Raw genomic sequence first — 72,089 nt, 5'->3', positions numbered from 1 at the left:
CTTACCGTAATGACTCACGTCACGGTGTGTCGCGTCCATTTCTTGTTCAGCTTCCTGTAATAAACTGAGCCAAACCCAGGCTTGCAAGCTGTGGACGAATCTATACCTGGGGAAGCACAACAGTGATTAAAACCGCGTGAAGCTTAAAAACACATCACATGATTTGAAATTTCTATTTACTGACACGTAGTGCAAACGTTTATGCATAAGTAAAGTGTTATGCAACTTGAACAAATTTTTCGCAATATTTATGCCTCTGAAGAATATCTTACGCTATCCGTAACATTGAGTTTTGGGTGTACCCTGACTGTCACATTTATTTTTCATTATCATCGGGTGAAACACGAGGCTAGCACATTTAACATGTTACAATGTAATGTGTAATAGTGAGAAAGAGTCCACAGTATGATGGATTGTTTCATTTTGTTCAACCAGACATAATTCAGGTAGATTAGGTATACTATCGTGGTTATTGTAGGTGTAATTAATTTACATCGCTGTTACAACATCTTTAGTCATTTACCAGCTTAAATTAAACTGGAATATCTTTATTTAATTAACCTGCTGGGCAACGCCACGTATTTCACCCTAATTTCTGCTAAAACAGTTTCATTGCTTTTTATAATTTGCAAATCAAAATATTACTCAGGATAAGAAAATACTGTTACTTTAATAAGATTGAAATTTATCGAAATGAGTTCGTTTGGGTTTTTGCAATAGAAGTCTAGACACTCTCCTTTGAAATCTCAGTAAACAACGATCACAAAACTAAACCCCTAATTGCTGTGATGTTACATCGGCAACATTGCACCTGGCACCGATGACAGGTCGGTGCTTAATCACCGCTCGTTATCGTTGTTTCACCTGGCATTTCGCCTGTCACCGACTCAAGTAATCAGGCCTGATAACGTAAAGATATTTTATATATATATATATAACCAACAGACTTCTCAACGAGGTAGACAAAACAGGCGTGTACGCTACAGTAATGTACATTTTAAACTTTTTTTTTTGTATTCCGTATAATATCATCCACGAAGTAGTTAATATCCCTGTACGTTCATTAGGGTTGGGCCGGTCAAGCGCTCTTCGCCGCAAGTCGCTCTATTGAACGTTGTTATTTGCCTTCATCTCGAAAAGAATCGCTCGGTCGTCGCAGTTGTAACAGGCCGAGGTTTTGCATTTATACTGCTTCCTTTAAATGTATAGCCTTTTGTTGTGCAGTGTCAGCGTTTTTCGGGCGACCAATTACGTCTCGCGATAACCTTCGCCTAATAATTAAGCGTCAATCAAGCGTTATTAGGCGAGCGACTAACGTGCAATGCCAGGTGCGGAGTTCGCAGTTTCCTGCGTTTTTCTAGCGTCGAACAGACAATGTTTTAATTAAGCTCCTACAAATCGCCTTTTTCAGTTCTAGAATATACGAAACGTAAAAGTTTCAGTCTCCGCCCGTACCAGCTAGGGGTGTTTATATCATACACCCCGAAAGGACTAGGTGATTTCAGTTTGCTGATCCCTTTAAAACGGCCGCGCTACGCGTCTGCTTCCAGGAATAAATATATTTAAAGGGCTAGGATCGTGAGTTAAAATCTTAATACAGGTATTTTTCTGGCATTTATTAAGCTAATGCCCTCGCAAAAAAATAATAGATTATTTTAATTTTCATTGTATCCAGCTTTTTTATATTTATCGGCGTTTTTCATAGTTAAGAATGGTTTACGCCTTTTCAGTCATTTAATGATTTATTTTCAAAAAAATCGTAACGTTTTAGTCCACAAACATTTTAAAATAATTTTATTATATAAATTTAGGAAACAGAGCAAAAAGTGTTGTAACTACTAACTAAAAACAAGAATAAAAACTTACTTTAAAAGCAACTGTCTTAGAGCAAGTTGAACATATGTTTCTTGCTTGAAATCTCACGATTCTCCAAAAAAGAAACTTTCTACACAAACTTTAGCAACTTAAGAACTGGGTGCCCCATGCAAACCTAAAGTGGAACAGAACTCATTGAAAGTAGAGATTTTATTGGAATAAATGGAAATGTAACACAGGCAGTGAAGGAAGAAAAACAACTTGGTAAGGAATTACTCACACCACACTTTGGGAGATTGTGACGCGGTAATGCATCATTGTGACGTCATAGCAGGGATGCATCATACGAAATCGTAGAGATATTGCAAGACATCGAAACTCACGGTTCTGCGAGATAAGATAAGAACCAAAAAAGTAATTGTTCATTAAAATAAATAATTTTAATAAATCTAAAAAAAAAACCTAAAGCAAAACAATTAAGGTGAATTTTAAGTAAATTTAGTTGTAAATAAAGTTTTACAAAATAAATAGCATAAAGAATAAAATCCAGTAAAATAAACAGCATAAAGAAATAAAATATGTGAAATAGTTGTCAATGAAAAAACGAAAATGTTAAGGTGATATTTCTGTGAAAGAAATAGTTAAATTTTGCGTTCAGGCAACTTACTTGGCGATGTTGGTGATGACGTCGAGTGAAACCACGCATTTATATCGGGGACTGTCGATCTGGTCTTCGTGGCCCATTTGAGCCAAAAGGTGGAGAGACACCAGCGAAGTTATCTAAGTACAAGAAAGTTGGCATGTTGCTCTAACCGTCTAACTAACGCTTTTGATGTATACATTTTTATGAATGAAAAGAAAGAATCATTAGGAGAAACACGTTACTTTGTTTGTTTGTTTCGTTTACAAACACAACAACCCCCTTTGTTTGTCTACCCACCCTTCTTGGGATTTTGTTTTGCAGTCGGATAAATTTCCTTCATGAGATGCACCATTATCTTGAAATAAAAACGTTAAATAAATTGCCAAAGCTATAAACTAGCTAGCTATGTTGAAAATGAATAAAGTGTTATTCGAAACGTTTAAACTTCTGTATGGGCTTTGATATTCTTAGTACCTCTTACTACAACCTTGGAAGGAAGCGAGCGAATTCGGGCGACAAAAGGAAGACCATCGGAAATTCTTAGGCAAAAGTGTAATGTTTAATGCCAACAACAGCAGCAGCGTATTTTATTAAAAGCCCCTTCCCTGTGTTATACGATGAGTGGAACTTTATATATGGCCTCGCCTTTTTATTATTCCCGCGCATTAAATTCAATAAAGACGAGGTAATTGAGGAATGAAAAATAAATTTGATGAATAGATTTGATGTAGATAATGCGTATACACTGTGTCGAATTATAAAATGTATAGTTTTTATTCACTTTATTATACGTTTCTTCCAGGGAGTCCAACCGAACCGGAACATTATGAACCGCTTTTGAGCCATTTTTCCCGAACCATAACCTAACCTGAACCGTTTTTTGCAGGATTTGAAAGAACTGAACAGGAACTGAAGCGAATATTTTGAAAAAACCTGAACCGTTTTTGCCTTCCTCTAAGTTAATCTGACAAATAGGTTAGAGTTTAATTTTTTCGACCATTACCACATCCTTACATAATTCGACACCCCTATCAAACGGTAGCAATATCTTGTGAACAAGACTCGTTCTTGGAATTTCGGTGTAGTGCAGCCTAGTGGGTTTGTATTCCAATAATCGTTAAAACAAATATTATTTTGTTACGCATATATATTTGTGCTATTACGCAATTATGCTTAGTTTTTACTTGAAGAACTAAATTGTATCCGTTAGTAAACTGCTTCCTTCGCATCAGTAAAGTCATGGAAAAAGGCTGGGAATTTTCAGCCCATATATGTATTTGCTTGCAGAAACAAGTCAAGGAAAAGTTTTGGGGTATGTATTTGTCTATTAAAGGAGCATAGTCTTTACAAAAAAACAGAAAATTTATACCTTGACTAACTTTGCATTTGTAAGGTCGTAGATGAACTGTGAAGGCAGGAAATTTTCGGCGCATATCTGGTTCGAGGAAACTTAATATGCACCCAACAATCAACAAAACAAAGTGTAATATATAATATTACAAGGACAACCTTGTAAATATTTATAATGACCCAATTATTGAACCACCCATGAAAATAAGCCCTAAAAAACATCCCCTGACAAAATATACAACAACCGTAACCCCGTCTAGTTTTAAACTTGTTGTGATAGCTGCTCTATCCAGAAGTTCGTAGCTGTACAATAAACCACGTATTTCATTCAAGCCATATTTTTAAATCCAATTTTATTAAAATAATTTAATTCCGGCCCCAACCGCACAAATATGTTACTTAAAAATAAACGTTCAATGTTTAGGTTCACAAAGCACCAAAAGGAGAAATAAGATTATAAAAAAATATAATTTTTTCATAAACGAAGACTTATAAATTAACTCGTTGGGTATAGTTTTGCTCATATTCTATAAATTTAAGACTAAATTTAAAAAGAACGTATACGCTATTATTTTTACGGCTACAGCACATCAGTTAACACTGGCACTCTTTAAGTAACACTTGGTCGTATTAACGTCATAACACGCAAGCAACGACAAGTTATTGTAGACGCAATTTCTGTTCAATATTTAAAAGCTATAACGTGCATAACGTCATATGCCTTCTGCCTTGTTCATAACAACCACGCTTAAACGGAAGCCATATTAAATTGTGAGGCAGTTTGACAATAAATTGCTGTTTGCAAAACATTGATTGCTTCGTGCTAGTTTTGCCTGCATTATGGGTATTTGTAGTTGGGGTTAGTCAAACTGATAAAAAGTTAAGCTTTATACACGAAATTGCTTGATGCCATTTGCTGCTGAGTAAAACATTGCACATACAACAGATAAATAATTCTTAATTGAAAATGTGAAATCAAAACTCGCTCATAACTATAATCAAGCTGCGTTTCGTTACTTTGCAGTTTTCTTATTCTGCTGGTGACTGAAAATAACAACCCTAATACACTCGCATGTACAATCCACAAATCAAATTTCAACGATTTATTAGCACTTTGCTACCTTGTTATATTGATTATATTTTGATGCATTAATAGCTTTTTCTTGGTCTTGCTTTAATTTATAAGCAGGGAATAATACATTATGTATATATATACAATTATGACGCAACGAGTAAAAACTTCCAAACCTAATTTGATATAAAAACTCGTTTGCCTTGTCTTAGAAGTCATTTTTTGTTTGATATAGAAAAGTCACAGAAAATGCTTTAAAATAAATACTATATAGGTGGAACTTTATTATATGGCCTTGCCAATACCAAATATTACATGTTTACCACCGAATTGTGACTATAACGATTGTTACGCAAAGCAACAAACAAAGCAAACCAAAAAAGAATGTACACTCCACAAAAAAAATCAACGATTTATTAGCCCTTTGCTACCTTGTTATATTGATTGTATTTTAAAAATGAGCTTTGCTAATTTAGTGGTTGCATATAGTATTTTTTTTCGGTAGCATTTTCTGTGACTTTTGTATATCCTACGAAAAAACAACTTGTAAGCAAGGCATATGTGTTTTTAGCTTAAAGTTAAGTTTTGGAGTTTTTACGCGTTGCGTCATAATTGCGTATATACACAATGTATTATTCCCCGCGTATAAATTAAAGCAAGGCTAAAAAAATTTAATAATGCATCAAAATACAATCGAGATAACAAGGTAGCAAGGTGATAATAAATCGCTGCAAAGTTATTGTGCGTGGATTTTACGTGCGAGTGTATTAGGGTTGTTAGTTTCAGTCAAAGGTTGCCAGCAGAAAGGGAAAACTGCAAAGAAACGAAACGCAGCTTGATTATAGTTTTGATTTCACATTTTCATATAGGAGTTGTTTTATCTGTTGTATGTGAATTGTATTATTTAGTAGCAAATGCTATCAAGCAATTTAGGTTATTAAGCTTAACTCATCATCAACTTTCACCTCATCGACAGAACTCCTTAATGCCGGCAAAACTGGCACCAAGCAATCAGTGGTTTGCAAACAGCAATTTATTGTCAAACTGCCTCACATTTTAATATGGCTTCCGTTTAAGCGTGGTTGTAATGAACAAGGCAGAAGGCATATGACGTTATGCACGTTATGGCTTTTAAAGATCGAGCAGAAATTGCGTATACCATAACTTGCCGTTGCTTGCGTGTTATGACGCTAATATGACCAAGTGTTGCTTACAGAGTGCAAAGGTTAACTGGTGTGCTGTAGCCGTAAGATAATAGCGTATACGTTCTTTTAAATTTAGTTGCAAATTTATGCTAATTGAGCTAAAATCTTACATAGTAAAAGTTTCGTTCGTGGAAATCAATATGTTTTCTTACGAACTTATTGCTCCTTTTGGTGCTGTTTAAAAACCGCTTTAAAATTTATTTATCAGACTATGTGTGTTGAATCAAAAACATTGTTTACTATACAGCTACGAACTTTTAAAAGTTGATAGAGCAGCTATCACAACAACTTTAAAACCATGTATTGAAAATAAATTGGTGGCCCGTATAATAAGATATTTCCTTTTTTTTAATGTACATTTTCGGGATGTATATGGAGAATATGTAAGAGTTAATAGTTTTAAAGTGAATAGAAAGGACAAATAAATTTAGTTTGAAAACATGTCCGTATAGTGTTCTTAGAAAAACTAAGCAGTTGTTATTTTTTAATATTGCGGGTATTTTGGTATTTATAAGATAATAACAGTTGCCGATAGGAGTGAATATTTTTAAAATAAGATAAAACTAAAAAACCTATATATACGCAAATATGTTGGTACAAGTTGTGCATATGTATCAATAGTAGCCAATTGGGGTGCTTATCATTTTTGAAAGAATATTTTAAAAGTATGTTTAAAAATGAAATGATTTTTTGCTTTTTTTTCTCAAGAATCTTTATTTTTATTTTATGGAATGTTTTGAGTGGTTTATTGTGAAAAATAGTGTATTTAGCCAGATTAGTGTTAATGTAGCCCAGGGCGGTTCTAGGATTTTATTTGGGCGCGAAAATTTCATAGATGACGTCACAAATTACGTCGTAACGTGACGTCATGATACAAGTAACCTTAAGCGGTTCCTGTTCACGGTTGAACTCGCGCAAATGCGCAACTGAAATTAGGTGTAAATATATTCAAGATGGCGGCAATGCGTTGAAAAGGTTGCGTTTATTTGGTTTAAATCAGAGGTGACCAAACAACGGCTAACGGCCAGATCCGGCCCGCAGAGTTAATTCAACTGAATCACGACGCGTTTCCTTAAATACTGGCAAGGGACGCTCATTTGTGTGTTTTGTTTTTGTAGTTTGGCGCTGGTCTAGAATCCCACCTCAACTAACAATATTAGGTTGCGGGGTTTGGGTAGATCAAGGAATATTTACCACATTGTTGAAACGATTGTTAAAGCGTGTTGGGTAAGGGTGGGTAAAATATTAATAATACTTAACCCACCCAAACGCTAACTTGCACCCTAATGAAAATTAGGTGTTTTGTTGTCAAAATGCAAATTTTAAACTAAATTTGAACTACAAATCATTAAACCTCACTACAATTATTGTTGTAAGTTATTAATATTTTTTTGTTTAGGGATAATCAAATCAATTAAGTTAGACGCAACATTTCCATTCGGTCCAAAACCGGCAGTTGATGCACTTATTTGGCCCTTTACAAAAATATTGGGTAACCTCTGATTCAAATCGACAAAATGTTTAATTTAGAAGACATTGACGATTCATTGTGCATACGATCAATATTTGCACATTAAGAGATATACTGGCATTTATAAGTGTGATTTGAGCAAATATGTAGTAATGGCCATTGATCTCACCTCTGCACAGAAATCACGTCAAATGGAAGCGGGAACCGCAAAAAATCCAGTTGTACTAAAAAGACTCTTGAAAACGAACTAAGTTCATACTGAAAAGACATAGAAGCGATTTACACACATATAATTAGAAAAACTTTCGCCTTGCGCGATTCTTGTTTGCCTTGATTTTGTTTTCTAGTCTTTTAAAGAAAACTTTTTAGCATAAAAGCACATCGTTTATTTCATGGTTGCCAACCCCAATTATACACTATAATTTGGTGTCCGTATCGATGTGTTTATGTGTGTCTGTGTTGGAAGGAGGGGAAAGATCAAACTCAAACCTTTTCGTCAAAGTTAACTTAGATAAAGGGCAAAAACTATAATCTAAATATCAATATCGAAACTAAAAAATAGTCGGTTTTGAAACCTGTACACAAAATGCTACTTGCGTTTGCAAGGATTCCAATACTTACTAGATTCGATGAGTGACGTCTTTTAAACGTGTTCAATCTAAAAAAATTAACATTTTCTTTTTGTGCCCGGACTTACTTTAAGCCAAAAGGCTGAGTTAATCGATGACGTCACCGATAATGCATAATTTCCATTATTTGAATAAAAGTTTGCTTGGCGCGACGCAAAACGCGACAGGAACATCCGGAGTACCTCTGTGTGACCTCACAATAAATAACATTCTTTTAACGCGACGTCTTTAGTGGGCTGAGGCGTTTGTTGTTGACATCTCATAAAAGTAGTCACTTTTCCCCATTCTTAAAAACGTTTTATTTTCTTATCTGAATAAAAGGACCACAAATTTATTACTAATTATAAATTCCTCAATGCTGGCTGTCTTGAAAACGAAAATTTATCACTGTAGTAAAAAAAGTACAAATTCAAAACTGTAATTTACCCTAACGTTTGTTGTTGACATCTTATATAAGGTTAAATTTGAGGGTGATATTTGCAGGGTCAGGTATCTAAGGAGAGTATGCAAGAATGTGTTAATTTTCTAAAATACTAAAAGACAGGCCAAGTGTTATCATGTATGCCGTTATTGTTCATCAGTACGAACACAAGAAAATATAATATGAGGTTTAGAAAGCGCTTTACTTAAACGGTAGCGTATTATTTTGTAAAAAGGCGCTTTGTATGTATATAGGCAGTCTCCTAATGTAATGTTGCTAACCGTGCAAATGTTAAATAAATAATTATCAGAGGGTTATAATATATTAACAAAAGTTGGTATAGTAGTCGGTGTGTTCTCAAATTCGCTGTTTGTATTCTAATTATTTTGGACTCTGTTTTCATACTTTTGGGATTTGTTATTTACAGTATCTAAAGTTGCAGTCAGGAGTAAATATTCGCAAAACAAGATAACATTTGAAAAAATATTTATAACGAGTTATTTTGTTGTAGCTATGGTTTTGGGTTGAAAGGATATTTTACCTTTGTCACATTAGTGCAGCAATTTTAGTGAAATTTTAATTTTTTTATATGAATTGATGTAATTAGTTGAAGTGTTTAGAGTTAACATTGTATTTTTTATTCAGTGTAGTTAAAATGCGAGCTCTATCATTTAAGAATCATTTAATTTAGCATCTTGTTTACAAATAAGGCAAAAGATGGTCACCAACTTTAATTTGCGTAGTGCAAGGTTTAGACTTTAGACTACAACAAATTTTTTTTTTACTTTTTAAATAATTTTTCTAACAATATTTAATATGTTTGTTACGAGAAGTTACGTGACACAAAATGGAGAGGTAATCTTGCCATATTGATGTTGTACACTTTGCTGACTTTTAGTTACGGAATATTCCTTAATATTATACGTCAATTAAACCGCTATATTTGCACATGCGTAGTTTAAAACAAGATATTGTACATTATAAGTTGGAAAATGCAGTTGGGAATGTTAACTTTTGCTTGTGTGTTGCTTGTCTTGTGCGTTGGAGTAAAAGCAAGATGTTCTAAGGACCAGTTCGAATGCAGAAGGCCAGATGTGAAGTGCATCAACCAAACTGAAGTTTGCGACGGGCGGGAGAACTGTTGGTTTGGTTATGACGAGACGAACTGTACAACTTGCAAACCAGGAGCGAAAATGTGCGATGGTGGGAAGCAATGTATTGACGCAAGTGGCTGGTGCGATGGGTGGGATAATTGTTTCAATGGGAATGATGAGACGAACTGTACAACTTGCAAACCAGGAGCTAGGAAGTGCGATGATGGCAGCAAGTGTGTTCCCTCAAGTTTGTGGTGCAATGGGCATAAGGATTGTGGAGATTTGAGCGATGAGACGAACTGTACAACTTGCAAACCAGGAGCAAAAATGTGCAATGATCGGAGAATGTGTGTTCCTGAGAGTAAGTCATGCGATGGTAGCAGTTGTCGAAGTGGATATGTGCATTGCAACGATAAGCTTCAGTGTGTTAGTAAGTTGTACATATGTGATGGTCGGCTTCAATGCTTGGACGGCAGCGACGAATGGTTTTGCAGAGCTTGCCAGCAACAAGTGGCTGACGGTAGGATCGAGTGCGTCGGACGAAAGGAGCCTTGCGATGGTCGGCGTGTGTTGGTCAAAGATAAGTTCGTTGATGTAATTTATTGTTCAAACGAAACAAGTAAAATCAAGTTCGAAGCTATCCACAACAACACGACTTGCCGCCAACTTATGGGGCCGTGTGAAGGGCGGAGAGACAGGGTTTGTAATGGACAGTGGGTTTGTGAGGAGGGAAGGTACACAAGTGTGTCACAATGCAGTAACGGTAATCTCATTCCCACCCATGAATATTGCGACCACGAACATATTCGTTGCAATGATGACGAAATCAAAAGCGGGCTGGGATTTAAATGCTCAGGATCCAGCAGAAGAGCAATTTGCGTTTTACCACAAATAAACATCTACGACAATGAAGCTCAATGCGCAGATAAGTCAGATATTTGCTTTGTTAATGGACAATTCGTTTGCTTCTTGTGTTTGGACAAACAACTGGTTATTTCTCAACAGCAAGTTTGCAACGGGGTTCCAGACTGCTATGATCTTTCCGATGAATGTTTGTGCGACAACCAAACAGTTTGCCAGGCAATCTTGGGCGACGCTAGACACACTTGCTCACCCAACCAAATGCATTGCCGCAATGCAACGGACTGCGTGGATATGAACAAAGTGCTTTGCAACCCAGAAGTCAGTTGTGTCGGAGAATCCAACACGAAATATTGCGGACTAGCTAAGAATGAAAGTAAGGTAGATCATATATATTGCAAAACTGGCTTGTTTTCACTCCCTGAACGAGCAACTAAATGCGATGGCAAACCTGAATGTTTGCACATGGAAGATGAATGTGATAGTTGTGAGCCTCGACCCAAGTTCTGCGGTGAGGATTGCATGATTGAAAGAGCCAGGATTGGAATAGCATGCAAGGGGATTAAGTGGCCATGCGGCGAACGTGGATTCTGTCCCAAGCGTCACGATTGCGTCAGTGGAACGCTCACCAGCATCGATGTCACCAACCTTTGTGACGCAACAATAGACTGTGACAACGGGTCGGACGAGGATACGACGCGATGCAGCGAAACAAGGTTTTACTGTCGCAATGGAAAGCCCATGTCGGTCGACATAAACTTGGTTGAAGATGGATTTCCTCAATGTTCGGACGGAAGTGACGAATGCCCGCCAATCAGTAGGCGAAGTACCATTTTCTCAAATCAAAAGGAAATGATCGCTAACCCTGTTTACAAAGCCTTCTTTTGGTTAATGGGGTTGGCGGCTTGTATCGGGAATTTAGCGGTTGTCGTTATTACCATAAGGGACATTTTAAATAACAAGAATGCAGATAACTTCACAAAAAGCACCTACATATTTTTGCTTAGTTTGGCACTTGCCGATTTTCTCATGGGCATTTATCTTATTGCAATAAGCATAAAAGGTGTACAGTTTTCGGGGGATTATTGCTCGTTTGACGCAGTTTGGCGTACAAGTAGCACTTGCTCCATTCTTGGGGTGTTGTGTGTGGTAGCTACCATGGCCTCTTCGGGTACTATGGCTGTAATGACAGCGTTTAGACTTGCAACAGTTTACAAGCCATTTATCACCAGAACGATGGAGTTAAAGGGGATTTACATTTCATGTGCATGTGTTTGGCTGTTTGCAATTTTATTTTCACTTCTGCCTTTGTTTGATTACAGTTCAGGATATTTTGTTTCTCATGTTTGGTTTTCAAGTAGATTTTTTAAAACTGATCAAGTCATTAAACAAAAAATTGTGCTTTTAGCCAATAAAATAAAACCACATAACATGACGTCACTTTATTGGCATGACGTCACTCAGCTAATGAGCATAACCTTCCCCAATCAACCGATAAAAGGAATATTTGGTTATTATGGTGAAACTAGTGTTTGCATGCCCAGACTGTTCGCTTCTGCAAATGACGCTTCTTGGCAATATTCTATGTTTCTTATCACACTCAACTTCCTGCTGTTCATTTTCATGCTTGTTGCTTATATACTTATTTACATACGAAGTAACAAAATGGCTAAATCTAGAAACAAGCAACCCAACAGTGAAATGCAAAAACGAATTTCTCGCTTGCTTATCACTGACTTCTGTTGCTGGATCCCAATGTGTGTGCTTGCTTACTTGGCTGTTTCTGGTGTTCCACTAACCAATGATGTTTATCTTATTAGTGCTGGTATTTTGCTTCCCATTAACAGTGCATTGAACCCCTTGCTTTACTCTACTTTAATAGACAAATGCACTGTTCCATTAGAGAAACTTAAAAAACGTACGATTCCTGCCTTAAGCAGAAATAAAGAAGGGAATGTCATAGCAGAAAGTCAACTTTAAGTCCAGAAATAAAAAACATATTGTAACATATGAATACCATTTCAATTAAAGGAAACTATATAAACACACGAAAGTTGACTGAATTATCCCCCACATACTTTTAAATACTATAAAATCTTCAATGCTAATTTATTGCCTATATAATAACTATCGCTTTATGTTTCTGTTTATCAGTGAGTTTGTTTTAAATATGGTAGTTTGAATTTAATCAAATTGTAGACTTTATATTCAATATGTGTGATGTGTGCATTTTAACAATATAACCATATAGCATTTTAAAACCTTGTGATTCTTTGATACACTAACCAATTGAAAAAAAGGTGAAACATTAGGATTTACAAAATAAAACCATTTTTATTCAATGGATGACATGTATTGCGTTTCAATTAGAAAAAAAATGATATAAGTGTAAGCCAGCACTTCACAGCCGGTGCGTCATAGAAGGCTGCTAGGTGCGCCGCAAGCAAAATAAAAAATAATTTAATAAATATAAAACATTAGGTTTGCAAGTATTTTGGGAGTTTGTGATAGTTATGATTGATATAATCTGTAGAAGTCTCAAAATAGTTTTTTTATGAGAGCGCAATGCAAACCCAGTGGTAAATTGTTTTAAAGCGGAAAACTTTATATGAACCAGGGTCGTTTGATTCCATAAAACAAACAGACATAAAAAACCTGATGTTTCAACAAATGTGAAACTGTAATGAAGTCTAAATAAATTCAACAACATTGGTGGCTCAGAAAAACGTTGACGCCGTACTACATGGCTACATTTAAAGCAAGCACTTTTGCCACTCGCGAATGTACAATAAAGCGCAACCTTTATTAAGTAACCAATTTCTGACAGTCCGAAATACCGCTATAAACAAATAAATTGGATTCAAATCCAAGGATATTCTACTTTCAACATAACTAGGTACAAGTAAAAAACGATTAAAAAGTGAAATTGATAAATTTTTAGGTAATTAAGTACATTTAAAATTCACTGTTTTAGCTTAATTTCAACAAGACTTACCATAATGACTCACATCACGGTGTGTCGCGTCAATTTCTTGTTCAGCTTCCTGTAATGAACTGAGCCAAACCCAGACTTGCAAACTGTGGACGAATCTATACCTGAAAAAAAAACAGTGGGTAAAACTTATTGCTTTAAATAATATATTTTTACTGAAAAACTTGTTTTGGCGAGGGGAGGGGGGGGGGGTGCTAAGTGCTAACCAAAATTAGTTGGTTTTAATGATTTTCAAGTCAAAGGCACGACCTAACATACTGGCCTATACCTGTGAAAAACATAGCAGTTGGTAGAACTCACTGCTTTAAATTATAGCTTTTCGATGAATAACATGTTTTAAGTTGCCCATCGCCAACTAAATCATAATACAAAGCCACAATATAAATAGCGCTGCTATCTGTAGCACAAATGCAGTCATGAAATGAGTAACCAGTGCTTCGCGAATGGTGTGCGGTGTAGCATTATTGCGCTCTCCATCAGACTTTTCTAATAGCAGGGTTGCCCTTTGACAGAATTTTAAAGGCATTAAACAGTATAAAAATCTTAGTTGCTCTTTGGGTAGTAAAAGTACGGTATCATCATTTTAGGTAAAGTGTCAAGCCTTTGTAGTAGGCCGCAAGCGAATATAACCTTAAGCTAATTTTATATAAATATAAGTTTGCATTTCTGGCTCGCTATGTTTACCAATTGAGATATATTTTACATGCACTGAAACGATGTTTTTCTGGTAATTAAATTATTTATCCAAGGTTTTCGATACAAGATGCATCATCAGGAAATGTAACAACAAAACACAAAGTAAATCGAAACAAATAATTGAGACAAAAATTGGATAGGTTTTCATTATTTCTTACGACCAACAACTTTTGAGTTTTGAGTATCTAATATTTTACTTTGAACTTCCCTAACCATTACAGTTCAATGTCAAAAAATGTAGCAGAAATGTTTTGTTTACTGATTAGGAGTATATAGAAGTCACCTTTTATGACAAATAGCAAATCTGTTTTGGTTATATATATATATATATATATACTGTATAGTGTTTTAGTATATTATTAGAAATGGTGTAGTTTATCAAGTCAATAAAGCAAAGTAACCAGTGATAACAATCATCTGCATTTTATTTACCATTAATACTCGCAATAGTAACGCCGGTCTGATCCAAAACCTAATAATGTCATTACTATCAGAGGCACCGACCTTTAAAAAATCGAGGGAGTGTTTTTAGTACAAACTGCTTAGTTATATGTAAATCGTCAAATTTGACAAAATTGGATAATGACATCCAGAACACAAAGACGTCCAGGTTGTTAAGAAAAAGGTCCTGGAAAAATGTTTTTCATTTATTGTTACAATGCTATTTTTTACACTTTAAGTTGAATGAAAAAAGTAACTACACATAATTGACTTAGGTGGAAACGATCATTTAGTTTTCCAACCATGGCTAAAATGCACAATTATATTAGTTTGATATCGGATCGGTAATAAGGCCGGTGTATCGGACAAGTACCAATACTACTACTTGGCATTGGGCATCCATTTGGATCCAATATTATTGGACATCTTCAAAATTTACAAACAATGTTTGTGGAAAACAAAAAGAAAATCGGTTTTAGTGATTAGTTTGATCGACAAATTACTTAAAATCGTATGTTTTTTTAATCTCACAAAGCACAAAATACAGCAAGAAATAATTTTATTCACCTTTTTGTGGCGAAGCCTGGATTACAAGCGAGTTATTTTTGATGAAGATTGCGGATTGCATCGCTCATCATATTTAAGTGCTTATTATTAGTTTTACATATACATCAAATTTTGCTTACTCCATAAACAGCAATAACTCTGATTTATAAAAATCTGAAACACATTTTATTTAATTTTATAGCTAGATGTACATATGCATCACTACAGTTCATAACATATATTTACTGTATTAGGATTTTTTGCTTACAAGTCAAGAAAAAAAACTAAACACTAACATGTGAATAGAACCAACACAATAAAAATTAACTATTACAAATACTGTCATTTACAACGAGTCACATCAGTCTAATATTATATATGTTTACCTTAACTGTTCTTTACAATCCTAGAATAATCAGATCAAAAAACCCTGAGGTTATCATGGTTAAAAGCAAAAATATATTGATTGCATCGCTCATGATATTAAAGTGTTTATTATTGTTTTACAGATGTATATATATATATAAAATTTTCTCTACAAGATGAACAGCTATAACTCTGAATATTATTAAAAATCTGAAACACATTTCATTGATCTTTTATAGCTAGATGTACATATAAAAATTATACTGCAATTACACCAAGTCACATGTTTCAATATTAAGTTTACCTTAACTGTTCTTTACAATCCTAAAAAAATCAGACCAAACCAGGTCCTGTGATCAACGTACAATAATTGGGAATGTTGGGTTGGGGTGTAAATTAGTGTTTGGGTGAGGGTGGGTCAATCTTCATGATATTAATTATTTAATAATAATGCTTAACTTACCTCAAGCCGCACCCTAACCTATAAATGTTTGTTGTACTAGGATTCTAGACTAGCGGCCTTTTTTAATATCTAATACTCTAATAATTCTGGATACAAGCTATATTGTAAAACATTTGTCTGTCAAAAAATCTAGATTTTTTTATTTCAAAAAAAAAAAACTAGAAAGCTAGATGAGCTCAAAAAAACAGATCTAGGTAGAAAATTAATAAAAAAAAACGTTCTTCAAATGCCGCTTACCACAACGCATATTGTTTGGGTTAGCGTTTGGTTGAGGGTGGATCAAGTTATTATTGATACTAAACATAATATTACTTGACCCACCCTCACCCAAACGCTAACCCGCACCCTAACTCAAACAATATGTGCTGTGGTATGCGGTATTATTTTGTTTTTTGCATAACTTTTCACGTACAATAGTGAAAGAGCGCCGAAAAATCTAGCGCAGGCATCCCTGGGTTGTATAACCTGGTAAGCTACGACGTACCTACAAAATTTGATAGGACAGAACACTGTTTCGAAAATTTCCGTCCACCACACAATAAAACGTCAAAACAAAACTCAATCTAGCAAAAACAAAATAATAAAAAACTTTTTAACCACTTTATTTTTCGCGCCAAACGTCAACAACCGGCACTTTACTTCACGCTCCACTGGCCACATAGCCGCGAGTTTATTATCGTATTTTTACGCTTACACCAATATGTGGTTATTTATCGATTTTGGTTAGCGTTTGAGCGGCATTGGATTTAATTTTCCGAGTTTTGCATAATTTTAATATTTTTAAAAATCGATTTAAATTACCTTGTTAGCCGGGTAAATAGCCCTAGGAGGTGTTGGTTTGGTATTTGCCTGAATCACTGTTTTACGCCTGCACCCGTTGGTGATTACATGGTGATTTGAAGTACTTTGGTGTCCGGGTGAATAACCTCTTCGCTTATTATTTTCCAACGAAATACTTAGGTCTTTATTTTTGATCGATATGGAGTTATAAAATACAACGAAGCACAACTTGTGACTATTTAAAAGCAAACTCAAGCAAACACAGTGTGACCACCTTTCCCTAAATTTTAAATTTCTGGTTTAAATTAAATTTCTACTCCAGTACACACTACACAGTCGTTTAAAAACTTTGAAGGCGCTGGTCTAGAATCCTGCCACAACAAACATTATTTGGGTTAGGGTGGGTTAATCAATATTATTAAATAATAACACCCGACCTACCCCACCCAAACACTAACTGAAACCCTAACCCAAATATTGTGCCTTGCTTTAATATTTGTTTTATTGCTATGGTAGAACTGTAGGCCAGTGTCAACTTGAAAAACCTATACATTTCCAAAAAGTCATTCGTTTGTCGACAATTATTAGAACAGACCATAACTGTATAACATTTTCTTATATACAGTTTAAAAAAATGATAATATTTGAAATTGAAAATACAAGATTACGGAGTTCTTTAATAAACGAAAAAGCGTAGTAATTTTCACACAAAGTCACTAGTTCTTAAGCTTCTTTAATTTTGTGTAATTCATAATCACAATAATGGCGTCTTTCAAACCCCCACAAAAGAAGAAAAAGGGAAGTTGTCCTGGATACAAACCCTTTCCTAATCCAATATCCACAATAACGCAAAAAACACCTTCAGAAGGGGAATGGAATTTTTACGATGGACACCTTGCTGAAAATTGTGTGCTGGTTGAAAAAGGTGGTGACGCACATCATTTATTTCAACAGGTACCTAAAGTTTTTTTTATATAGTTAACATGCATGACACTAGAGTTGTAGTGACTTGGTTACTATTTTTAACATACTTGAATTTGAGTCTTTTGGATAAAGCTTGACTTGGACTTTTGTTTAGTCAAATAGCTTAACCCTGTTTTTAAACAATTTTTGGTAAAATAATGTGTAGCGACTCTGTATGGTGGTTGCTTTATCTGTCAAACGTTATTTCTGTTATATTCTATTAATCGCATTTCTTGTGTTTGCATGCTCTTTTTCTGCCCAGGCCAGAAAAGACACTTTGGGTTTCCTTGATACCCTTCTATTTTGCAACTCCTGTATGAAATAACCAAGCTAACAGAAGATAGATAGATATATTTTATTTGCATGTTTGTAGTGGTTTTAGAAAACAGACAATGTTTTTAGAAAACAGACACTTGGTATTCATCAGTATACACTGTAAGATACCCAACAGGGTTTGTTTTTACCAATTTTCTTCCTGTAAAACTGGTTCCTTTGAAAATGTTATGTTTTGTTTGTTATACTAATCAAAATATCACTCGCAAATTTCGTTTTGTTTGTTATACTAATCAAAATATCACTCGCAAATTTCGTTTTGTTTGTTATACTAATCAAAATATCACTCGCAAATTTCGTTTTGTTTGTTATGCTAATCAAAGTTTCACGAGTTTACCCAAGAACAATAATAATTTAAAATTTTTTTTGGATGCAAATGACATGACTTGGACTTAAGATACTTGCTATTACTGGAGTAATTTAAAGTAACTTGCAAACAACACAGCCCCAAACTTAGTAAAATAAATCCAAATTAAAAAAGGGGAATATTCTTTGGCCTAAAGGTAAAATCATTTACTGGGTATTATTTTTTTTGTAGGGCTTCTTCGGAAAACTTCTAAGGGTTTTAAAGAATGACGAAAATCTTGAAATTGAAAACACTACAGATAATGATGAAGCTCTTAAAGATGCACAATCCAGTATTGCCACTTTATCGGATGAACATCTCATGGAAATAAGCCAAGAATCAAGCGACAAATATATTGAAATTAAACAACAATTTGCAACTGGTGAAATCCATTCTCAATTGAGCTTTGAAGAAAGTTTTTTTCTCTCATATGCTTTGGGCTGTTTATTTGTGCTTTCACAAGATTCAACTAAGATTGATTTATCACAGTGAGTGGGTGAAAGAATATTACATAATCCAAGTCACTTTATTGTCTATAAAAAATAATGGACGTAAAAAATGATTTCATTCTAGGTTATATTTTGCATAGCTGACATCAGAAACAAAACAAAAAGCTTTAGGTTTATTTACAATTAATTTTTTTTTTATAAATTATCATCAACTTATATACCCCAATTTTCCTAAACATATTCAATTTTAGAACTTTAAGTAAAGTCATTTAAAAATAGTGACTCTGTTACAAATTTATATTAAAACTAACCTAATAAAATGCTGATTTTAAATGATTCTTATTAATCATCAGAGAACCTTTAATACAACAAATATATATATATATGTTACTATGTATGTATTAATATTGGGCAGAAACTAATAAGAAAAGTTTCAATTCATTGTATGTTACCCTTACAAAATTGTACTCCAATAATGACATTGGTACAACTTTAGCCTTTATGGTGGAATGATTTTAACTGTTGCAACGGCTGCTATATGTTATATTTAGGAGTTTAAAAATTTCTAAAGTGTTTTTATTTGCAGGCAATGGAAAATCTTTTGTGACAAGGACCCTATTTTTCCGATAAGGTACGCAGTCTACCATCATTTCCGTAGTAAAGGTTGGGTTCCGCGCGATGGAATTAGGTACGGAGCAGATTACACGTTGTATCGCAGAGGTCCTCCCTTTTATCATTCCAGCTATATTGTTGCAATACAAGTGGTCGATCAAAAGACACTGCAGGTATTTATTTACGCCTTTAATATCTTCTTAGTTAGAAGTTTTTTAATCAAAATGTTTGAAATAATTTTTTTTTGGTTAAATAGATTGTGGCTCTGAGCTGTCCATTTATTTGTTTAAGCATTAGTTAAACGCTAATACCCTGCTGACTTGTCTGTTCCTTTATAAGCCAATCTTACACTTTTACATTTAAAGCACATAAACGAAATGTTGTCCATATAAAAATTCATGCCAAATTAACTTAGTTACTTGAACTAGTTTTAAGTTAGACCCTTATTTTATTTATGATGGGCTAGGACACTTTATAATGGGACAGAATATAGCTGTGTGTCTTTATTGGACTGTGTTAATGATTTTTTGTACTTGGAGTGTTGTTGTTACCTTTAAAACTAATATTTGTGTGGCGTTCTAGTTTTTCATATTAAGATGATTTCTTTTTTACAGCTCATTGATTTCAATGGAGTCTCCAACCGAACATTTTCCTGGGTAACAATATCCGCATTACTACGACTTGCGACTACAGTGTCAAAAGAAGTAATGCTGTGTTACGTACTCGTGCCTGAAGATTTAACAGATGAAGATAAAGCTTCACCGGATTGCATAACAAAACTACAGATCCAGGAAAGGATTATGTCGCGTTGGTCATCAAATAAAGACAGGGAACGCGAATTACTCGATATTGACTGTGATTTTTAACAAGTTCAAAATATGTATCATTTTTTCGTCTTTAAATTTGGACACCCTACTTAGTGGCACACACGCATATTTGTGTTCTAAGGTCGTACTGACCTATGTTGCAGATAGGGATGCGTGATAATATTGGATTAAAGCCGATACCAAATGGTGGTATCTGTACTTGTCCGATACTAAGGTGGTTTCGGTGCCGATTAATGTGTGAATTTTTAGCCCTAATTTCCAACGCAGCAGTTTTTAACGTAAGGGGACTTTATCAAAAACTAAAAGTTAACACCAAAAGTTATCTAAGTTTCTTTAAAGCAAAATCAAATTTGGCCCCAAATAACCTAAAATATACCTTTGAAATTTTCAATTTATTTTAGCAATGACGCCATTTTGTATCAGATATCTCTCGACTTACAAGCAGACATTACTAACTAGATATCCCCGGTGTCTTTAGTAAGTACTCTTGGTTGGACTCACAATTTAAACATATGCATTATAATTTACAATGGTTTGCTTCGTAAACAGGTCGTGGCTCTCTACAATTTGTTGTTACCACTTTAGGAAAATAAATTACGGAACGTTACAAGGTAGATCTTTGAAGTCATGAAGAAAATCACAAATTTGTGTTTGAATAAATAATTGTAATAATATACGCTTGTGGCTAGGTATGTTTGATAATATTTAATAAGAGCCGATGCCCGATGTAAAGTGGTAGTATATCATTTTTTGTTTCTTAACCATTCTACAACGAACACATTTGGTTTGTTTAGTGTTGTGAAACTCTTTCAAATGACGAGAACCAAGAGTAAAGGTTACAATTAATTATTGCAACGCCACTTAAAATACAACACTTACGTTTTACATATTCATAACGCTTTTTCTAATCTGTAATAATCAATTAGGTTTTAAAACAGTGATATAAAACCAAATTTAATAAAATGAAGTATACAGCGTGAAATATTGTGACATTTTACAAAGACCAAAATAAATTTAGTTAATTAGGTTTTAAAAGGTAAACAAAATTTTATTTTTATTCAAATTGCGTATTTCTTATAAAAAATCTTTACTTAACAAGTCAAGATACTGTTATAATTCCGTTTTAATTTCTTAATGTTAACGATTCATAACCCACAAAACGTTTCTTAGGTACAAGGCTAATGAACGTGTAAAGAAATTTACAATTCGATTTTATAAGCCTGCAACTTTTTGGTTTAGTTTATGAAATCGATGGTAAAAGTTCTGAACCGTTTTTTGTTTCTGATGTTCATCTTCAAAATCGATAGCATTTTGCAATGATTCTGCGGCGATTCTTGAAAGCGTGCAGGCTTTTCGAAGATTTTGTAATTTGACAAAACACTGACTGAGTAAATCGTGCAAATAAGCATACACTTTATACTGACAAACATCAGGCGCTTTTTCCATTGCCATTATTGCGTTTTCTAACCGGGTCCTGGCTAAAGACCATTCTTTAACCTCACACAAGCAGTGTGCAGAATGATAGTAACACCACGCCTCATAACAAACACGAGACGACACATCACTTAAAGTGCTTAACTTGATTAGTTTTCGCAAATCGTCCATCACCAAAATAACGTGTTCCTTAAAAAACCTAGTTCGGCCCCATCTATTACTGGACACTACTTGCTTTAAACAGATTTCTTTTATTTTATAAACGCACCCTGCAGCAAAGCTAAACTGTTGGTTTTCGTTAGCATAATACCTCCCGGCAAATTGATAAAACAAAATCCCCTGGAGAGGTAGGTCTTCACTGCAACACTGAGCCGCAAAGTTTTCCAATTCCTCCGCTGTTGTTGTAATTCTATCTTCAATATGTTTTCTTAGGAGGGCTTCTTTATGAAAAGCGCTGGTAAACTCTTCATCAACCAAGTGCTGTTCATAATCAATTAACAGTTGTCTCGCTCCATCTCTTATTTTTTCATAATCTACACGATTGCAATTAAATATGTTAAACTAATGGATAAAGCATTTCAGTAGGCATTTTTAATAGGGTACGCACAACTAAACCATATCTCCACACAACTAAACTACATCCAAAAATGTTAGCAGTAACTTTTAGATTTTGGTTTCAGGTGCGGAAACGTCATTGTACTAAAGAACCACTCTAAAATGTGTGTTCAGTTAAGTAAAGTTTATGAAATTTTAAAGATAATTGTAGTTAATTCCAGGGCTGCGAAGACGGATTCGGGTCTCCAATAAATCTACCCAAGACCTGAGTCCGGCATGCGCCAAACTTCACCACTGGTAAAATATAAAGGTGAATAGTATATGGTGAAATAATTCCAACCATGTATTGTGGATGGATGTGTTATATGAGATTCCTATGAGTGGATTGCTGAAAATGGTTGAACTAGTTATTTTGTTCTATTGGTATTTTATTCAAATTATTACGGAAAGCGCAACGCAGTTTGATGACCCCTAGTATAGTCATTGCAATGCTGGCACATTTAAATATATAGGTGTATATATCAAAAAAACAAACAAATATATACACTGGTAAATGTTGAACTGAAAACTGGCAAAACGAAAGCTGTTTAAACTTTGTTTCGAAAGACGATACAGAAATTTATAGGGTCAACTGAGCACTATCTACTTACGCCTAAATAAAAGCAAAAAGCAGCTTACAAGCAAGTTCTTCATCACTAAGCTGAGTCCCTTCTTTGCCCTCAGCCTGACGATTGAACTCTGCCAACGCAAGTGTGTATTATCATTTTAACGGAACACATTTAGTTTTTAGCAATATCAAGCTTTTAATTTCATTTCATTTTTTTTAAGTTTAGTTTTTAAGTTTACTTTTAATACATCATTTTTAGGTATAGTACCTTCATTTCCAAATATCTCCAAAAGAGAAAATTTTTGGTGTACTATGATGTCCTCTAAAAAAATGAAGTGTTAATGGTTTGGAATTAAATATTGCAACGCACTTTGGTTTAGGATGAAAAAAATATGCTCTCAAATGTGTAAATTAATAGTAATAGAACATTGGAGCATAATGGTTGGAGGTTGTAGTAAGACGTAGTAAGAATATCAAAGCCCATACAGAAGTAGATATCATTTTGAACGTTTAGAATAACTCTTTATTTATTTTCAACAGTAATAGAACAAGTCTGGCCTTTGAATACACATACTGAGATTGGCTAGGAATAGATAATAACATAAATTTTGTATTACCAGTATTTTGCACTTCATTATTGGGATCTTCAGCATCATTTTCTTTCTGGTTTGTGGAACTATTGCCACCTAAATCTCCTGGTTGTGATGTACCTACAGTACACATATTTAGGAAAGTTTGTTTTGGTTTGTAAATAGGCTACAATAACACAAATAAAGGACAAAACATTAAACCACATTCCGTTAAACCTAGTTAATTAAGGAAGATTTGTAACATTTCAAATTAATAGAATTTAATGACAGTTTCGGTAACTTATGGATTCAAGGAATATCTGTTGCACTGTTAAAACTTAATAAACACTAATCTATTTTTCCACACATAGGTATTAGATTCTGTAATTATTGCCACTAATAATCACTGAATTATTGTGTAGAAGTAAAACATCAAATTGAAACTAGAGTAAAATAAAGCAATGCAATGAAAACGGAAACATTTTCTATTCCAGTGCCAAACGTGTGAAACAACTGCCGTATGGACGGTACTACAATAAGGGGAATTGACAAAATGATTTTCATTTTGTTTAATAGTGAACACAGCCACAACAGATCACATTAACAGAACAACAAAATATTAATCTACCAGCATGTTGAACTCCCACATTTGCATCTTTAAGTGTAAAGTCACTGTTGTTTGACACAGTTGTAGTTTGTTGGTTGAAATAGCTTCCAGAGCCTTCCATTTTAAATGTACCTGGCGTATCTGTAAGTGGAAAACATAATTAATTAATCAAACAAAGCAATTTTAAACGCTAAAGTTCATTTTTGGATAAATGTAAAGCATATTTAAGGAAATACTTGCTGATGGCCTTTCTGGATTCAATTTTGGTGAAGAAGTCTGTTTGTCTGGGATATGTTTCTTCAACAATTCGTCAACCACAAGGGCCAAACATTCCAGTTTATCTTTGTACTAAAAAACAAACAGTATTAAATAGAAAGCTCTAAATATAAGATATAAAAAAACTAATGTAATCTATGGAGCATAATGGTTGGAGGTTGTAAATAGACGTAATAAGAATATTAAAGCCTATACAGAAGTAGATATCATTTTGAACGTTTCGAATAACTCGTTATTCATTTTTAACATCTAAAGTAATCTAATTTATTGTCGTAAAATCAAAGAGTTATTTTTACATTCAGGAATAAATCATTAAAACTATAAAAAAATATTTTATAAAAAAATGTTAAATAACTTGAACTTAAATTTCAATTTCCCTTTTAATGCGGGTTTACCTAATTTCACATTGAAATTTAAAATAAGAACTTTTTAGAACCTAATATATTTTGTTATGCAATTTTTTTAAAACAGCTTTTCTTTTTTTAACATTTTGTTAATTTGTTTTGCGATCAATCAATTTACTTTCATTTTGCGATGTGATTTTATAATAAGACTATCAAAGCCCATACAGAAGTAGGTATCATTTTGGACGTTTCGAATAACTCTTTATTCTTTATTAACATTAATTAAAAAGTCCAAACTGCAACCTACTTCTGTATGGGCTTTGATATTCTTATTACGTCTTACTACAACCTCCAACCATTATGCTCCAAAGATTTTATAATGAAAGTTATTTTTTTTATAAAAAAATATATTGCACAACTAGTTAAACGTTTTGGCAGAATTGTTATAACAACACCAGTAAGTGTAAATATATTTTAATTGTTGGCCAAACCTTTGCTTGTAGAATTCGTTCTTTAATCTTCTTCAAGTAAACTGTGGAAAACAGCTCAAGGTTAATTTTTGAGAAGAAAAATAAAAAATTTTCGTTGTAAAGTCTTGCTGCATTTTGTTCCCACCACTTGTGTAAGGCCTCAAATAAGTTTTGGTCCGTCTCTTCAGTATTTTCCTGTGGGTCCAGCAGTAAACCATTTTTCAACTGTTTTTTATTGATTAAAAAATGCTATTCTAACATACAGTTATGACTTTTTATGTGGTACCCGTTAATTGCTTTAATTATGTGATCTTACTTGTACATTTTTTTCTTCCAGTATACATTTAACATCTGTATACCCCAGTTGTAAAAAGTCTGCTTGATTTTGCACAGAAGCAATGTTTTTAAAAATATATATTTTAATTAATTTCTCAATTTCTTGAAAATTATACTGTTGCGATTCCCGTAGAAAAGTCAAGCAATTTTGATCAGTTAGGTATTTCTCTAAACATGTTGCACAGTGCAGCTTCAATTCTAAAAAAAGTTTTATCAGCTATTTAATTTTGATTTTTGAACGTTATTTCCTAGCATAAAGTTGTTGAATTAAAGATGCATGCTATGATATTATTATTTAATAACAAAAATATATATTGCTATTTTAATATTTTAAGCTCATAAACAAACTTTTAAAATCTTGTTAAAGGGATACCATAAGTATATTTTAAAGTTTTTAGGGATTTGAAGAAATAAAGGGTTCTATCTGAGAAAATAAACCAGAGTAGTGTGACCTCTTATAACAACAGAAAATATAAAAAAAACCTTTATTTAACATAACACCTATATAGACGACGCACTTTATTTGTACTACATAAAATGCAGCCAAAGAGCTTGTTTGCATGTAGCCTATTATATGATGGAACCAGCATATCGTATGTTTAATATTACCATTTTTCTATATGCATACCAGCAATTTTTAGGTAGTACCCTGAAAAGTCCGCCTCCTTTACAACAATTCTTTTTTTTATTTCTTCATTTATGATATTTGCTAACAAAGGGTGTGCCGTTTCCTGTGAATAAAATACTAACGGATAATAAGGGAGAAGTCGCTTGCAAAAGTGAGAAACCTAAAGCTTCAATTTTTTTTCTGATTTAAAATAAAAATTAATTTATACACTGTGATCAACATTGACTTCGTATTAGAAAACATAAAAAATAAGCTAAAAACTTTAGAGGTCTTAATATAATGGTTGTAGGTTTTAGTTAAACGTAGAATTAATATCGACGCTCATACAGGAATAGTTATTTGTGAACGTTTCAAATAAATATAAAGATAATGGTTAAAGGTTTCAGTAAGAGGAAAAAAAATATCAAACTCCAATACAAAAGTAGGAAGCATTTTGTGATATGTTTCGATAAACTTTAAGATAATGGCTGGAGGTTGTAGAATTTTAGATAGACGTAAAATGAATATCAAAGCCTATACAGAAATAGGTACCTTTTGTTAAACTTTTGGGAAAAAACTTTTAAAACAAGTCAAGCGTCTAAAAATTAAGGGCATTTTTTAGAAATTATTATGATAACAGAATTCAAGATAAAGAATTATGGCTGTTTCACTATGAAGGTTTTAAATTTTTATCACTACAAATCTCGTCCAAGAATAGCCTACTTATTAGCCTGTCCAGCCACAAACTATATTGTTCAAATTATAGAAGACAAAAAAAGTCTTTCTAACAAGCAGGAAAAGAATAAGATATAGCAAACAATAATTCCTTTATTATTAGTAAACTTTATCTATGTTAAAATTTTTCTATTAACATAATTTTTACTATTTTTTCCGCTGCATTTTTGAGATCCTCTATTGAAATACCCCAGAGTTGTATTTTATTTAAAGATTGGATTAAGTTGCTGTTGGGCCTTGAATCGCTTGTTAAACCTTCAACAAAGTTTTGAAGTAATTGAGTAAATGGTGTCTGAAAAAATGGTTAAAATTGTTAGTTAACTTTTACTAATGTAAGCAAATTTTAAAGTCGTTGTTTTATTTTACCGGCTACTTTCAGTTTATTAAATAAGTTTTTGTAAACAAAACTAACAGGGCATTAGCAGAGATCTTTAAAAAATTCCATAATGTTAGGACATGCAAAAATCGATTAAAAATTATTAGTTCTTATCAAATGTAAAAAATTCCTAAAATATTTATCATAAAAACTTTTCTACCCATTTTTGTTTGGTATTGTAAAGTTCCCTTTCAAGATTTTTAATTCTGGTTTTCAATTCGCAGACTTCGCTCTTCAGATGTTTATTTTTATCCTCAAGTGTTTCTTCTTTTTCATCAAAGTTCACTGCATATTAAAATATTCCAATATATTGAACACAATTGTAATGGGTTGCCAACCTAAATAATTTCACTTACATTCAATTTTAAGTGTTTCCGCATCTTTTCGAAATTGATCAGTAAACTTTACTGCATGTTTTCCGCCATAGATATAATCCAGTATCACCCCGACTCGCACCTCAGTAATCCCTAGATCTCTTACGTCTATTGTAGTGCCCTACAAGTTCGTTAATATTTTTATATATCATGCCCACATTTTTGCTTCCAAGCCACCTTTAAGTAATTGTGTTAAAGTGACTTTTGTAGAGCAACCCGAGGTCAACCAACTAGACCTGTGCCAGGACAAATGGCTTAACCTTATAAATGCTAGCATAAACATCCAAAAAATGATTTTACCTCGTTTTAAATAGTGTTTTATTTTGCGGTTTTACTTTGTTTTGTTTAGTTTTCTCTATTTGCCCTTTCTTTTTTATTTATCACCTCATGGCGCGCTTTTATCTGTCTTATCAGTTTACGTCACTTTATTGATTGCATCGTCATTTAGTTGCAGCAGTTGCGGCTTGCGTAGCGCACCACTTGCGTAGAACAGTTGGTTTAGGTTTTTATTAGCGTACTTCTTGACTTATGTTGTATTAGGTTTTTAGATACTGATGATGCTTTATAGCGAAATATATTTTTCTTTTTATAACATACAAACAAACTGATTTTCGGTTCACTTAGTTCTGTACTTAGTTTAATCTTTATCATTGATGTGTAACCAGAATCGTTTGTTTTTCACCATACGGATTCAGGCAGATTTTGCTATTCGAAAGAATATTTTGATTATATTTTTATATACGTACATATAATGTAACATTTGTCTGGGTTAGTTCTGTGGCTTTTTTCGATTAAAAAGTAATTTTGAGTAAAAATTAAATATTGGTTAGAAACTTAGCGCATGTTAATCGGTTAACGTCATTGAACTGACGCTGTTTAAAGAGTTAAAGCAGCCAAAGAGTAAAGAATAACACAATGAACACGGTCTTTATTGTTTGACTGCTGTATATATGTTGCAATACATTGTTGCCCTGGTGAAAAATTGCTCCATAGGTTATCGAAACGTCGATAAGTTTAAAATAAATTTGCCTAAAGAACAATTTTAAAATTGATACAATGCCTTGCAGCGACCGTACATTTGTTTGGTCCGTCAAGCAAAAACTAGCGAAAAACGGAACACTTTTGCAGAGCGCCGTGTTTAAGGCAGATTAATTTTAACCAAATAGAACGAAAAAGAGGGACGTGAGAAAAAATGCGACCGGGATCAACTACAAATATTTTGGCGTGCAGGCATTCTTCTTCTTATGTTATTTCTGGCGTACATTGCGCCACTAAGAATCGAGTCTGTCACTGTTGAACTTGTGTTTACATCGACCCCCAAACAATTTTATGTTTTGAGATTTTAGCCAGAGCAACGTGGTCGGACTCGGGACTCGGATTCGGCACAAATCTTTTGATCGGGGTCGGGCTCGGTTATTTTTAATCGACTCCGCAGCCCTGATTTTATAAAGGCATGTTAAAATCAAACATAAGACAACCCTCTTGATCCTGTGTAGCTCAGTTGGTAAAGCGAAGGTCCCGGTATGACCGAGGTCGTCAGTTCGAACCTCACCAAAAGCTGGTTGTTTTTCTAGCGGCTAGAATCTAGCATGCCTTCCTTGCGTTATTGATCGACAGATTTGGTTGGTATGCGATGACTTTCGGCGTAAATTCAAACTTTTTATATCTAGACTCATGAAAGACATGTACAAGACATGCCCCGCCAAACAGTTAAATGCGGCCCGTGGCTCATTTAAAAAAAAACTTTTTTCCAGTAAATATAACCCTTCATGTTTTTTTCCTTGATTTTAGAAATATTTTTGAATAAATTGCACTTGTAAGGCAACTTAATTTCCGTACTCCACCCAGTTTGTTATTTACAGCTTATTTTGAAAAAGAAATCACAGCTTTTATTACAATTTTTATGTCGCGACACAACATATTTTGTTTTTTACGCGACTCCCATTTAAAAATAATTGCCCGCCCTTGCTTTAAAGTAAAAGCTATGACGCCATGTTTGGAGGCCGTTTACTTTAGCGTCTTTATCAAATCTTACAAGAACTATCGAGCTGAACAAAATTTAACTAACAACAAAGTTTTTTTTATACCATTTTGTCTTACCTTCCAAAGTACCGTTGACCTGTTTTCTGATCTATAAAATCTATCTCTTAAAACTGGAGAAGCCTCGCAAACTATATTGCTGTGTACGTAGATACCGTTTTCCCGATCCAAAATGGATGTAGACCACGAGATAAAGCCATCACATCGTTGGCGATCATGTTTACGTTGTCTGGAAATGCAGAACAGGTGATAAGTTTCAATAAGAAAAGATTTTAAAACTATGCGCTCGTTATACCGAAATTTTACCAAAAGCAGGTATAATATAAACAGTAGAATAACTTTATCCGTGCAAAAAATCAACGGAAATATGTTTAAAAACTAATTTTGTTCGTTTACTTTAAGTAATACGTTGTTGAGACAGGGATCGTTAACTCTTTACTCGTCGCGGGCAAAAGTCAAACTTAGGAAGGTGTCGACGAGCCGTATGACACTTAGATGACAATTTTTGTCAACAAAAATCAACAAAATGGGGGAGAGTGTTAAGTGGCTTATCGGTACTTGTCCGATACTAAGATGCTATAAGTGCTCATTCGGTGCAAAATTAATTTGTGCGTTTTATCCATGATGTGTAATCTAATGCAATTTTGTGTATTTTAAAAGGTTAGTATATTAAAAAAAGTTACATTTAAAAGCGGAGATAATTTTGTTTTATAAATCGTTTCACATTTTTGATCAAAAACCTAAAATTCATTGCCAGTAACCCTCCTCGTTTAATTACATTTATTATTGGAAAATAATAATGACGTTATTTAGTATTGGATCAAACCGCGATACAAGTTGCAAAAAATGTCGGGTATCGAAAATAGTATCGAAATGTAATACTATCAGACAACCCTAAATACGTACATCGGATAATTAGCTAAATAAATTGTTTGTGGTTGTAGTAATGCAACACTATGCTCTAACTCAGTGGTTCTCAACCTTTTCAGCACACGGACCGGTAAAATTTCAAAACAAGTTTTGCGGACCGGTGGACCTTCAATAATCAAAATAAACCCAAAATTTAATAACGCAACAGTATGCAACTAAAACACTTCTTAGCTTTCACATACAGCTGGTCTTAAAGTTTAAGATTTAAACGAATTGCTGCCTAGTTTTAAATAGTTGGCCAAAACAATTGCAGCATTGTGACGTACAATGAAGCTCAAAGTAAACCATTAACTCTATGTTACGTGACAATGCTGCAAATTGCGGAGATGTCAAAGTTCTAAATTTGATAGATAAGCCTTCAAAATCTTAAATTTTGCAATTGAGATAAAAAATTGTAATATATTTGGCGGACCGGCAGGAAAGTGGACGCGGACCGGCGGTTGAGAACCACTGCTCTAACTAGCACTCACCAAAACAATAGCGTGGGCTATTATAAGCAACTTACTCGTTTAAAAAGTTTGTTAAACGTTGCATGCTACCATACTAGTGACGTATCTTTTTGTTGGGCTTTATGACACAAAGCAATAGAAAGAAGCAATGGAACTGTTTTAAATTCCGCAAAATGTTCAGAAAGTTTTAGAAATAACCTAGTAACTGAAAGTAAGTAATAGCTTTAACCAGGCAAACTATTGCTGTATTAATTGTAATTTTTAATCAACATAAGCCTCGCCAAGTAAAAGTTAAAGAGATGGGTACCTTAATTAAGATGCTCATAATAGCGTAGAAATAATATGTTATAGTTTAGCACTATTTACGAAATAATATCAGATGGGGTTTGGGATTAGGTAAAATCTTGTTTAGATTTTATTCTTGCTATGTCTTATTATGGCGGTTTTATATTAGGTATTGGTCTCCTTTTGGTATTATTTCGAACTGTGTTTTATTACGTTTTTTTTGCCCCCAAAACAAACCTGTCTAGGGACTTGACACTAAGCTGAACAAACCGCAACTTTAAACAAAGTATTGAATATGTACTGGACGTTTTATTATTTGTTGCTATTATTCGAAGCTAAATTTTTCAACGAAATCTATGACCTGACCCAATGCAGTCCTCGTCGTCACCATAAAACATTGACCGCCTAAAAGTAACAAGCTTAAGATGTTATTTACCTCCCGTTAACACGCCTCTGCTAAATAATTCAAAGGCAAAGCGATGTGTACAAAAGGGTTGACTATGCCAAAGTAATTTAACTGAACTGGACAAATTGCTCAACTCACCCAACTAACATAATTTAACAGGCAGAAGTTATTAAGCTGGACTGTTAGTACTGTACCATGGACTTTAAGCTATTCCTGTAAGTTCATTGCCGTTCTGATGTTCTTCAATAAACTCAGATACGTTAAAACATTGATGTTGCTAAGCTGTTGGAACATGCAACCTTAACAAATGGAGTCGGATTCAATCTTAGCCTAGACTAGCATCAGCCCTTATACAAACCTAGTTTAGCTCTGTATAATCCTAACAATTTAAAAGAAAATCAAATGTATGAGAGCATTTAATTGAGCCCCGGCTGTATACTTCGAGCTACAAAATAGAAACGATAGCTTTCGCCAAACCTAACATTGTCAAAGAGTAAAGAAAAGAGTATCATGTGTCATGTTTATAGGTATTGTATTTACAAAGAAAAATTTACCGCTGGATGTTACTAAGGCGGCGTCAAAGGGTAGTCAGCCTGATTTCTCCCTTTGTCAATTCATCGGATGAATCCAGACTACACAATGCATCACACTGTTTTCACAACAATATAAAAAAATGTTGTAAAAGGTTTACAGTCATTACACGTCAACAAAACACCTGAAACTTGATAAGCCACTATCCAACTGAGTTTAGGGGAGTGAAAGCGTTTTGTTTATCTGTGATGCAACCGACATACGTTATTAGTCACATGTATTTATTTGTTTTAGCCCATTTTTAATAAAAAAAAGTCATTTATATGCACAACCAGCAGGGCAGGCGTTGCACCAAGTGCTTGCCACCTCTGAGTCGCCTGGCCACTAAAGAAGAAACTTGACAAGCCATTTTAAAAGTGCTTTCCACACGTTGTTGAGATTGGACAACCAGGTTGCTTTGCTTCCAAAACTTTCACAAAAGAAAAAAACGTTGAATGGCAAAAATCTATCTATCTATCCGAGCCGAGCGCGAAATGTATTTGAATTTACCGGTACGGTTTAACAACAAAACAGCCAATTTTTTTGGTTGTTGTTATTTTGTCTTACGAAAAGAAAGTAGATATAACATAAGTGGTAAAGGTGTAGTGGCGTTTTCTTTCCATTGGTTAAAATTTAGGTCGGGAATGCCTGAAGCGTCAGTAATTGTTCAGACCCAGTCCTCAGGACAACCATTCTCCTATAAGAAGACGGTGCCGCCACTTGGAGGTAGGGCCAGAGTTAAACTGCGCTTCGGCAGACGGTCAAAAATTTCGCCTATTTGTTTATGGTGTACGACTGTAGGTAAAGCATAAGTGTCAGTCGTAAGTAATAATTTTAGTATTTACCTTCCTCCGAAAAAAACCCGGTGTTACCCAGTAAAAAATGGCAGGACGCAAACCCAACAGTGATCCGGTTAAAGACCCACATCAGGTAAGCAATTTTTTTTAGGGGGGGCATGGCCTTGGCGTGGCCACCCTGAACCACATTAAGCCATTTTCATATTTACGGCGTGCACTGTACAGCCTAACTCATGTTTTACTTTTTTGTGTTGACCGGGGATTGCGTAAATACAGATTTTGCACCACTACCACCAGGGGATTTCCCGACTGCTAAATTCCCATCAAGCCACGAAAGTTTCAAATAACAACCCACAAAGAGCTCTTGTTGCTAGTGTGTTACGTCACTGTCGACCAACAAAGGCGATGCTTGTAGTAGGTTTGATGTAGGGAAGCGTGGTATTCCGAATTAGGCTACTAATTTCTTTGCTTTTCTTCGTATTTTTTTATATGATGTAACCAATTGCAATGCAACAGACAATAATTTATCTGAGCCCACCAATGAACATTAGCCAAAGGGGTTTAATTTAGTTAACAATTATTTTATAGTTTTTATAATAAGGACTGATGTTATTCAAAGTAATCCCATTGTTAGTTTACTTTGCTGATTTGGCTTTTGGTTTGCTTTGCTGTGATTATATTATTTGGAGTTCACTGTGATTTGCCTTAAACTGCAGCCTAAGTTTGACAAACTTAACCCATAGGTTATTTTCTTTAGGTCGGTCCACAACTGCAGCTGCCGCTTTACCGGGTATGCGTCAGTTGTTTTAAAAGGGTATTTTTTGGCCTTCCAGACCACTGGTCATACTGTGCATATTTATGACTTTATTTGCTAGGCATCAACAATTATTTGAATGCTATTATAAGTTGCAAATACATTAACTCTTTCCACCTTAAGCAACCTTTTGTATTGACACCATTTATTAGATATAGAAGGTTATTGTCCGTTTCGTCCAAATAAACGGCACTAGATCATGTTAGCCAGGGTTCATTAGGAAAGTTCTATTCGCGCCAATGAGGCGAAAATTTATTTTGGCATAGGTTTACTTTTATTGCAGATTTAACTTTAATTATTTCCGTTTGGTTTAATGTAAGACAACAGATCTTCGAAGTCTGTTCGATTATGTTTTGTTCCAATTCGACTACAATATACAGTACACGCTAGTATATTTACAAATATGTGGGCGTGGTGTAGCAAACAAATTGGTCGGAAACAATTTTAAAAAAGATGGGCCTGTACGCTTGATAAATTTTAAAATAGGTCCTTGACAAAAGTTGAAAACCTCTTCTTTGCTTTTTCCCGGAAAGCCCATCATTTTTCTTTATAAAGAAAGCGCCTACCGCAACAAACATGGCAACTTCTAAGAGAAGACCAAACTGCCACACATGTAAACGTGGTCTTATTAGGGTAAACAAGCAAGTATTGTCACATTTATTTTCTCAAAAGTCCTTTAAGGAAACTAACACAGTGGAGCATAATGGTTGGTGGTTTTACTAAGACATAGTGAGAATATCAAAGCCCATATAAGTAGGTAGCATTTTGAACGTTTTACTTAACTCTTAAGATAATGGCTTGAGTTTGTAGTAAGACAAAGTGAAAATAAAGCTCATGTAGAAGTTAGGTAGCATACAGAGAACATACAGAAGTTTTCCCAAAGCCATCGCAGACTAACAGGATTTGTTAATCAATGATGCAAGCAAGGCAGGAACAAAAAACAGCCAGCCTGTGGTGAGGTTCGACCTCACGACCTCGGTCATATCGGGACCGTTGCTCTACCAACTGAGTTACACAGGCTTAGAGGGAAGCAAGTCGAAACGGTCGTGAGTTCTAGCCTAACTTCAGGCTGGTTGTTTTTCTAGCCTGTCTTGCTTGCATCACTGATAGACAGACTCGGTGAGTCTACGATGGCTTTCGGTGTACTGATGATATGTAAGCCGTAATCGCTGGCCAAAAAGCAGCTTCAAAAGAGCTAGATCACAGTTATGGAACACATGTGTGTGTGTATTTTTTCATACAGAAGTAGGTAGCATTTTGAATGTTAACTTCTGTAAGGGCTTTAAAATTAAAGCAGGTTTAAATATAATTACAAAATCGAGCAAAATTCGAAAGACAACGCATTATTTCAAAGTTCAATTAGGGACATTTGGAGACCTTTATGCGTTGAAATATAAGTGATAAAGAATATATTGTCAGAATTAATTGTAAATCACAAGGTAAGCTGGGTAAACGCTTGTATCTTTAAACACAACGAACATAGTTGGATCTGTCATGTTATTTACGACACTATCATAAGGCGAGCCATTTGGTTGATTCGGGGCAACTGTCAGAGACTTGCTGCCCTGGCAGTATTCTCCAGTTATAACTTTGGCCAGAAACATATGTTTAGGATTTCCTGATGCATATGAATCCGAGTATTTGGCAGTTGTAGCAAAGTACGTACCTTTCCCATACATAGTACCTGGAGAAAAGAATGTGAATGTCTCATTATCAGGTTTTTATTTTATATGTAGGGTAAAAAAATGAATTTTTAGTCTACTGGTACTGGGGCATTTTCAAAATATAAAGGTAGCAAAATTAAACAAATACTAGCTAAGCATATTTAGCGGAGGGCATAATGTATTTGAGAAGATACACAGCAGTTCATTGTTTGCAGTGAAATATGTTTTTAAATGATTTTGTTGTCATTTTACCCACCATTAATGCCGGAATGACCTCTATCAAAGTTGTCTTTGCAAATGCTGTCACATGATTGAGCGCTAGTTCCATGGAATAATTCCCTCGTTATAATTGTCCTACGTTTTCCCAAAACGTCGGTAACCTTTATCTTTTGGGCTTGATATTGTCTGCAGAGCGTCGGGTTTTGGATGCGTTCAATCTGAAGTCACATAATATATATAAGCGAGATTACTTTAAAAGAAGTTAAACAGAACAACAATGTCGTAGTAAAATAGCTCACTAAAACATTTTATCATACTTCAGAAACTCTGATTTGAAGAGTTTTGTTGAAGAGTGCCAGAACTCGTTGGTATTCCTGCGAGATTCTTGGAAGCTTTACTCGTTTCCAAAGTTGTCCTTCCATGCTTTCCCAGTGGGACGGAAGACCTAAAAAAACATTTAAGAAATTTTAAGTCAAATATGAAACGTTTTTAGTGAATCAAAAGAAAAAAGTAAAAACCATTGCAGATACACCGATTCTGTCGATCAATGATGCAAGTAAGGCCGTCTAGAAAAACAAGCAGTCTGTGATGGGTTTTGGACTCACAACGTCCGGCCATACCGGGATCTACCAACAATTGGTCAACTGGGACTTCAGAAGGCCTAGATTACGCAGACTTAATGGTTGTCTTCAGCTTGCTTCCCTTTGAGCCTGGCGACGGTTCTGCTATGACCGAGGTTGTGAGTTCGAACTTCACAACAGACTAGTTTTACCGAAAAGATGCAGCAGGCAACAGTGCTGTTGTTGTTTTCTCCCTTCTGAGCCTGTGTAGCTCAGTTGGTAGAGCGACAGTCCTGGTATGACCGAGGTCGTCAGTCCAAACCTCACCACAGGTTAGTTTTACGAACAGGATGCACTTAATTGTATCATTTTATACCAAACAAAAGTTTCAACCTGTATTGGAGACATCATGACGCAATGTTGGGAACTCCTGTTTAAATGTTGCCAACATTGCTTGTTGAAATACATAAATTGAGATGCTTTGCAGATAGTTGGAATTGGTTTGTTCAAATCTGATGATGGCTTCTCTGATGCAGATAGCTACCTCCTGGGCTTGTAATCCAATGCCGCCTAAGTAAAGCAACAAAGTGTTCAAATCATGCCATAGAGTTGAATATGTTCACTTTTAAAATGTCTCATCTTAAGAGTTTCGCGTACCAGCTAGTCCAGTGCTTCTACAACTTTTTCACCTTTTCACCTTCTTACAAATAAAGGACGACCCCTTTGATGTTTAAAACGACATACAGTAAAATTTTCTGGTAGGATAATTAGTCTGATAATTAGTTCAGACAAACTGTCAACAAAGTTGTTAACATTAAAAAGAAAAACGAAATAAATTCTCCGGTCTAACTTATTAACCTATTAATAAGAGAATGTTGTGCGGACAGCAGTTTCAGAACCACTGAGCTAGTCGATGCAAACTAATTTCGCTTATCATGTAAATGCTTACCTGTTCCAACTGTAGGCATTGCAAGCAATCTAACTCCACGTTTATCAGCTTCCTCAAACAATTCCAGCAACGCGTTTTCAAGTGAATTTACATCTTTGGGCACGTTGAGATGAAATATGAAGTTGTACGGTAGAGTACCAGCTTTGGTGATACGAAGATTGTTTGAGCTGTACAGTGGGCTGTTGGAGCAATCATCAGCAATGCTTTGACCACCTTGGGCTACAAGCAGCTTTCCAACTTCACCTGGAGGTGAACAAATAAAAAAGCTCAACATTGTCGCAATCGCATGCCAGGCTAAAGTTTTGATGTACATTCTTCCCACCTGACATGTCGAATTGGTTGGTCGAGTTGACTATTGCGTCACAATTGGCTGACATAATACTCCCCTGAACAACTGTGACGTCGATGTACATCGGGCCCTGGGTATGAATGTTTGAACAAAAATCATACGCATTGAAGTCTCCTAAACTGACTTTTTGGCATTTTACAAGCTTTGTCTAATGGTATTAACTTTAAGATACTTCTACAAAAATTGCTTTGGTCAGTGGTTCAAGCTTACACGGAAAGGTTAGTTGAATTTTTTTTGGCAATTTTGACAATGTATAAAATATGATGAAGGTATTATTGTGTTGTTTTAACATTAATAAATACAAAAAATGATAAAACCCATAAGGTGTCTCGGGTGTAACTATACTAAAGTGTTTAGTAAGTCTGTTATTTTTTCTGGGAGACTGACAGAAGGTTGGAAGTTAAATCGCTTGAATATTGCAAGGCTAACCAACAATATCGGGTCGGATTCAATACAAAATTTATAAAGGGATTTAAGTCATGATGGCATTTTTAAAAGTATTTGTATAAAATGTACATGTAAGGAATGTTCCATGGTACTGGTCCCAGTTAAGCCGATACTGGTCCCAGTTAAGAAACAAAGTGCTCGGTATCCGTGACTCAAAGTCGGACACAGGACTCGGAATTCGATTAAGTCGGTTTATTTGCCTAAAGTCGGATCGGGACTCGAGCAAGACTACGTAAGGCTACTAGAATGCCGAGTCCGACATGCGCATAAGCAAGCTTGAAATCGATTAAAACTTCACATGGTAGACCGTAAGGGTGTAACAGCATTACGCTGTGGGTGGGTAAGTGAATGTGGTGACAGTATACATGAAATACATGGCGTTAAAGTCGGAGATGGACATGAGATTGATAAATCGGTTTGCTTAACGGAGCCGGAAATTTACTTTATTTTCTAGGTCGGTTGTCGGAGTCGAGTTGTTTTAAATCGCATGGTAAGAATGCGTTTTAAAAGTTATGTAGCAAGTTAGTTTTCTAAGGACACGAGGTTGTTGCATAAATGGGCAAACGCACCAATACCAGGTCATACTGTTCTGCAGGTGAACTGTACTAAGTCTTAAGCCAAACTACTAGTAATTTATCGGACCTTGTCTACAGGGTTGCCAGTTAGGATTGTTTAAAGCCAAATTAAAAAATTTAGGTTTTTTTGGACCTCTCTGGATTTTACTTTTTCAAAAAAAATCCAAATGAAATTTGGCTATTTTAGGCTTTTTTTGGCTTAATTGGAAAAATTCATTAGTGTTATGTTAAGTAGAGATCAAACTAACACAAAATAAAAAAATGCCAAAAAAATCACAAAAAGAGAAAAATTGCCAAATTTTTTTGCAAAAAGCGACAAAAAAATTGAGAAAAATTGCCACAAAAGGAGAAATTCAATGTTCAAGCATGAGTTTGTAGTAGATTTGGCTTTTTGCCTTCTTTTTAAGGTAAGCTTGGTTTTTTTATTTTTGCCATCTGGCAACCCTGCTTGTCTAACTGCACTTACTGATAAGTTTATTGTCATGCTCATGGGCGCTATTCTTGAACTTCTGGTAAAGGAGTGGCTAGTTGAACTTCGTCCGGCGGCTGGTAATTGAAAAACTGTGTTAAAACCAGGGCAATAGTCCCTAAACTATATTTTTTGTCAAATTTGCTATGTAAGTGCAAACTTTTTTTGGTTATTAGTATGTTTTTGTCCATTGCAGTAAGTATTATTATGTTGTCCAGTTGAAAGACTTATATGCCATGTTGCGCCGTGTGAACTCGTAAACTTTGCAAGTTCAGTTTGTTTAATTGGAATGTAAGTGCCATTATATCAACCAATATGCTAATCCATTTATCTTTAAATTGAAAGTTTTGCCAATTTAAACAAAAAGAGCCCATTTTTTACGCCTCGCGTGACTAGACTGCATTTCAGCTGGACATTTGCGCACTAGATAACAACAAGCGATTTAGTATAAGCTGTTTAAAGACCTAACATCTCTAATAAATGTTATGCGCTCCCAAACAACATCGTGGAACCCCTTCCGATTAACGCTTATAAATGTTGTATCTGCAAATGTGACATAAGGCAAAGGTTGCACTAGAGGAGCATAAAATCCTGAAATTCTTACCATTATTCTGACGTTTTTGCTTTAGAAGCCTCCGAGTGCTGATCGGTTTGTCCTTATGAATAATATACATATAAACGTCGAAAAAAACGATTGCAAACCCTGAGAACACCTGAAGGTAGAAAAAATGACTGATTAAAAACATTCGCGCCTAAAAACGTCATGCAAAAAGGTAAAACTCGAAATTATACATTTCTATTTAACAACACCTTAATTTTTTTAAAGCAAAACTAAAACCTCAAGGGTAGCTTTGCTGTTCGTGATACTGGTTTATTTTACGAGGTTGTCAAAAACAAAGTTACAATATTCTTTAGAACGTTGTAGTTTAAAACAGTGCTCTGAAATCTAAGTCAGACTCGGGATACCGACTACACAGCCCTGGTTTAAAATAACTTGTATTGAATAATATTACGAGCAAACGGACGGATTGCGAGCATATAAGAATAAGGAAAAGAGCCCTTAAACATTTTAAGCACATCAACCATATATTAAAAGCAACAATATATACTGCTCAACCTTTTCAAACAAAAAAGGGTCAAAAATATAGAAGAGATGGCCAACTTACAGCACAAGAAGTCAACAGACCCTTGAAGTTTGCTGGCAATGGTTCGTCAGAATATCCCGAAAAGTTGCTATACACCTTGGCCATGATGGCAGAAATGCACATGTTGGACACCATCAATAAACCACAAAACAGGGCGTAATTTACTTCCTGAAACAACACTATTGATTATGTTTAACTTATTCTCTAGTTTAAATTCAATGAATAATCATTCGCTTAGAAAAATTAATACACAGGCTTATAAACAAGTAAAACTTAAAGTTTAAACCCGAGTAAAAGACGGCATCTTAATTTTTGTTAAAAGAAAAATATATTTCGCCTAAAACAGCATATTCAGTTACTTAAATCGAATGAAAGGTGATGTCAATGGTTTGGGATTCAGCCCATTTATACGTGGCTTACGTGATGTTTTTTTCAAAAAGTATAAAGAAAATCTAGCTCAAAGGCGCTATCATATTCTAGCATGTTACGCCGAGTAACTAACAAGTTTTGCAAAAAAGCTATACAAAAAAGCAAATTTGGACTATAAATGCGAGCTATATGCGAATCTCATTGATGCGTCTAATGTGTTACATAAATTTTTAATCTAAAAGTTTGGCAAAGTTGAACAAAAAACACATTTTTTCGCGATTAACGCGATTAGACTGGATTAAAGTTGACTTTCGTTTGTTTTATTGTTTTGTTGGTTATTTGTTTTATGACGACTATAAAATTGTGGCAATTCCGCGCAGAACGCTAAAGGATTTTACAGCTAACATAGGCAAAAAAACCTTTATGGGGGACTTAAACCACTGGAATCCGGCCCTAAAAACTCTTTAAAAAACAAAATTGGTCAATTAAATCCCACACAAAGATCTGGCTGGCGAACATATTAAGTAAAACGCGTAACTTTTTTATAGGACGTTGGTGTCATGCTGATCTTCTCAGTGACCGCAGGGCCTTAATGTTACGCGGTTCGCATATATTTGGGGGTAAGTTAGCAACAAAGGCACTGAAAAAAACAACACTTGTTCTTTAATATTTACACTATGCACGGATCTGTAATGTAGCTGGATTATAATGAATTTCAAAGCCAAAAAGATCGAGTAGATCGACAGCATCTTGATAAAGACGTTTCGATACGAACTTGTATCATCTTTAGTTAATGTGACTGAGAAGAAATTTAATCTTCACAAAAGTTGGGATATAATTAATTGTAAGCAAATCCTTGTTGTGACGTATGTTGCTGTATATGACGTAATGGTGTAGTGACACTTTTCATGGTTTTACACGATTAAAAAGTTTCCTGCTAAACCTTCGTTCTGCTTTTTCAATATAAACTCGTTAAAAATCTCATTTTCTTTGTTAATTGCGTTTTTCTGGCAGCGAGCGTTGAAACATAAACTAAAAGTTTTCAGTTTTATTCGACTTTGCGATTAATTTCGTCCCATCTTTCATAAGTGATGCTTTGAACTAATTGTCAGTCACATGAACTGAAGATGGTGCAAGTTCGTATCGAATTAACCAAGATGATGTCGATTTACATGACCTTATTGGCTTAAAATTCTTTAATAGTAGATATGAACTTACTAAGGTTTTCCAAGCTTCTGGTTTAAAGCTCATTACGGTGTAAAGCTGGCAAAAGTTAATAATCCAATTTAATGTTATGGTGACCGAGCAAAACAGGGAAAATGCAAGAACAGCACCCATCGCATTGGCGCCCTCCACCGACCAAAATGAGCTCGATAAACACAGAATTAGAACCAAAAGACTGAGAACCTGAAATTTAAAGTTTTTTTTAGTTTCCTGTTGAAATTAATAACCGATTCGTTGCTTCAGAGGTTTGGTAATATTTTACGAATACGTGCTTTATGTAATCGAGTATATTATAAGTAAAGCATGACCGTAAACTAGGGAGGATGTCCTTAAACTTAATAATTATATTTTGGAAAAAATATCACGATGTGAACAGTTACTAAACGATGTCATCACTAAACAAGCAAAAAAGGTGGAAAGGTTTTAGGTTATTTAGTCAAAATTTCCACCAACCCTAAGAAGTTTTCTTTCCTTCAGTTATTTAACCTTTTTGTCAAATTTACGATTCAGGGTTCCTGTATTACCTTGACATCGGATTGGCAGCGATACCAACCTAGTATTGGACAAATACTGCTACTGTAACTCGGCATCGGGTATCGGCTCCGATCCGATACTATCGGACATCCCAACTGTTAACCAACGTGCGATTATGTCTCACGTTGTTTAAAATGCATATAAATTGCACTGTAGTGTTGGAAAAGAGTCATTTTTAAAATAAAGTCAGGTCATTTGCAAACAACTTTGGTCCAAGTCAGGTCATTTTCAACAAGTAGCAAGTCAAGCCATTTGTATATTAACTTAATTCCAATTAATTTTTGACAACTGGAAAGTCAAATCCCAGACCGAGTCATATTACACTAGGGCAGTGCTTCCCAACCTCAGTTCGCGACCCATATTTACAGCAAGTTTTGTGAGTGACCTACAATAAGATATGACCACACAAATAAAGTTACATAAAACCTGCATCTTTACTAGTGGCGTACCGTACGTAGCCTACTGAAATAGTTATTGCGACACAACACATCTAATTGTTAGCTATTTGTGATATTCTTGCATAAATGCTACCTAATGGTAATGCATTCATTTCCCGATCTACTAGAAAACTGTAACACTCAGAAATAGCTTCGCGACCCATCACTGGTTGGGAAGCACCAGTGTTGTAATGACTTAAGTCAATCACTTGACTTAAGGCACTTAAGTCACTGTTTTTAATGACTTGAAGTATTTTTTTAAACAATTGAGCTATTTGTCCAAATTTTTGGACAAAAAACAAATTGCTTGCTATATGTTCCGTTTTCGTTAGTTTTTAGTTCAGTTATTGTTCATAATCATGCTAGTTTAAAAATTCGTATAGCTTAACGCTTTATTTTTATGACAAGGACGTGACTTGAAGTTGACTTTAATTATGACTTGACTGGGATTTGACTTGCGCAACTGATGGCTTGGATTGGGACTTCACTTGGTATTTGTTCAAAAAGACTTGACTTGGACTTAAGTTATTTTGCAAATAACTTGAGTGGGACTTAATTCATTTTAAAATGACTTGTTTACAACACTGGGAAGCACCGCACTAGTACTAGGGTATACAAAAATCACAAACATTAACTCATTTATGGTTTTGAAATTAAATTAAATTAACCAACAATAATAAAAATCTCACCAGTTGAATAGTTTTATATACACCATCTTTAGATGTAAAGAAACTTTTATCCGGTCCAGCACCAGACATAACAATCTCTTTAACGTTTTTACATTGAAATATATTAAACAAAATAAGCTGTTTGCTGGAGATGGAAAATTATCTGTTTTAATCTTGATTGATAGCCGTATTTGTCTTATTTAAACAATTAAAAAGTAATGTCACTTTTAATAATTATTAAGTAATGTTGACAAGCTTTTGCACAACCGTGCTTCATCAGGTCAGAGCAAGAATCGTTCAGAAGAAGAAAAGTAGGTGAACTTTGCGCCAATAATTTCAGTTACGTCAATGTGACAAATGCTTACACAGATGATATAAAATAATAGTTCTTACTCCTGATGAAGCACGTTTGTGTAAACTAAAAACTCATCAACAGGTAAATACTGTTTGTCAGCATTGCTGTAGGACATATTATAAACCACATTGCCGACTACTATATGTTACTGTTCGCTTGTAAAGTTTATTCCAAAACAAAAGGTCAAGGGAAATAAACGGAGACCAGAGAGATCTGGCCTTAGCAAGTGACAGAGCGGTCTCTGTTGATTGACAGAGAGGTCTCTCACCAAAAGAGTAGATACAATCATATAAGCAGACACAAGAAAAAGGCGATTGATACAACACATTTAGGAATTCTGTCATTATAAAGTTATAAACAGACCTACAAAGTAACTACATTGCCACTTGTTTTCAGTTTTATCTGTTCAACTTAAAGCAGTGTTCCTAATATCAATCGAACTTTATGACGCAGGGCATAAGCTTTTTTGTACACTGACACGAAATATCTAGAGACTTTATGATATTTGAAAATGCGGAGAAACTGTTCAAACCTTTAAGTTTATTCGCGAAGCTTATGTGTGAATAAATCGCTGCATAATCTTGTCAATCTTAAAAGTAATAATGTTTTCTAACCTAATATAATTTACGTATTGAGCAAACACTGCAAAATCTAACCTCTTATTAATATTAGTTGTACCTTGTAACAATACGGCATTGTGAAGCAATGGATTTATTCAAGCTAGAATTTTGCCGAAAAGAATACTAAACCTAACATTTTGCTTTAAGGGTTTTTAGTGCAACCCTTTCTAACTATACCATGCCTGTACTAAACCAGGCACCCGTGAACTCGCTGTACTATTTGTATGTTTGCTGTAGTTTCGTTGATAACAATGACTTCTTAAAGGACTAGACCCAGTGCATGGTCACCAAACTTTTTATTTACCTCATGGACTTAATAACCTTAAAAATTCATAATGGCGGGCTGGATAAGAAATTTTGCTTCAAACTTTATTAACTTGAGCTTATCGTTAATGAAGGAAATTGACTGTTTAGTTAGCATAAACTGTACTGAGTTTTGTGAAAATGTCGTTTAGTTAAATTTTTAATAAAACTTAGTCAAGAATCCGACCACATTTCAACTGAAGTTATTTACATTTATTTCCCGGGCCGGCAGAATTAGTTGGGTGACTTCTTGGGCTAGACCACAGTTCTCTACACACATGTGAATAATGTTTTAGTTAGTTTGTTTGAATGAGCTACAAAGTGAAGCCCTGGCTTTAACGTATTGTAAAGAGATAAGTTCTGTCAATCTGATGACATAAGTGTTTCCAAAATAAAGTCAGAACTTTGTTTTTTGACAAACTTCTTTTCCAGCTATTTCAACTGTATAGCTGAGATATTATAGGTCTTACAAATTCAATCATGCGTAATAGTCTGCCTTAACAAAATAAATCGACTAAACTATCCTTATTCAAAATAAAACTTCAATAAACTTAGGCTTATTACCAGTTTATTTCCCAGCATGGGCTATGCTTCTTTGGTTTCCAGGCAACAACATATCACAGTGTGAGAATGTACAATGATTAACCTGATTTGAAGTTGAAAAGCAAGCAATTAATGTTTGCTTTAAAATGCTGCGGCACAATGCGGATTAAGTAATTAAATGTTTGCTTAATTTCAGATATATTATTTTTCAGTCAAGATTGAAAGTTGTACCCCAGCAAGGTGCAAAAATGACCCTGGTGGTTGTTTAAAGCACCAGATAAACTATAAATAAACGAGTTTCGATAAGGTTGATTGAAGTGAAGTTTGGATACTAAAATGCTCGTCTAAGTCTCGTCATGAATTGTCTTTTTGTTTTTGTACGTTTCTATTGAGGTACTGTAGGCTAGGTCCCAGGACATTAAATTTCTGATGTTTTTTATTGTCAAATATGCGTCAATGTATTGCTTTTGGATGTTTCTATTAGTGTTGTAAATAAGTAATTTTTAAATGGCTTTAAAAATAAACAAGGGCAATTAAGTCAAGTCAAGTTATTTCGTAATTATTTCATATTATGCTCTGTAAGGTGAAAACTTTTAAAAAGAGACAAATTTTCTAGATCGAGTATTTAGACATCTTGCTTTTATAATAGCCTACTTTTTGTTTTGTGAAATAGTTTATTGCTAAACCGTTAGAACGACACAAAACGGAAAATTCTTTGACCAAATTAGTCAGGATAAGGTATGACGTAATGTATCATTTTTCTCCTATGTCAACATACGACTGAAAAATACATAATCTTATTTAAACAATTTTTATCGTTGCGAGTAGCTGCATTAAGCATTACGTCATACTTTATCCTGCCTTGGACTTAACATTTGGTCAACCTATTTTTTAAACAAAACAACTTTCAACGGCAATCGCGATTTTTTTTGCACGGCGAAAAAATTAAAAAAAAGAGTAAAAAAATGTAATGAATTAATTATTTAATATTTCTTTTTTTTCAAGAAAATGCGCAACTAGATTAAAATGTAAAACAATTGAAATGTTTGTTTTGACAAATTTCGAACGCAAAACGTCTTATGTAATCCACATGATCCTTATTTGTCAACAATATTGAAATATAACACTTTCAGTAACAAATACTTTTCTCATTAGTTATGTTTAAGCTACATGCAAGCAAAGAATTCTCAAATAAGTTTTATATAAACTACGTATATGAATACAAAAAGTGACTAAATAAGTTTTATATAAACTACGTACATGAATACAAAAAGTGACTAAATAAGTTTTATATAAACTACGTATATGAATACAAAAAGTGACTAAATAAGTTTTATATAAACTAGGTATATGAGTACAAAAAGTGACTAAATAAGTTTTATATAAACTACGTATATGAATACAAAAAGTGACTAAATAAGTTTTATATAAACTACGTATATGAGTACAAAAAGTGACTAAATAAGTTTTATATAAACTACGTATATGAGTACAAAAAGTGACTAAACAAGTTTTATATAAACTACGTATATGAGTACAAAAAGTGACTAAATAAGTTTTATATAAACTACGTACGAAAAAAGCGACTAAATGAGTTTATTTAAACTATGTGTAACTAAAACTACAAAATACCTTTTATTTTAGCAAAAAGTGCGATAAAAAATGAAAAAAACAAGCTTAGGTAAATTACATTAGAAGAAATACATATGTCATGTCTGAACGGTTAATAAAGGTTATATGTCTAGAAAGCAAAAGTGTATAGATAAATCATCTGCCGCGGATATTAGTGGGTTAAAAGATATTAGTGGGTTAAAAGATATTAGTGGGTTAAAATATATTAGTGGGTTAAAAGATATTAGTGGGTTAAAAGATATTAGTGGGTTAATAGTTAAAGAACAAAACCTCTTTCGCTAAACTCCCTTAGACGATTTTAAGTTTCAAAATTTGTGCACTTTGTGCACTGTTTTAAAGCTCAAATAAAAATTTTTGGCCACCTGCGCACGTGGTAAAAAAATTAGATTACATTGTTGTACATATTTGTCAAAACTAATTGTAAATTACAAGGTAAGCGGGATAAACGCTTGTATCTTTAAACACAACAAACATAGATGGGTTTGCCATGTTGTCTACAACGCTATCATAAGGCGAGCCATTTGGTTGATTCGGGGCAACATTCATAGAAGAATTGCCTCTGCAATATTCTCCAGTTATAACTTCAGCCAGAAACATATGCTTGGGGTTTCCTTTTGCATATGAATTCGAATGTTTGGCAGTTGTAGCGAAGTACACACCTTTCCCATGCACAGTACCTGAAGAGATGGATATAAAATACATCTCGAGTAAAGTTTATACACAGAGTTATTGAATATGTTTTGTAATAAGTGGTATTTAGAGACTCTTTTGATTAACAAATTTTAGCATATTAAATACGATTGTGTCTAGCAGCTATAATTTACATAAAAACACAACTTTTGGTCGTAAAATATTGTTCAGATGTTAACATTTTGTTTGACTTACCATTAACGCCAGAATGACCTTTATCGAAGCCTTGGTTACAAATGCTATCACATTTACTAGCATCGGTTCCATGAAATAATTCTCTTGTTATAATTGATCTACATCCAGCTATTACGTCAGTAACCTTTACTTTTTGGGCTTGATATTGTTTGTAGAGTGTTGGGTTTTGGATGCGTTCAATCTGACAACCATTAAAATGTAAGCGGATTTACTTTTAAAGAGGTTAAAATAGCAATAATATAGGAGTGAAGTAACCATTAAATTCTTTCAACATACCTTTGAAACATTTTTTCGAAGAGTGTTATTGAAGAGTGCCAGAACATGTTGGTATTCCTGAGAGGTTTTTAGAAGATTTACTCGTTTAAGTTGTCCTTCCATGCTCTCCCAGTGGGATGGAAGACCTAAAAAACATTTCAAATCAAGTTTTAAGGCCCGTTAACACTACAGCTGCGCTGAGCTGAGTGGAAAAGCCGCTCGAACACGTAACGTTTTTCTATAGCTGCGCGGGCCTTGAGTTTGAGCAAAGCGTGAAAATCTCGAAACAATAGAAATTAAATGCAAATTACGCTTAGCTCAGCTCAGCGCAACTGTTGTGTAAACGGGCGTTTAAGTCGAAGGTGAGGATAAACTGTATAAAATATAAAAAGAGGATTGGGTGAAGCAAAATAATGAATCGAGTAGAAATGTTCGCCAAGGTACAGTAAACGGAAATATAAGTGTATAACTGAATTCATAGGTTCAGTGTTGTTGCCAATTTGTAAGATGGTTTACTGGGCGAAATGCTACTTGAAAGTATAATTAGCCTCTTGTACAAAAATTTTTAACCTGAACCAAAGACATGATTTCGCGATGGTGGGAACTCCTGTTTAAATGTTGCCACCATTGCTTGTTGAAACACATAAATCGAGATGCTTTGCAGATAGTTGGGAATTGTATGTTCAAATCTGATTATGGCTTTTCTGATGCATGTAGCGGCCTCCTGGGCTTGTAATCCAATGCCGCCTAAGTAAAGCAATAAAAAGTGTTTAAATAAGAGTTAATATTAGGAAATATTTATTTTTTAAAAGCAGTCTACTGTAATAGCTTACAGCTCCATACACACAATTTAACATATTTGTGAAACAAAAATCCTTTTGTACACTGTATACGAATCTGTAATGTTGCTTGATAACGAATTGCAAAGCCAAAAGGATCGAGTAGATATTGCTAACAACCACCCCTTTTATTCAGTCACATTAACTGAAGATGATGCAAGCTCGTATTACAACTTCAAGACGATGTCGTTCTAGTTGACCTTTATGGCTTTGCAAATGATTATCAAAAATATTTCGCCTAACACTTATCGTCTACCTGTTCCAACTGGAGGCATTGCGAGCGATCTAACTCCACGTTCCTCAGCTTCCTTTAACATTTCCCGCAACGTATTTTCAAGCCAAGTTACATCACTGGTCACATGCAGATGAAAGATGTACTTGTACGACAAAGTACCAGCATTAGTGATACGAAGGCTGGCTGACCTGTACAGTGGGTTGTTGGCGCAATCATCAGCAATACTTTGACCACCTTTGGCCACAAGCAGTTTTCCAATTTCGGCTGGAGGTTAACGAATAAAAGAGCTCAACATTATCTCAACCGAATAATGATGGCAATTAAATCTTTTTACAAAAATCAGTTTAAAACAGTATTCACACACCTGACATGTCAAAATATTGCGTCGAGTTGACTATTGCATCACAATTGGCTGACATAATACTCCCCTGAAGAACTGTGACGCCGATGTACATCGGGCTCTGGACATAGGTCTTAACATAGGTCGAAACCTGTGTTGTTATGTACATAGTGTTTATCAAACAGGTGTCCGTGTACCCGAAGGGTCACTTGACAGAAATTTCGTGCATATTAGTGTCACTGTGACTATTTATTACAACAGTGTTTTATAGGAATTGTTGTTAACGTTTATGTGACTTAGAAAATGAAACGACCATGCTGTGCATACTTATAACTTTTTCTCGGCATCAGCATATTACCGGTATTGACACTATTGATTTGATTTAGGCGGTTATTGGGGGCTTCGTGCAAATAAACGTCATCACAAATTCTTGCAGTTTTTGTGATTTCATTTTGGAGTGCAATGTTGACATGTTGTGATTTTTATTTTATTTAAATTATTTTCTTTAAATTTTCTCATTAAACCCTTCTAACAAATGATAAAGATGCTATTGTAGCATTAATTAAATACAAGAAACATAAAACCCATTAGGTATCTCAAGTGTAAAATACAAAGTCGGCGGCCAGGTATGGCCTTTCATTAATGGGAGGAGTTTGGTAGTCAAGTCCGCTTGGGTATTACAAGTGTAATATCGGACCGTGGCCGATACCCGATACCAAGTAATATTGTCCGTCCTTGCCCGATACTAGGGTGGTATCGGTATCGGTGCCGATCCGATATCGAGTTGTTAAAGAAATTTCAGCCATACTTTACAAACAACGCAGCGATTGTTATCTGGGAAAGTCTTTTTTTTGGCTATTGCAATATTAATAATTAAGAAAAAACGGCCACCCAACAGTTGCCTCGTGAACCCAGAGATGAAAAAAGCAAACTTCGACTTTCGTATCTGGATTCGGGACTCGGCGAAGTCGGATACCTGCTTTAAATAGGACTCTAGACTCTAGAGTAAGACTATTCGAAGCTTCCACAGTCCACAGTACGAGGTGCGAAGTACCAAACTCAGAATCAGTGTTCCCTTGTGCACTTAAGTCACATTTTTTAAATAAATTAACTTAAAGTCCTTTTGGCAAAATTACTTGACTTGACTTTTGGGCATTGACTTAAATCTTTTGGACAAATGACTTGGGTTGAAATACAGAGGATTCATTAAGCACATTTTTTTGTATTGAATTTTTTGTAGAGTCATTTATCTAACTGTTTACACAACAATTTGCTTGCTATATGATGCGTTTACATTATTTTTTAGTTGCGTTTTTGCTCGTATTCGGTCGATTGTACTAATTTTAATAGTTTAACGATTTTTTGACAAGGACTTGACTAGGAATTGACTTGGTCGAATTATCACTTGACTGAGACTTGACTTGGACTTGAGTGGTTTTACAAATTACTCAACCGAGACGTTAATTCAAAATGTACATATAGATCGTATACCCAAGTGTTATTGTAAATTTGCAGTCCTTAACACGCGTAAAAACGCCCTTTTATATAACTAACCAAATAAGGTGTGTTTAACAACAATAACTGTATTTACTGGTACGTTTATTGCGGAGCTGGTCACTTTGTTTTCTTGAGTAAGTAGTAAACTATAAGCAAAGAAGACCAACGTCACAGGCGCTGAAAACACCTGAAAATGAAGAAAAGATAGCTAAGTTGAGCAAAAACTAGGAATTCATCATTAAAATACTGAGTAAACCTCTTCTGGTCAACTTATTCTGTTTCGAACGAACAGGTTTAATAAGCGGTTTGGTTATGACTAGGGCGATTATTTTTTGACTTGTCAAAAAAAGTCAAAATTTTGTCAACATTTACACGTTAGGTCAAAATTTGTTAAAATTTTTTTAATTCAAAATTGAATGAAATGCACATAAATCGTTAACAAATTAGAAAAAAACTAAAGTCAGCTTTTTGAAAGTGGTCGTTCAGTTATTTTGCAATTTATCGTTCAAGTATCAAAAAAAATTAGTTTTGATTTATATTCAAAGTCATTTCAACTGTATTATATCTTCATTAGAACAATACACAGTATAAAAAATGTGTAAACAACGACGCCTAGATTATTTAAATCAATGTATTTCTAACAGGTCAAATTTTTGTCAAAATAAATTATTTTAGGTCAAAAAATAATCGCCCTAGTCATGACAAGTATTCGTTTGAAAGTTGTGGTTTAAATAATTCCTCATTTGACAATAATATCAAGTGCTAAACGAACAACTTGCCGAGTTGCAGAAGTAAAAGTAAAAACAGAGTGTTTGGTAAAGTAATTTTCGCTGGTGCGCCGAACCTGTTGTTATTTTTCCACCAAACCATCCCGTCACTACTATTCTACTTGAATGTATTGATGGCCAACTTACCGCACAAGAAGTCAATAAACCATGGAAGTTTGCTGGCAATTGTTCGTAGTGTTTAAAATGATTCGCCATGTCAGCCGAAATGCACATGTTGATAAACATCAATGAACCACCAAGAATTCCAAAATATGTTTCCTAAAAAAACGCCTTGATGAAGCTTGGGTACACCATGCACGGATCTGTAATGTAGCTTTATAATAAATTGCAAAGCCAAAAAGATTGAGTGTATCGACACCATCTTGATTAAGACGTTTCAATTGTTCTCTTAAATAATTACGATTGTGCATTTTAAGATTGTATAAAATACACATTTCTAGTTAATAAGTTCAAATCATCTTAATTGAAATGATGACCTTTTTTGGCTTAGAAATTTATAAAATCGAACAACCCGACAAAAAGGATTTATCGCAATCCCCGGATTATACTTTCCGTAGGTTAACTATGCAACACTAAACATTTATTCTTGTAAAGATTTTTTAATAAAGCAAAACTCCCTCTGAACCTTTGTAGCTCAGTTAGTAGAGCGACGGTCTTGGTATGTCCGAGGTAGTGAGTTCGAACCACACTGCAGGCTTCCTGTTTTCTAGCCTGCCTTGCTTGCATTATTGTTCGATAAATTCGGGGAGTGTGCAATGGCTTTCGGTGTACTTAGGTACGTAAGCCGTAAACGTTTGTCAAAAAGCAGCTTCAGAAGGGTTTGATCACAGTTGTTGAACACGTGTGTGTGTTTGTATGTATCTTTCATTGTACCTGTTGTGATTTCCTTAGTTTAAGACAAGTACTTACAAAGGTGTGCCATAGTTTTAGCTCAATGGTTGATGCGTTGTTAAGCTGGTAATAGTAGACAATCCAACTTAGTATTCGGATGAGGAAACAAAGCAGAGAAAATACAAGGACAGCGTTCATTGCATTGGCGCCCTCCACCGACCAAAATGAGCTCGATAAACACAGAATTAGAATCATAAGACTCAGCACCTAAATTCAAAATTTATTTTAGTTTAGGAGCTTAATTGCTGGAGTAAGACGTAGTACGATTATCAAAGCCCATACAGAGCTAGATTTAGCATTTGAATAAATCTTTTTTTTATTTTCAGCTTAGTGAGAAGGCACTACGTTCTCAAAATGCTATACCTACTTCTGTATGAGCTTTGATATTCATTCTACGTCTAACTAAAACTCCCAACCATTATCTTATGATTGATTTGAAACGTTTAAAATGCTACCTACTTTTGTATGGGCTTTAATGTTTTAGTTTATCCGTTAAATACTTTAGTATTTGTTGACGTTACAATTTCTTTCATTAACTAATCGTGGTTTATGTTTTAGCGTTTTAAATATGAAACGGATGGGACAAACTGAATTGACAGTTACTTTTGCCATACAGCTTCAATTAGTTAAACTGTGTATTGCAACTTGTTTTAAATGCATATGTCTTCACACAGACTCCACATAATAAACCTGTAGGTCATGGTTTTGAACCTAAATTAAAGTAACTAACAGTACAAATCTTTGTAAATGGCCGTATTTGTCTAATTCTAACTAGAGTACCGTAATAAGGTGGTGCCATATAAAGGCAAATTGTGTTCAATTCTCGACAAGCTTTCGTATTAGGTTAAAGTAGAAGTGAAAACAATTAAAATGCACGAAGTAGAAGCAATAGGAAAAAGATTCACATAGGCCTACAATACGAAAAAATTCTTACCAGTTGAATTGTTTCAAATACGCCTTCTTTAGAATTGAAAAAACTTTTATTAAGTCCACGAACATCAGTCATCGCAATCTCTCATAAGCTATAATTTTTTAATATAAACAAATAGACATTTAGCTGTTTGCTTGATGAGTACTTTTCTGGTTTACTTTACAGGAGTTGTTCCACTTTCAATCAAGCTGTACAACATAAAGCATAACATTTCCCAATTTTTGTTTGAAATTGACACCAAAGTCATTACCTTTAACATTGTCATGATAACCGCTAGGGATCAGTGTTGTTTAATGACTTAAGTCAACACTTAACTTAAGTGTACTTAAGTGACTGTTTTTAAATGACTTGATTTGACTTAAGCGTTTTGGGCAAAATTACGTGACTTGACTTAAATCTTTTGAATAAATGCATGGGTTGAAATGAAGTAGTTATTTGTATTTAAAATTTTGGGTTATATATCGAAATTTTTGCACAAAAAACAATTTGCTTGTAATATGTTGCGTAAATAATCCTATTTATAATGACCCAATTACCTTCACAATTCACACTTAAAAATAAGGCCCTGAAAATTACCCCTGACAAAATATACAACAACCGCAACCCCGTCTAGTTATATCTACATTTGTATGTTAAACTCAAATCACATCTGCTTAACCAGACCTCGGGACCTAACTGGGTTATCCCTTGACGAACTGTGTCAATTTGTGAATTGACACAGTTCTACACTCATAAATGTTGTTTCTGTTTGTATGTTAAACTTAGCATTTTTTTGCCAAACTTTTAGGTTTTAGATAAATTTTAACTCTACATTTAGCCTATACTTGTATAACGTTTTGTTTTTTAACATCACGTAATATTCTGCCTTTCCTAAATTAAACAAATATCCTTGTTACATAGTAGAATTACAATAAACGTACTACTGCCAGTTTATTGTCTGGCATAGGTTAAGCTTTTTCGGTTTCCACGCAACAACATGCCACAGTGTGAGAATGTATAATGATTAACTAAACTCGACGTTTAAAAACAAGTGCTTGATGTTTGCTTTAAAATGAACCGGCGAAATGCGGTTTAACTAGTTAATTCGCCCATTAATAGAAATGATCTTAGTAGATTTTTTCTTGCTAAAGATTTTTTATAGTTTTTATATAAGAACCGATGTAGCCTAGTGGAAAAAAATAAGACCTCTGTTCTCTATACCAGAGCTTTTTAAACTTTTTTAGTTTTATTTGCACCTAGCATGTATCTTAAGATTTCATTCACCCTTGTCTCATGATATAATAAATCTCATCTATATATAACAGCACAAAATGACTTAAGTTGTTTGGCAGGCTATCATCCATTTCTGACGGTTCACCTTTATTCACCCCTTTTGGTTGGTTCAACCCCGCAAAAATTTTATTCACCCTGGGGTGAACCATTCACCTGATTAAGAAACACTGCTCTATACTACTTTGCTCTCTGTGATTAGATTAAACTTGCTTTAAATTAAACGCAAGGGCGGCAACCTTTACGCCGTTTCAGCTTGGTTGGATGTTAGTTTGTTCTCACTTCAGCTTGTTTGCTTTGTTTTGCTTTTTTGTGTAATGTCGGCTACTGGTTGTAAGGTTTGATTGTTTTGTTTAGAAGACACACTTTCATTTGGTGCGCTATGCACGGATCTGTAATGTAGCTTAAAAATAAAATTCAAAGCCGAAACGGTTGAGTAAATCCTATGGAAAACGATTTCAGCAATGCGTGTCTTTATCAAGCAAGACGATGTTGATTTATTCTTGATCTCGATTTTTATAACTTTTAGGCTTTGACATTCAATTAAGCTACATTTTCACTTTTTATCTATATATTTTTTCAGTTTATATATTTGGCTATATTTTGGCAGTCATACTCTTTTGTTTGTGTTGTTTTCAAGTTTAATAAGTGTTACTAACTTATTGTCTCCGTTATATTCTTGTTCGTTCTTACACGCGCATAAGGAAGCAACGCATCGCATAAGCAAAATCACTTAACTAGTCGCGGTAGTTTATCAACTGCTAGCCTCAAAGATATTCGAAAGATATTCGCAGACATTGTAGTACTAAAAAACCCGAAGTCTTCAATTCTGGAACAAATTTGGAAAATAAAACGTGGCGCAGTTAACCTGTGGCCATTTTAATTTATGGCTAATTGGCCGCGCGTTTCTTGAGGCAAATTGCGACAAAAAAATCGGGGAAGGTGAAAAAAGGTAACTTTAATTGAAGCATTTTAGACAAAAACATTCTTCAGTTCAAGGTGTGTCAGGCTATGAGAAATTGAAACAGTCCTAGAATTTTGCTTGTATAGGTTTAGCTCTTGTAAAATTAGTTAAGGATGATATTAGGAAAACTCAGTTGATTAGTCGATAGCATAGTTGCACATTTAATTTATGTTGTCAAGTATATACTTAATTTCAAATATCATTTTCGAGCATAATGGTTGGAGGTTGTAGACGTAATAAGAATATCAAAGCCCATACAAAAGTAGGTAACATTTTGAACGTTTCGAATAACTCTTTATTCATTTGCAACATGAAAAAAAAAAGTTATTCGAAACGTTCAAATTGATACCTACTCCGGTATGGGCTTAAATATCATTTAATTTTTCGACAATATTTTAGTTTAGGCTACATTGTTATTGATTTGCAGCAAAATAGTCATGACTTAGATCAGTTGTAATGGTAGTTTGTGCCTTTTAAAATTTATGCGCTTTGCCGACAATTTTAGTTACTGTCAAGTCGGTGCTAGCGCTATCAAATCTGAGTAGAAGATGCATTCGCATTTCGAATCGGCGTGATATAATAAACAAATGGGCATAGATTGATGACCTCACAATTGATAACTACTTGTATTACGTTATGTGAAATCGAATGTGGAATATTTTCGTCTATTACCTGAACTTAGTTAATTTTTTTTTTGAAGATTCACCAACGGCGTTTGGATGGGGAATACCCTAAGGTGAAGAAGTCAAAAGTTATCTTGGATCCTTCAAGGTAATTTCAAGCATTAAAATTGCCATTCTTATGAATTCAGCATAGGTTTAATTTAAACAATATGTAGTACCATTTAACCATAACGCTTTAGTGCAAGTGGTCTTGTTTATATATATATATATATAATCATATATTGGCAACCTAATGTCCTACAGTTTGTTGGAGATTTAATTTACAAGTTTTTAATAGGAGCAGGAGCAATCTACACATCTGGTCTGCGAAAGAGAAACATCTTCAAAACGATAACTCAACACTTCGGTGAGTTATTTATTATTTGAGAGGAAAATATCAGACTTTAACGATTTAACTTAGCTTCAGCTATTTTTCTAAATTATTAAAATCGGTGCGCTGGTTCATTAGGTAAAATACACCGGATTTTTGGTCCTTTTTGGGGTTATTGGTGGGTAATGGGTGGGGTTAGAAAATGGGTTAGTGTTGAAATTATTAGGAGAGTAGGGTATTAGTCCTATTTCGGCCTTATTCCTTTTTCCGAATTGTGTTTTATTCTGACGTTGGTGTGGTTCTTATCTCGTTTTTTTGCTGGACTCTAAAATTACTGGCAAACTTTTTTTGGCGAAATTGTCTTATTCCTGTATATGTTTAGAAATAAGTATGTTTTTTAGATATAGAAGTATTATTTCTTATTTACTTACCTGTGTATAGGCTACATGTGTGGGTTTTGTTACAAGACTATGACAAAAATCAAAATTTCATAATTAATAGTATAATATATTTTGTAATCAATAAACATTTTCTTTACGATTCGGTGATATTAAAATCTGGTAGCTTAACAGGTTGGAACCCATCGATCAATTCTTGTGTTTTCTTAGTAATTAGATTAACCAATGTTTCCTTACCTCCCTAACGTTGTCTATTTGGTTTCATTTAAGAGATATCTTATCTATAGAAATACGCACATAACAAATTTTAAGGCAAGCTAATTCCGTTTTTTATTGTACAGTTTCAAGCATCTCTAACGAACATTTCAACCACGACAACATTTCAACTACACTTCCATGTTTTGAAGAGAGTGCCTAAGAAGTTTTCATCTTCGTATATAACCAAGTGATGTAAAATATTTAGTGCTATGGCTGTAGCGCGTCAATTTCGATTGTAGGACCTTGACAAATATTTTTTTTTCCAAATCTAAGCAGTTGTTAATAACCTGCTGGAACAATGCACCTTTTTGCTGCAAAAGTTCCATGTTTTGCCATGTGTATCTTGACATGCGTGTCACACAGCTATACAATTTTAATAGCTGTTGTATTTTATAGATTGATCAAATAGGAATTGCTAGATTCGTCAGTTTAGTGCGGTGATTTTAGCGGCCTCGTTTAGTGGCTTTTATTGTGCATCTTTTAATTCACGCTCCGCGAAAACTGACGATTTTTTTCGTAATGTTATCTGCGGTACGCCACGCGACGCTTGCAAAACAGTACCACAATACATTTGTCTTCAATTAATAATATTTTCATTGACTATATCCTTCAATCGAAGTTGACCATGAGTTTGGATAACCTGCAAAAATTTTTTTTCGATACAAAGTTTAGGAAATTCCGTCAAATTTCTTGCATAGCTAAAATATATTTAAAAACAAACTGCGCTACAGCTTTTTTTTTGTTGTTATTTTAATAGATATTTAGACACATATTTTTGGTTCAGGTTCCTGATATCCATAACAAACTCCCCGGGCAAGTACCCCTTGGTTCTAAACCTATCGAGATAGTTGTAGAAATCCACTTTATTTAGTGGAATTGCGAAATTGTTTTTACATTTACACGTAACTTGCGCATGTAACCTTATATTAATCAAGTAAAACTAAACCAAACCTGAACCAAACATAAAAATTAACTCGCAGTAGTATAGGAGAAAATAACATGAATAGTGATTTGGGTATTTTGTGTGGATAACAGAATATTTTAAAGCGCGTTTGACAGTAAAAGTTTCGCGTTTTGCGACGATACGATTAATTGGCGATAAAAATAAGAAAGTAGAATGGTTAGAGAAGCAATGGATGTTTAAGTTAGTCGAAAAACAAGTACGACGTCCAAATAACTGAACTGTGAAAGAGACTACAAGAGTCCAAGAGACCCCAGGGTAAAAGAGGATTTAGAATCAAGAAATCTACCAATCGAAAAACTGACAACCAAGAGACAAACAAAATTAGATTGTAATATAAGGACTATGCCAAGACACCATTAAGTCGAAATACTTACTACGTGACAAATGAAAGTAGCAAGTCAAGGCTGCCTTGAAATTCGCCGGGTAAGTTGTGCTGTTTACTTTAGACGCACACTACAATTAAATGCTCCTAAACATTATTATTACTTGAAACTCAGCATTTAAAAACGATGCCTTTGCTTAAAAAGTAAAGTGCTTAAAAACACTTATCATTTTTCATTCTCAATTGTAAATTGTTCTTCCGGCAAAATTTTATTAAAGTACCGACGTTTCGACCCAACTTAGATAAGAACAAACTCGTCTTCTACGGGAAATTATGGAAGTATTGTTTTAAGAACTTTTATTTACTATGTTTAGACCAAGCAGACAGACTACGATAAAGCTAAGCCCGGCAAGCGAAAAGGGTACGGATCCGACTCCAGGTGATTATGATTTACTATGTTGTTGCCTAAAATATTTAAGCTGGTTACTGTGGCTTTACTGTCTGGTTGTGTTGGTAGATGTTTGTCATTTTCCATAATTGCAAGATGGCTACCTGAAAGCGATATTAGCACCAAAGGCAAGGCACAAAGAGAGACAGCGAAAAGGATGTATATAGTGAACAGCATTGGCTTTTTGCATGAACAAATATGTTTTTGCAGGTTAACAACTTTTTCTGCAGGTTTTTCACACTTTTTACAGATTGTAGGCCAAATATAGGAGTTTTTAAATAAACTGCAAATTACTTAAGGCTGTTGTGTTACATTTTGATCCTGGAATCAATACAAAGTGTCAATGTATTACAGCACGAAGTAAGTTGCATTTTAGGAACCTAAAATTTAACAAAATTTAGTTATCCTTATTAGATTTTTGCAGATCAAAGATGCCTTATTCATCCTCTCTAGTGCAAGTGTCATCGTGAAGAAAATGTTTTTTTTTAAATGCAATAAACAAATACACACCAAATGTTGTAGTTTGATTTTGTGCAATTTTTTTGAGTTTTTTTATTAATACAACAACCGGTACTAACCAAACCCTTTCAAATAACTAAATAATTGGAAGCCAAATGTAAAGTTTGGAAGGCAAATGTATAGGTTTTAGGAATCTATTTTCGTATGTTAGTACTAAAATACTTTAAATGGAGTAAATTTCACAGTTAAAGCGTTAAATACTACAGGCAACCGCACAATGCTTGGAATAATTTATTTTGAGCGACGGTTCCGGTATGACCGAGGTTGTGAGTTCGTACCTCACCACAGACTAGTTTTACAATCAGCCTTTCAAAAAAAAAAAAAAACCAAAAAATAAACATATAACCATAAAAGTGCAACACAGTTGTATCCAACAACGGCAAACTTTCTGTATATGACAGTTGGTAAGCCGTAGGTGCACAACCTTTTTTTTACAGCAGTATTAGCAGTCCGCCATTAGGAATGTACGATATTATCGTATCGGGGTCAATGTTAAGTGTTAAGTATCGGTCATCATCGATCCGACGCCGAACTGTAGCGTGTAATTTATGGAATCCTGCAAAATCGCGGGTCGGAAGAATTCAACAAGCGGATCTGAGCCACTAGTTGTAGTTTATTGACCCCTGCTCTAGTTTAAAAATGGCTAAGATCCAGTCGTGACAGCTAAATACAAAATATAGCGAATCAATTGTGACAAAAAGCACAAAGCGATTCTTATGACAGATAACAAAGTATAGCCTGTGTATGTATTTTATTGGAAATCTATGTTGTGGTCGTTCAGGTTTTGCTAGCGGCTCATAAAACATTTTGATATTTTCCCCTTATACGCGCCGCTCTTATAAACACATGACAGTCCTTCATACTGGGGCAGGGGTCGGGGAACTATGGCTTGAGATCTGTCTCTTTTCATGATAAAATCTACGCAGATAAATCTAAGCTATCATGATAAAATTGTACGCGGCCGTGACCCCCCCAAAAATCAACAGTTCAGTAGTCGATTTACTGCAGAGCTACCATCCATTTCGGACGGTTCACCCTTATTCACCCCTTTTGGTTGGTTGACCTATGCAAAATTTTATTCACCCTGGGGTGAACCATTCACCTGATTAAGAAACACTGATTTAAAGGATTACATAAGAGAATAATGTTATAAAAAACAAACAATATCTAATCTGAAAGCCTAAATCTAACCCCTCGTCGGATCATTTAGCATCCGGGTAACGGTCGAGTTTGTTTTTATCTCCACTGTAATAGATAAATGGATTTAGACTTTCACAAAGTATCAGCATTTTTACTGGGGATTGTACCTCAGTTGGTAGAGTGACTGTCCAGCGTATGACCGAGATCGTGAGTTCGAACCTCACCACAGACTAGTTTTAAGAATTTAATGCAGCAGGCAACGGTGCTATGGTTGTTTCTCGACTTACCTTACTACCGAGCCTGTGTGGTAGAGTAACGGTTCATGCTTCCCCGAGGTCATGAGTTCAAACCTCACTGCAGACTAGTTGTTTTTCTAGCCTGCCCTGCTTGCATTATTGATCGACAGATTTGGTTAGTGTGCAATGGCTTTCGCTGTACTAATGACACGTAAAGAGAAGCTCACACGAAGTTAAATGATCAACAGAAAGATTTAAAACAAGTATGAACTATTTTATATTTTGTGTTCAGTACCAAATAAGCTTCAAGTACCAAATAAGCTACATACAAACAAATAATGCCAAACGATTTTTATTAACACTACGTACGTTTGAATACAAAAATGACTAAATTAGTTTTATTCAAGCTACGTGTCTAAAACTACAAATAATTTTTGTTTAAGCGATAAAAAATGCTCACAATAGTTTTATTTAGACTACGTACTAGTACTAAATTATTGTTAATCTAGGTTTGTGTAAATACTAATGAGTCAAAATTTACTTTTTAATTTTTGCTATGTTTAGATTAAAAGTATCTGATTTTATTATTACGCGTCGTAAAGTTTTTCGCGCCTGGAAACTTTCACAGACTTTGTGAGTAATTAAATGACATGCTGGAGGGCAAGAAGGAAAAAAGAGGGCACATAGTTGTATATATAGCCACAATTAATTGTAAATTACAAGGTAAGCTGGGTAAGCGCTTGTATCTTTAAACACAACAAACATAGATGGGTTTGTAATGTTGTCTACAACACTGTCAAAAGGGGACCTATTTGGTTGCATGGGGGCAACATCCATAGAAGGTTTGCCCTGACAATATTCCCCAGTTATAACTTCGGCCAGAAACATATGGTTGGGGTTTCCTTTTGCAAATGTATCAGAGTATTTTGCAGTTGTAGCGAAGTACACACCTTTTCCATACAAAGTACCTTAAACAATAAATGTAAAAAACTTCGTGCACACCTTTCATACACATTACCTGAAGAGATGAATATAAAAGACTACATCGAGCATTTTATACGTAGAGCTACTGTAACATGTTTTGTAATAAGTGGTATTGAAATGTTCTTTTAAGAAGACTGTAAATATTTGACAAATTTTAGCGTATTATATTAAATATGGTTGTGCCCAGCAGCTATAATTTACATAAAAACAAGGTTAACTGTATGTAGTAAGTAATTTTTCAGATGTAAACTTTTTATTTAACTTACCATTAATGCCGGAATAACCTCTATCGAAGCCTTGGCTACAAATGCTGTCACATTTATCAGCATCAGTTCCATGGAATAATTCTCTTGTTATATTTGGTCTACGTCCAGCCAAAGCATCAGTAACCTTTTTCTTTTGTTCTTCAAATTGATTGTAGAGTGTTGGATTTTGGATACGTTCAATCTGATATTTATTTACAAGGAGGTTAAATAGCAATAATAAAAAAGTGGGGTAACTGTTAATCTCTTTAGTCAAACCTTCCAAACATTTATTTGCAGAGTTTCATTGAAGAGTTTCAGAACACGTTTGTATTCCTTTGAATTTGGTGGAAGATTTACTCGTTTCCAAGGTTGTCCTCCCATGTCCTCCCAGTTGGATAATATATCTAAAAAAACATTTCGAATCTAAGTTTTAAGTCAAATGGTGAGGATAAAATGGATTAAAAGGATTGAATGAAGCAAAATAACAAAGCTAGTAGAAATGTTTGTCAAGGTACAGTCAACTGGAATATGACGGTATAACTGGATTCGTAGGTTCAGTAACTTGGTTTATGAGGAAAATGACACTTAAAAGTATAATTACGACACTCAGTCTCTCGTAACAAAAGTTTTAACCTGAGGCAAAGTCATTATCTCGCAATGGTGGAAACTCCAGTTTGAATGTTGTCACCATTGCTTGTTGAAACACATAAATCGAGATGCTTTGGAAATAGTTGGCTTTGGTTTGTTTAAATCTGTTGATTGCTTTGCTGCATACGCGAGCAATGGCATGGCGACTTGACTTAAGTCACTGTTTTGAAAAGACGTTTTCTTGAAAAAGTCATTTGAGTAAAATAACTTGTCGAGTGTTTTAGTATAATGACTTCACTTATTTTTTTTTGACAAATGACTTTAACTTAACTTGAATCTTTTAGTCACAGACTAGGGTTTAAACTAATTTTTTATAAGTTTGAGCTATTGTTTTCAATATTTGCACGTTGCCGATTACATTTGTATAATTGTTTTTGTTTTTTTCTTTCTTGAGGTATTGCTAATAAAATAACCAATTTTTATTGTTATATTATATCAGTGATTTGGCTTGTAGCTAATGAAGTTGCCTTAACTTTACTTGGGCAACTGATGCCTGTGTAACAAGTAATTTCAAACTGAATTAAAACACTGCTGTTAGTTACCTGTTACACGGTTACGTTGAGAGTACTTTGCCTTGATAATTGCAAACACGTAACAGGCAAGAAGGGTCGCGGTACAAATGGAAATCACCTGAAAAAATAAGGTAAAAAACAAAAAGAAAAATAAGGGAAAAACAAATTTCCAACAGGGGTTCTTAAACTGCGGGGTGAAGCGCACTAGGGGCGTACAAGTTTACAAAGCAACGCAAAATTAAGTTGACAAATCACATTATCTTTTAAGTTTGCGGTTTAGGGCCATTATAAAACATCTTAAGCTAATAAAGTCATGAAAATGTTACGCCTTTTGATATCAGTGGTTATTGGGGAATTTTATTAACTGTCTTCTAATGAATATATTTTGTACTTTGTTTGTTTAAATTTCTTTCCCAACACCAGCCAATAGAAATATCCTTTTTTTGCTTTGGTACGAATTCCGCAAGTTTTCAAATTTTATTAGCTTAACATGTTACTTTAATGTCAATGAAATAACTTGAAGTGGACTTGCTCTCATAAGGCCTTGACTTGGGCAACCGATGACTTGGACCGGGACTTGACTTGCTATATTTTATGGGGACTGAATTTTATTTCAAATTACAAGTCAATGACTTGACTTAGGTGCACTTAAGTCACTGTTTTTCAAATGACTTGACTTGACTTAAGTCTTTGGGCAAAATGACTTGACTTGATTTAAGTATTTTGGGCAAATGACTTGGGTTAAAATAAATTGTTTCAATTAAGCAATTAATTATAAAATTGCGTTATTTAGCCTAATCTTTGCACATGAAAGAATTTGCTTGTTATATGTTGCTTTTATGTTATTTTTGACTCGAGTTGCTCATAATAATCGGAGGAGTTTGCCGGTTTTCATAATTTAAAGTTTTATTTTTTTGACATGGGCTGGACTTGAAGCTGACTTGCTCTAATTATGACTTGACTGGGACTTGACTTGTTATTTATTCAAAAAGACTTGACTTGTACTTAAGTTATTTTACGAATTACTTGACTGGGACTTAAGTCATTTCAAAATGACTTGTTTACAACACTGCTGCAAACGATGTTTTACCTGTAGACTGCATTGTAGTTCTTTAAAATCATTTCTGTTTACTTACGGCACTGATGACGAGTAGATAATATGGAACCAATGGCGAAACGTTTGCAAACTTGCTCGCCGTAATAGCTGCGACCACCATACTGACAACATACATCACGGCGAATACCGCTGCACAACAACTTTCCTAACAAAATTGCAGGATTGTTACTAAAAGTTGAAATATTTGTTCAGCATACAATTAAACTATAGCTGCGATCAGTCGACTGTATCCTATCTTTAAATACAATAATTACTAATTGGCGCAGCAATTTATCTCGCATCGGTACCATCGATCTTATACAGCATTAATATAGGGATTGCACATAGGGATAACCCTTTATACTAAATGATATTACACTATGGGTCTCTGTTAAAGCTACTTACGAACTTCCAAGAACATTTGCATTTACAGCACCAGCCAACAACAAGGATAAAAACGCAGGCCACTGATGTAAGGATAACCATGCCCGTAGACCCTGTGCCTTCCAACGTCCAAAAATTGCTCAAAAGACATATGATCCATGCAGCTAAGCTTAAAACCTTAACAATAAACAACAACTATATTAACCTTATAAAAGCAAAAACTTGTTTTCAGACTAAATTTACAGAACCATGCGTTTCTAGTCGATTTAAGAAAACCAAAAATAAAATAGATTAAATATTTTTTCTAGTTTAGGTATTTTTGTTACTTTTTCAAAATAATTAAGGTTGTATTGGCCGGTTGGTCTACAAAACATAAGAAGAATGCTTACCCCACAAAAGATATAAACACAAATAGATTTCCTTGTATCTTCTAGCATTTCAAGTGGTTCACTGTTATATCAGTATTAAAGAATCTAAAACAATACACATCGACTCTGCATATTTAACACGAATGACAACTTTAACTGTTGTACACACGAAGCACAGTACGTCAAAAATATCGAAAATATAACGTCCAGGCGTTTACCAAACAATTTTACAAAGTTATAAATTTCCCAGCCTTACAAGATAAATAAATTACAGCATTCATGCAAGCATATTTGTTGGTTTATTTTTATTCAGGGAGTCGAACCGTTTGACTTTTCCGGTTCAGTTCCGGTTTCGGTTAGCAGGAATTTAAAAGTTCCGGTTCGACCATCGTTATTTCAAAACCTGTTCATAAAGTTCCGGTTCAGCTCCGGTTCGACCATCGTTATTTTAAAACCGGTTCATAAAGTTCCGGTTCGGATACAATATAAGTTGCGTTGAACCTGAAAATGTGGGTCAAAAAACGTAGAACAGAAACTTTGAATTGCAAGTCATTTAATGTACATTACGTGATTTAAAAAAAAACAGCGATCATTATTAAAATATCTAAAAAAGTAAAAATCAACGTTTGATTTAATTAACTTTTATGTTTTTTTATAAAATTTTAAAAGTGACCAAACTTGACTCAGTAAAATACAAGTTGTGCTGAAGTTAGCCGCTTTTGTTAACAGTTTCGGGTTTGGTTCAAGTTCTTTTAATTTGTTCGGTTCAGTTTTGGTTCGACTCCTTAAAATCTTACAAAAAAAAACGTTGCAGGTTCGGGTACGGTTATAAATTTGACCCAAAATCGATTCATAAAGTTCCAGTTAAGTTCCAGTGCGACCCCCTGATTTTAATATGAACTCCAGCCTAAAGATCGAAATAAGAACATCATCAACGTCTGAAAACACAGTTCAGTATGAGCAGGGCCAGATTAAAGGTACTGTAGGCTAAAAGCTATTTACTAGGGAAGGGCCTAATTTTGCAAACCAAGCTACAAAAAGTAGTGAAAATACATTGGGTTCACTTATGACGTTTTTTCGACGTTGAACTAACTTAGTTAGTCATTGCAAAGCTTGTTTTGGGACTCCGCCGGGGATTTTTTTGTATTTCACTCTGTTTTTCATTCGCCTAGATGATACCTAGATTTTTATTTTAATAATGAGTTACTATTATTTGCCAAATACGCTGGTCGCTGTGCATAACCTAACTGAATATTGGCCTAATAATTGACCTTGAGTAACCCTGTAGGATACCTTGCGCGTTTCACGATTGGATGTTCTTTTGCAAACTGTTTAAGGAAATTGGGAAATCACTGCACCATCATGCGTGTTAGTTGCTTGCCCAACAGCATTTGACGGAAACTTAAACATTAGGCGACCGTTATCATCAAGCAATTGGCAGCCAGCTGACAATGACGCTGCCCGACATGGCTACATATATAAAGCAGCACAGTAATTGTTTCGCCACAGCGACAGGCCGTTATCCAATCTTGCAACTTGCAAACGTACGATTAGGCGTAAATTTTCGCAATAAAACGTAATAAAAGAATACAACATTCTACTTTGAACATCCTCACATGCGAGTAATTCAAAGAACGTGTCTGGTTCACACTAAACGCGTTTTACTTCTAGCGTTAGCGTCTGGCGCAAAACGTCGTCCAGATCACACTAGAAGGGTTGCCAGCGTTAACGGCAAATTCCTAACTTCTAACTGAAAGTGTCAAAGTTGAACAGTTTCAACTTACTCAGCCAAAATTTTAAAAATGTTTTACGTTAACGCCAGAAGTGTTTATTGTGTGAACAAACCTTAGGAATGATGTAATCGATATTCAAACCTCTAACAATATCACTATCTATGCTTAAAAGGGACTCCAGTCCTATTAGTCGTAGTACCGTCTAAATTAAAATAAGTCCAAATCCCGTCAGAAGAAGACCTAAATGACAAGAATCTTGCCTAAACAACACTTTATCTAACCCGTTAAAAGTGTTAGCACAGAACGCCAGAACGTAGATAGGTCTTAACTCGTTTACGGCATAAATGAAACGATTTATTTATCTACTCACACACAAGGCACATATTCACTCGATTTAGTCATTCGTTTTTAAGGAAAACTGTACTGTACTGGTACTGAATCTGTATCACTAACAGCCTTACAAAAATTCACCTTAAAAATTTGAGGGCCGAACTTTTCCAGGGCCTAAGGGTATAGCCTTATTAGCCTAAACCGGCTCTGGGTATAATACCAAAGTAGTACTAATACCTAAAATCCTAAATCTGTTGAATAATGGCTAAATGGACAGAATCAAGCCTACACAACATTTTACCTAACCTAAAACTGCACCCCTAAGTACATCATCAACTCCCCAAACAATTTCAAACCTTACCCATTTTCTAACCCCACCCATTACCCACCAATAAGCCCTAACGGCGCCGGTCAAACTAGGACACCCAAACGTCAATCCAATAACGCCCGATACCAGACCCGTGGCCCCGATGGTCTTATCATAGGCGTAGTCAGGGGGGGGGGGGGGCTGAGGGGCCATGGCCCCCTAAAATTTATAAATATTTTACTCTTAATAATTTGTTTTGTAGCATTTATGAGCAGTACCACAACATTTGATCACAGGCATGCCACACTGTAATTGTCATGCATTGTTAGGTCACAAACGATGTAGTTAATGTAACATTTGCTATTCATTAATTTAGTTTTACTACTTTTAGACAGTTTTTCCTCTTTGACTGTTTTTTAGTATTGCGTTAACACTCAGTCAGTTGCTGCTCGAAACGGTTTGCTCGCATTCTTATTTGTGTTCGTTACGGCAATTAATACAATTACAAAAGCTAAACAAAAAATTCCAACATTTTGGCCCCCCCAAAAAAATTTTCGGCTGGCTACGCCACTGGGTCTTATACCCTCTCTATACAGTTTTAGGCGGTATTTTAGCCTTTTAGGCGTTATTCCAAAGAATTTAGCACTTATTCCAACAAGTTTATGTCTCGTTCAGACGATTAAGCTCTTATTTTGTTGCGGATATTTCAGCGTATTTGGATTTAATTTGCCGTAAAACTTCTTTCATGCGTTCAATGACTTTATACACGCCAGCTAATTATGCTCAAAGTGGATTTGTTAACCTTTATAAAACAAACATGCTATCAAATTTGTAGCATTTATAGCGATAACCTAATATCACCAAACCATTTAACATCAAAATATATTGGATTTCGAGGCATTTCCCTTTCATACACAAACTTATATAAATTCAAAAATATTAATCCAAACAGTCGTTTAAAACCTGAATAAGTATTAATGTCAGCTATCAGCAATAAATTAATGTCAGCTATCATTAATGTCAGCCAATGTTGATTTATATGACTTTAATCTGCAGTAACAGATAATGTAGTTCGCCAATACATTGTAACCGCAAGGAATAAAAGGTTGTGCAGGCCTGACATAGAAATGAAATAACTGTTGTATCGCCTAAAAACTAGTAGATTTAGAAGAAAATATATCAAAAACACACATATCAAATATCAGTTTTATCCGTGAATAGTTACTAGCCAACTGTGCTTTTATTCAATTTTGATGATAAACTCTAAAAGTCTAAATCATTACCTAGGAGCCTGCTTGTAAAAGTAGCATACATCACATCTGGTAACGTTAAACTTATTTCGTTTCAAGTTTTAGGACGATCAGTATTTTTTGCGCTATACTACGTTTTGTTTATTTCTACAATAAGATAATTGCTACAATGCTGTTGCAAACCTCCCTGCTTAAGCATACTATTGCATCTCAAGGAACAATGCCAATGCTCTTAAGTTGTTTTGGCAAAACGTTTAGGCCCGAGAAACACGGCACGACAATCCTGATCAAGAAAACAATTAACACTAACTAAGCTAAAACATTGCCTCAGTGACAATCGGACGAAACTCAACAAAGGCTAATCGCGCTTGCCATTGTCACTCCACCCAGCGCCTGACACACGCGAAAAGCTCAACCCAGCGCCTGACACGCGGAACCTTTTAAAAGTTCTAAACTTACAGCGCGAAACAGACCGGGTTTCTTGATGATCGCCTTTGTCAAACAATCGCACAAAAGATGCTCCAACGAGAAATACATAAATTGCCTGCGTTTTACTTCAGCTAAAAAAACAGGATGAGCCCATGGCCACATATTCCCCTGGTTACACCCTGATGACAAATAAGGTGAAATAACCCAGAGGTTTTTAAACTGTGCTTAGCGGCGCCCTGCTTCGTCGTTTTGATTTTGCAAGAACTTCGCACAATTATACCGCTTCGTACCTCAATTGCGGTAATAATATGTTTGCAAATTTGCTATAATTATAACAAAAAAATGTGTATTAGAAATATTTGCTGTCAAAAAAAATACAGAAACGAATTTTGATTTTTTGTTCGAACAAATAAAAAACAAACAAATATAAAGTTTTTATCGCTTGGTGCTTCACAACAAACCTTTTCCAAAAGCGTCTAAACAACAAAAGCTTGCGAACCATTGCCATACCTACATGGTTTGTCGAAAAGAAACGTGTTGTGTACAAGCACCTTAAGGGAATTCCCCACCGGGTAACTCCCGGCTGGTCAGCCTTTAAAGCAGTGTTTCCCAACCCTTTTTACACTATTGGGCTTAATATTAATTATTTCATATCGCCCCCCTCATCTTGTTTTACAGTAAAGTATTATATTAATCCTTGTCTAACATCATATTGTCTTTACTTTTGTTTCGATAAGCTGTCAGTCATATTTTAGGTTGTCTAACATGCATTCACTATGGGAATTTATAGATACATTATTTCACCAGGTTATGTCATTACCAGGAAAAATTTAACTTTCTGCACCAAGACTTCAAATCAGGGGTCGGCAACCTTTTCTAGTCGCCAACCAAACTCAGAAGGGTCTCCGTTGGCCACATTTTTTCATCCATACTACTAATGAAAAGTGTAATAAAGCTACTTTGAAAAAACGCGTTAACCTTAATAGATAGTGTAGTGTTTGTTAATCTTTTTAAGTCCGGGCGCACCTGGAGCGAAGCGAGCGCGATTTTTTTGGGGTATACCAGCATTTCTTTTAAATTTCCTGCTAGTTTTTATTATTACATTGCCATAAAAATGTTAAAAAATATATATTTAATACGTTTTCCGTTTTTCCGTGACGCACTTGGTAGCCTTCCACGGCGCAACGGTAAATAAGCGCTGATCTAGTCCAGAAACAGCTTTAAAATATGTAAACAAACTGGACGTAGAAAGATCATTCGCGCAAAGTGGGAAAATTTTTCGACCGAACTAAAGGTAAAATAGTCAGTATTTGAAATGAACTCATGTCTAGTTGTCAAAGGGGCGCGGCTGGCCGAATCCGGCGGCGACCCCTGCTTTAAATATACAAACATTTTGCCGCGTATAAAACGGTAAAACGCAACAACATCCAACAACTTAACATAAGAAAGCCAATTATAACGTAACAATGGTCGGGAAACTACTACAAGTTCGCAGTACGGAAGTTGCCATAAGATTAAAAGTTACCTACCATGCTGTTTGTCACTATTTTTAAGTGAACCTTTTACAAAATTTTGCCATCAGTACTTTCATGTTACGCCCCCTTATGTGCGTTCAGCGCCCCCCAAATTAGAAAAAGACTCAGAACGCCCCCTTGTAACTCGCCAACGCCCACAAGGGGGCGGTACCGCCCACGTTGGGAACCTCTGCTTTAAAGTTACAGCAACTTACATAGAGCTGCTGATATAACTGTTGTGGCAGATTGGGCCCTGGTTCCCCAACATAATGTAAACCAAGCTAATTTTAAGCACAATTTATATCGCTGCAATTAACGTTTACGTTTTAAGCGAACACTAGTAATACTAATCTATTATTAGTTAACAACATGGCATTGAAGAGGCAGTGTGCTCCAAACTGAAATTTGCAAGAAAATATCAGCCCTAATTTTCATTGCAACCCGTTCTAAACCGATATTGATTGAACAAACACACAGCCGGTGTACTCACTGTATATTTATATGTTGTTTAAAATTAATATTGTTATTTAAGTATTTGTTTTTGCACTCTATGTTAAAGTAAATCATAGTGCTAATCATATTTTTTGTCAGTATGGACTTTTTAATAAAATCACTTTGCGCGTTTGTCAAACTTGCAAAAAATGCAATTGAAATGTTGTACACAAAGCCTCCTATTGTTTTGTGTTTGATACGATGAGGAATAATTATTAAAAAAAGTTTACTAATAGGCTGATTAAAAACGACACTTACCCTCTAAAAAATTCCCATAAGGAAATTAAAGCATGGTTTAAAATAAAGACAGGGAAATAGCTTGAAAGAAATTTAAACTATATGTGGAACGCATAAAGCTGTCTGAACTCGAATCAGGTACATTACATTATTACACAAATGGGTAGATATTGTCGGAATCAATTGTAAATCACAAGGTAAGCGGGGTAAACGCTTGTATCTTTAAATACAACAAACATAGTTGGGTTTATAATGTTATCTACAACGCTGTCATAAGGCAAGGCATTATTTTGCGTTGGGGCAACATTCATAGATGAATCGCCCTCACAATATTCTCCCGTTATAACTTCGGCCAGAAACATATGCCTGG

General features: G+C 34.7%; 2 protein-coding genes and 1 long non-coding RNA gene across 3 annotated transcripts; 1 reads left to right on the top strand and 2 right to left on the bottom strand.

Moving 5' to 3' along the window:
* Positions 1-17,240: 17,240 nt before the first annotated feature.
* On the top strand, positions 17,241-20,813 carry LOC146165633 (tRNA-splicing endonuclease subunit Sen2-like). Its single transcript, XM_083382466.1, has 4 exons — positions 17,241-17,799; positions 18,680-18,975; positions 19,523-19,721; positions 20,163-20,813. Exons 1-4 carry the CDS (start codon positions 17,608-17,610, stop codon positions 20,412-20,414), a joined length of 939 nt encoding a protein of 312 aa, XP_083238592.1. The 5' UTR covers positions 17,241-17,607; the 3' UTR covers positions 20,415-20,813.
* Positions 20,814-52,011: 31,198 nt separating this feature from the next.
* LOC146165632 (uncharacterized) lies at positions 52,012-53,782 on the bottom strand. Its single transcript, XR_014494501.1, has 3 exons — positions 53,683-53,782; positions 52,767-52,955; positions 52,012-52,115 (listed from the first exon to the last, which is right to left on the bottom strand). It is a non-coding gene; the product is annotated as an uncharacterized LOC146165632 (long non-coding RNA).
* An 8,113-nt stretch (positions 53,783-61,895) lies between these two features.
* Positions 61,896-65,552, bottom strand: LOC146165631 (protein mono-ADP-ribosyltransferase PARP14-like). Its single transcript, XM_083382912.1, has 7 exons — positions 65,449-65,552; positions 65,081-65,236; positions 64,716-64,841; positions 63,610-63,697; positions 62,696-62,823; positions 62,441-62,621; positions 61,896-62,158 (listed from the first exon to the last, which is right to left on the bottom strand). Exons 1-7 carry the CDS (start codon positions 65,494-65,496, stop codon positions 61,896-61,898), a joined length of 990 nt encoding a protein of 329 aa, XP_083239038.1. The 5' UTR covers positions 65,497-65,552.
* Positions 65,553-72,089: the final 6,537 nt, after the last annotated feature.

Source organism: Ascidiella aspersa, chromosome 2, assembly GCF_963924565.1.
Source record: "Ascidiella aspersa chromosome 2, kaAscAspe10.2, whole genome shotgun sequence".
In the NCBI taxonomy this organism is placed as follows: Eukaryota; Metazoa; Chordata; class Ascidiacea; order Phlebobranchia; family Ascidiidae; genus Ascidiella; species Ascidiella aspersa.
The sequence above is the reverse complement of the archived record's forward strand: the minus strand, read 5'-3'. Positions and strand labels throughout refer to the sequence as shown.

Coding starts and splice junctions, on each gene's coding strand:
- LOC146165631 (XM_083382912.1), bottom strand. CDS start 65,496: ATGCTAGAAGATACAAGGAAATCTATTTGTGTTTATATCTTTTGTGGG. Junction 62,824..63,609: donor TCAACGTAACCGTGTAACAG/GTAACTAACAGC, acceptor ATGTTTTTTTAG/ATATATTATCCAACTGGGAG. Junction 62,622..62,695: donor TGCAAATAAATGTTTGGAAG/GTTTGACTAAAG, acceptor AATAAATATCAG/ATTGAACGTATCCAAAATCC.
- LOC146165633 (XM_083382466.1), top strand. CDS start 17,608: ATGGCGTCTTTCAAACCCCCACAAAAGAAGAAAAAGGGAAGTTGTCCT. Junction 17,800..18,679: donor CACATCATTTATTTCAACAG/GTACCTAAAGTT, acceptor TTTTTTTTGTAG/GGCTTCTTCGGAAAACTTCT. Junction 19,722..20,162: donor TCGATCAAAAGACACTGCAG/GTATTTATTTAC, acceptor TCTTTTTTACAG/CTCATTGATTTCAATGGAGT.